Source organism: Meles meles, chromosome 21 (genome assembly GCF_922984935.1).
Source record: "Meles meles chromosome 21, mMelMel3.1 paternal haplotype, whole genome shotgun sequence".
NCBI classification, from domain to species: domain Eukaryota; kingdom Metazoa; phylum Chordata; class Mammalia; order Carnivora; family Mustelidae; genus Meles; species Meles meles.
This window is the reverse complement of record NC_060086.1, coordinates 12,261,363-12,324,497: the sequence shown is the minus strand read 5'-3', so window position 1 is coordinate 12,324,497 and position 63,135 is coordinate 12,261,363. Positions and strand designations below refer to the sequence as shown.

At 48.7% G+C, this 63,135-nt stretch overlaps 2 protein-coding genes across 4 annotated transcripts; one reads left to right on the top strand and one right to left on the bottom strand.

Moving 5' to 3' along the window:
* Positions 1-3,408: 3,408 nt before the first annotated feature.
* Positions 3,409-34,336, top strand: DAGLB (diacylglycerol lipase beta). Of its 2 annotated transcripts, XM_045994010.1 has the most exons (15): positions 3,409-3,589; positions 5,477-5,628; positions 11,424-11,595; positions 12,681-12,939; positions 14,285-14,407; positions 15,318-15,445; positions 16,355-16,481; positions 16,789-16,872; positions 18,987-19,064; positions 21,887-21,967; positions 22,055-22,182; positions 32,024-32,092; positions 32,176-32,248; positions 33,161-33,411; positions 33,528-34,336. In XM_045994010.1, the coding sequence occupies exons 1-15, from the start codon at positions 3,495-3,497 to the stop codon at positions 33,721-33,723; spliced, it is 2,016 nt and encodes a 671-aa protein (XP_045849966.1). In that variant the 5' UTR covers positions 3,409-3,494; the 3' UTR covers positions 33,724-34,336. The 2 variants fall into 2 exon arrangements, with proteins under 2 accessions (XP_045849966.1, XP_045849967.1); XM_045994011.1 differs by lacking the exon at positions 21,887-21,967.
* Positions 34,337-37,260: 2,924 nt separating this feature from the next.
* RAC1 (Rac family small GTPase 1) lies at positions 37,261-62,911 on the bottom strand. Of its 2 annotated transcripts, XM_045994013.1 has the most exons (7): positions 62,573-62,911; positions 52,293-52,364; positions 48,208-48,325; positions 41,799-41,855; positions 40,052-40,114; positions 39,191-39,350; positions 37,261-38,890 (listed from the first exon to the last, which is right to left on the bottom strand). In XM_045994013.1, exons 1-7 carry the CDS (start codon positions 62,605-62,607, stop codon positions 38,760-38,762), a joined length of 636 nt encoding a protein of 211 aa, XP_045849969.1. In that variant the 5' UTR covers positions 62,608-62,911; the 3' UTR covers positions 37,261-38,759. The 2 variants fall into 2 exon arrangements, with proteins under 2 accessions (XP_045849969.1, XP_045849968.1); XM_045994012.1 differs by lacking the exon at positions 41,799-41,855.
* Between the last annotated feature and the right edge of the window lie 224 nt (positions 62,912-63,135).

Below are 63,135 nucleotides of genomic sequence, written 5' to 3'. Positions count from 1 at the left end.
AGTACCTCCCCAAACCACCTGAGTGACCTCTACTGAGGGCTGATGGGACTGGGGCTCCAGGTGGGGTTTTCCTGTGCGCCTCGCCCTCTAGTGACTGAATGTGGAAATAGCAAGGACCCTGCACTCATACAGGCGTCACTCCTTCACCCCTCTGAGCGAGCCTATGTCCTGTGGTCTTGTGTGGGTGCTGTGGGTGTTTCTCCTGGGGTTCTGAAACCACTCCCTCTTATCCCTGCCATTTAAAAGTAGGTTGCAGCATAATACAGCACGAATGTCTTAAAACAAGGACAGGGATACTTTTGTATAATACTAGGATGCTCCAGGTCTCCATCTCTAGTTTCCCCGTGGGCACTGAAAAGGGGAGAGTCTCTAGGCAAGTGCTACACTACACTTGGCTCTGTTACCGAAACAGAATGGAAAGACAGAATGTATTTATTCCTCCAATAAGGGATCTAAGACAATAAATGGTTGGGTAATAAGGAAACTGGTGTGCACCGAAACGAAAGAAAGTCACTTGTTTACTTCGAATTCTGAGAACTGGAGATCCCAGGGCTGTAAAGAAGGGCTTAGAGAAACAACTATCCAATTTCCTGAAAGATCGCCTAGTTAACACTGCCCCACCTCCACCCGACAGAGACTAAATGCAAGGATATTAACTTCACTCGGGACACAGGCATTTACTCAAATCAACGAAAATTAAGTCCCAAAGGGAAAAATAGGGGAGGAAATGAACCAGTTGATTTGGAAAAATGAAAGAGTAAAGATCACAGTTTCTTCCAGTTAATAGGAAGGTAAAATGAAAAGCCAAGAAAGTCTCCAAAGAATACTTACTGTATTTTGCAAATACACAGCGAAATTAACCAGAAAGAACAAGCAGAGAAGGATACCGAAGATTTTCTTTTCTCCAAAAAGATGGAGCATCTATGGGAGGATGTTATCCCTTGTTACATCCGGTTGGTAGATCCTTAGGTGTCAGGCATCTCTGTATTTAAAATCTTCATTTTAAAAAAAGTGCTGATGGCCTATTTACCTCTTCAAGAGCTGTGCTTTGGTATTTTGGAAGTACAGTTGACCCTGAACAACATGGATTTGAATTGCATGGGGCCACTTATACGCAGGTTATTTTCAATAAATACAATACAGAACTGTAAATGTATTTTCTTATGCTTTTCTTTTCTCCAGCTTACTTTATTCTAACAGTACAGTATATAACGGCTCCTGGTTGGCTCAGTCAGTTAACCATTTTCAGCTCAGGTCATGATCCCAGGGTCCTGGGATTGAGCCCCATGTGGGCAGACCCCCTATTTAAAAAAAAAAAAAAAAGTTAATTTAAGGCACCTGGGTGGCTCAGTTGGTTTAGCGTCTGCCTTCTGCCCAGGTCATGATCCCGGCATCGCAGGATGGAGTCCCACATCAGCGGGCTCCCTGCTCAGCGGGGAGTCTGCTTTTCCCTCTGCCCTTCATCCTGCTTGTGCTCTCTCTCAAATAAACAAAATTTTTTTAGAAACTATTTTTAATGGAAGATTGAAAAACTTGTCTAAAATAAGGAAATTAATATGCTTCGTATGAGATACCAACATGATGGAATAAGGTTTTAAAACAGCTCTAATTCAATAAATGGAATAATGTTACAAGGAAATAGCTAAACGTACTCGCAGAGATTAGAAATACATAAAATACAGGGGCACATGGGCGGCTCAGTTGGTTAAGCGTTTGACTCTTGGTTTTGGCTCAGGTCATGAGCTCAGGCTCCTGAGATCATGCCCCCTGTTGCTCTCTGCACTCAGCACAGTCTGCTTGGGTTCTCACCCGCTCCCCCTGCTTCCTCACCCCCACACAGAAATAAATAAATCTGAAAAAAAAAAAAAAAAAACCCTATAAAATACATTTTCTTTTCTTTTTAATGTGTATGCTACCTGTTTGAAATCATAGTTTTGTGGGTTGTTATTGTTTGTAACATTAAGTCATCAGTATCTTTATCTTTACTAACAAAAGCTTATGTAGAATTAACTTAGTGGTAAGCCTTACAAATTCTGTCTGCAGGGAACTATTACATTTGAGAATATTCAGATCACAGGCACAGCCCTGTAGCTTCTGAATTACTCGCTTGCACTGAACTATTCTTCCTCCAGATCTCATTTTAGTATCTTCTTCAGGGAAGTCTTCCCTGACTTTCTGAGTAAGTCACTTCTGGCCACACCAAGTACCCAATGAATACTTATTTTATAACGAATGGTTCTCTTTTCTGTAGAAACCTTGTAACTTCCCCATCTACAATTTCCTGTATGATTTCCACAACCATCAATATAATTTCGATATTATTTTTAACACTGAAATCCTGCCCTTTAGCAGATCCCTGAAGGAACTTCAGACTTAGAAAACCTTGATATTCAATGAGTTTGTTTATTCATTCATCAGGTATTTATTATGTGCCTGTAATTTGCTCTATTATGTGCATAGCTGTGATCAAGACGGACAAGGTAAATTGCTCATGCAACTTACACTCTAAGGTGGAAGGAGAGAGGTAATAAACATGCTACAATGTCAGGGAGTGATTAAGTATCAGGAGGAGAACTGAAGCCGGGGGAGGGAATGGGACAGGTGGATGTGCTGTTCAGATAAGGTGGCCCAGGAAAGCCTCTTTGCAACTTGAGCTAAGCCCTGAATGACCTGAGACAGAGACATGGAAATAACTGGAGAGGGACATCCCTGGCCGAGGAAACAATGTAAAAGTTCTGGGGTGAGAATGAGCTTTATGTATTTGCGGGGTGGGGGGTGGCGGCAGTCAGGGGGTGGAGACAGAATGGTAACCAGTCAATCTCATGCACAAAGTGAAGCCTTGCAAGGTCCTACGAGGAGGATGGGGCTGCTCTGACGAAACAACCAGGTTGTTCCGGCTACCGCCAGGGAAATGCACTGTACGGGGCGGTGGGGGGGAGGCTGGAGAGAGGCAGGGCAGGACGGAGAACAGTGGGGAGACCCGCGTAGGCACGAAGGGGTCTCGGACCGAGCTGGGGCAGAGTGCAGGTGCTAAGTGCTCAGTGCCTTACGCTCAGAGGATAAGGCTCTTCCCCACACCCCAGCCCGGTGGTTTCAGACCCTGAACTCGAGAGGCGTCCTAACGCAGCACTCCTGACCTGGAAGAAGCCCCAGATAGGCCATCACCACCCGCGGATCTCTGGGGGTGTTCATTCCTCCGGGCCCCGAAGAGTCCTTATCTACAGAACTGGAATATTATTAGAAAGGACCTCGCACACACGGAAACAACCAACAGGCTGACCAGCGCCATCCGGGTCAGCGTCTCTGCGCAGGCGCGGAGGGTCCAGCGGCGGGGCGGGGCTCAGTGCGCGTGCGTCTGGCCTGACCCTCGCACGCGCCTGCGCTGAGTCGCAGTCAGTTTGGCGTTGGATCCGGGAGGGCGCGGGCCTCCGAGTGACTACCCGCGCGCGCGCGCGCGGCGGGCCGGCCCGAGGCCGGGCAGCAGGGTCTCCGCCATGCCAGGGATGGTGCTTTTCGGTCGGCGCTGGGCCATTGCCAGCGACGACCTGGTCTTCCCGGGGTTCTTCGAGCTGTCCCTGCGAGTGGTGTGGTAAGGGCGGCGGGCTGGGCAGCCGGGCGGGCGGCCGGGGCTCGGAGGGAGCGGGTTCCAGCCGCCCGCGAGGAGCGGCAGTGTCGCCGGGTTTGTGCGCGCGGAGGCGGAACCCACGTTCTCTCGTCTGGGCCTCTCCGCCGCGCGAAGCTTCCGAGGACGTGCGTGCAGCCGTTCTGCCCACTTCTCGGAGGGCCACACTGAGGCCGGGTCTGGCGACCCCCAGGTCCGCCCCTGCCGCGTACGGCGCGGAGGCTTGGCTCCGGGAGCCTCCGAGACGTGGTTACCGACCAAAGGCCGTGCCCTTCGGGATCTGCTTCCTGGAGCCAGGAGCAGCCACTTGGCATTATTACGGCACTTGGCATGGAAACGCAGGGCATCCAGGGTCAACCAGAGGAAAGGATGGGAAATAGTAGCCTGCTTGTCGTTCCAGAACTGAATTTAATTCCCTGAGGAGCAGCCAGGCTTGGCACAAAGTCTGCAACCGATGGGAAGTGGAATTGGGCTCCTCAAGTCGGCTCCCAGAGGGGCAGAGCAGGGAATAAACACAGCACCACTGTAATCGAAGAGTGCATTCTTGAGGGGAAAGGAATATAAAAACGTGAAATCCTGGAAGCGGCTTCTCAGTAGTTCCATAGTTTTCATAGCTGAGTCTCTCTGAGGTTATTTCCCATTGTTATTTCCAGACCCAAAGCCCTAGTATCACAAAACTGACAAAAGCATAAAATGTTCTCTAGTGCCAATTCCACACCTGGGCTTGCATCCTTCATACAGTGTTCTTGCCAGCGCTGCTCAGCCATTTCCTGAAATACAGCCCTTTGGTGCTGTCTTTCCTTGTTCTGCACTGAATTACAAAAGAGACTAAGTCTGCAGTACTGTGGCCTTGCAAGATTATCAGTGTTCCTGTGGAACATCTTGGCATATCTTGATTATCACCTCCCAGTTTTTTGCATTACACACAGCTGATGACAGTGTGTGTTTGTCGGTTCCTTGTTAATCCCCAGAAATAAACATATCTTGTTAATATTTTAGCAAGCCTGCGTTTTGTTGGTTTACACTTGCGTACTTCTGAGTCATGATAGGGCAGCTGTTTTTCATCAGCCCACATTATAGTTGCCTGCTTATGGCATTAAGTGCCTCTTCGGTATGAGAGCAGGCATAGAATTAGGAACGATCATGTAAGCACAGGAAGTATAAAACTAATTTTTTTAAAAAAAAATTGGCTTTAGGGGCACCTGGGTGGCTCAGTGGGTTAAGCCTCTGCCTTCGGCTCAGGTTATGATCTCGGGGTCCTGGGATCCAGCCCCATGTCGGGTTCTCTGCTCGGCGGGGAGCCTGCTTTCCCCTCTCTCTCTCTGGCTGCCTCTGTCTGCTTGTGATCTCTCTCTCTCTGTCAAATAAATAAAATCTTCTAAAAAATAAATAAATAAATAAAAATTGGCTTCAAAAAATAGTCACACTCTTTAATTGACTTAGTAGATCTTTTATTATTTTTCTTAGTAGATCTTTTATTGGAGAAAATTGTATTCCAAAGCAAACTTCACCTTGCCTTGGGAAATTAACTCTTTTTTTAAAAATTTAATTAAATTAAAAAAAGATATTAACTCCTTTTATTTCTTCCTGTAATTTTTAAAAAAATTTCATAGAAGATTTTATTTATTTATTTGACAGAGACACGGCGAGAGAGGGAACACAAGCAGGGGAGTGGGAGAGGGAAAAGCAGGCCTCCTGCTGAACAGGGAGCCCGACTCAGGACTCGATCCCAGAGATCACGACCTGAGCCAAAGGCAGACCCCCCCCAGTGACTGAACCACCCAGGCACCCTCTGGAATGTTTTATAATGTAGTCCCTTGGTTTCCATTTCTGACCCTCCCTATGTCTCGGCAGGTGGATTGGCATTTTGACTTTGTACCTCATGCACCGAGGGAAGCTGGACTGTGCAGGCGGCGCCCTGCTCAGCAGTTACCTGATCGTTCTTCTTGTTCTCCTAGCAGTTATTGTATGTACGGTGGCCGCCATCACGTGCGTCAGCATGAAAGGTAGAGGGTAGCCTTTTCTCTTTGATACCTGCTCTTTTTTCATTGCTTTATTGAGATATAATTCATGTACTGTACAATTCACCCATCGGAAGTATCCAAGACCATAGTTTTTAGTATATTCACAGAGTTGTGCAGCCTTCACACAATTTTAGTACATTCTCCTCACCCCCAAAAAGAAATCCTATGCCTGTTAGCAATCACTCCTCATTTTCCCCCAAATTCCTCAGCTCTAGCCATCTGCTGACCTCCTTTGTCTGTAGACCTGCCTGTTCTGGGTCGTATAGTTGGAGTCATCTACTGTGTGGCTGTTGGGTCTGGCCTCTTAAACTTAGCATGTTCTCTGGGTTCCTTCGTCTTTTAGTGTGCGTCAACTCTTCATTCTTCTTAGGACTGAATGATGTTGGCTCCGTCGGCTAAGCATCCGCCTTCAGCTCAGGTCATGATCCCAGGGTCCAGGGATTCAGCCCCACATCAGGCTCCCTGCCTAGTGGGGAGCCTCTTTCTCCCTTTCCCTAAGCCCCTTGCCCACCCCTGCTCCTGGGCGCTCATGCCCTCTCTCCCAAATAAATAAAAAATTTTTTAAAAATTACATCAACTGGTTTGCCACATTTTACTTATCCATTTGTCAGTCGGTGGACATTTGGATTATTAACACTTTTGGGCTATTCCAAATAAAGCTGCTGTGAACGTTCACATAGGTGTTTTTGTACGGACAGAGGTTTTAATTTCTCTTGGATGTGTGCCTAGGCATGGAATGGCCAGATCATGTGGTAGCCCCGTGTTTAACCTTCTGGGGGAACTGCCAGACTGGAGTCCAAGCAGCTACACCATTTCTCTTTCAGTTTATAAAGAGTTTTGGTTTTTCCCCATCAGCAGCAGCGCTTACCTTTGTCTGACTTTCCGATCCTAGCCATCCTGGTGGATCTCTCTGTGGTGGTGATTTGCAGTTCCTTGGTGAGCATCCTCTCGTAGCTTACTGGCCATCCGTGTATCATCTTTGGGGATGTGTCTACCCAGATCCTTTCCCCGTTTTTGTTTGTTTGTTTGTTTGTTTTAAAGATTTTATTTTATTTGACAGAGATCACACATAGGCAGAGAGTCAGGCAGAGAGAGAGAGGGAAGCAGGCTCCCTGCAGAGCAGAGAGCCCGATGCAGGGCTCGATCCCAGGACCCTGAGATCATGACCTGAGCCAAAGGCAGAGGCTTAACCCACTGAGCCACTCAGGTGCCCCCCTCTTGCTGTTTTAAGTTGTTATTTGTCCTTTTTTATTAATGTTCAGTTCAATAACTGTTCCAACTATTTTTTTTTAAGATTTTATATATTTATTTGACAGAGAGAAAAACAGCGAGAGAGGGAACACAGGTGGGGGGAGTGGAAGAGGGAGAAACAGTCTTCCTGCCAAGCAAGGAATCTGATGTGGGCCTTGATTCTAGGACCCTGAGATCATTACCTGTGCTGGAGGCAGTTGCTTAACGACTGAACCACCCAGGTGCCCTCCATCTATTCTTAATAATAATTTTTTCTCCATATTACAATTTTCTGCAGTCACTTTGCTAAAAATGTTGGGAGCCTTCCCTGTATGAGGGCTCAGGTTCATAGGAGGAGCCGAGCATTAGAAACTAAAAACTTGGCGGCGCCTGGGTTGCTCAGTGGGTTAAAGCCTCTGCCTTCAGCTCAGGTCATGATCCCAGGGTCCTGGGATCGAGCCCCTCATTGGGCTCTCTGCTCGGCAGGAAGCCTGCTTCCCTTCCTCTCTCTCTGCCTGCCTCTCTGCCTACTTGTGATCTCTGTCTGTCAAATAAATAAGTAAAATCTTAAAAAAAAAAAAAAGAAAGAAAGAAAGAAACTAAAAACTTGGCAGTCAGAGGCAGGGGTAAATGGCACACCGCCCTCCAGCACGTTTCATCATTGCTTGAGTGGGGCTGGGGAAGGCAGGCTCACACATTCCAGATGATGATGAAAGCACTGGGAGTAGCTGATAACACTGGGCAGCAGAGTTGTGATCTCGGCGGTGAATGGCCAACTGAAACTGAAAAGATGGGGGTAGCTCGTGGGGAGTGGTGGAGAAATGTTAGTGGCTGAGTATTTCATGAGAGACCACAGGGTTTTAGATGTCCGAGAGGTGTGGCTTGTGCCCACTTAAAGAGACATGTACGGAAAAGAGAGCACTGTGTATTTGAGCATGCCCGTGAAAACATGAATGCGTGCATGAATGTCTAGGGCAAAGAAGGTCCCCGTTCTGTGGTCCGTGTCAGTCAGTCCCCGCTCTGTGGCTTTAGCACCGTGGAGTTGTGGTTTCAATGTTGTGTTTTTGTTGTTTCTTAGAGCGTGTGGGTGGGGGTTCGCAGAGGGAAAGACCGAACCTCAAGCAAACTCTGCACTGAGTGCGGAGCCCGGTGCAGGGGTTGATCTCATGATCCTGAGATAATGATCTGAGCTGAAACTGAGAGTCGGTCGCTTAACCAGCTGAGCCAGCCAGGTGCCCCAGCGCTATGGAGCCTTTCGTGAAGTCTGAGTTTCTGCAAGGTGAAGTATTTGGGTTGGTGTCACTTCATCTGTGGCATCATCTCATTTCTTGGCCCTTTCTGTTCATGTCCTGTTCTGGTTAGGAGACTCAGTGTTCAGATCTGAAGCAGGAATGTGAGCTTTTTTTCCTTGAGTATTTTTTTTCAGACATTTTTGGTAGTGTCAGGACACGTATGTCAATGGCCGTGTTTGCTTAGGCTCCTCCCCCTAAGCACTTGCCTAAGGCCTGTACCATCTCACACTCAGGGTCAGAGCTCAGAAAACATCTGATGGTGTAAGTGTTAGGCGTTATGTGCCAGTAGTTTGTGTTGTGGGTGGGTTGCCTGTCCAGCAGCCTCTTCGAAACAACCCAGTTTCATTTGGGACGTCCCCCATCCCTCACATATGAAGTAAGCGTGTCAGAGAAGCCAGCTCTCCACCCAGCTCAGGAATGAACCTCACATGTCAGTGACTAGTTCCGGAATGGACATGTGACCCAGTTGGAGCCAGTGAAACTCAGGAATTTTCTGGAAGGTTCTGGGGAGTCTTGATCCTCGAGGAAAGACGCAGAAGTTATACAGTGTTTTCAGCCTGGGTGATTCTGTGGAGGGAGGAGCTGCTGAATTCTTGGTGTATCTCCACTCACAGCCAGGACGAGCTGCCACAGAGGAGGGCAGAGTCGTGAGAAGCCACAGAGCTGGGACGCCTGTCCCAGCGCCTCCACTTCAGTCTCCAAGTCAGGGCAAGTCCCGGGTTCTTCCTGTTTTTCAACCTTTGTTACTTGTGGTGAAAGGTGTCACAACTGAACTAAAAGCAATATTTTATAAGTCACATTAGGCTAAGTGCCAGCCCTGAGATCATGATCTGAGCCGAAATCAAGAGTCCGTGCTTAACTCCCTGAGCCACCCAGGCGTCCTTGTTAATTTTATTCTTGATTCGTGGGTAACTTCTGTCGCCCCTTTTGTTCTGAGGGCCATGTTTACGTAGCTTTGGGCTGGTCTTACTCTCTCTGAGAGACACCCCAAGCTGCAGGGGCTCACGTGGGACCAGCGGGGTTCAGTCATCTCCATCCAAGACACTGGGGCACATGCGCTCCCCTCTCTTCCGGTCACCAGTCGTCGCTGCGGCGTAGCTGGGGAGAAGCTCGATGCTGCGGTGTCTGGTGTTGACCTGAGAACCGCCCTGGAAATTCTTCTGTTCCTTCCAGGGGGAGGCTTAGTTAAGGAAGGTCCAGCCTCACGACTGCCCTGTTTTCACGGCGGAGCACCCTCAGCCTCCAGGGTGTGCCGTTCGCTGTGTTTGATGCGGGTTCTGGGCCGTTTCCTTGCGTCACCTCCGTGCTCGTCTCCCGCTGGGGAAGGTCGGGCAGTGTGTAGAGCTGTTGAAGCCCAGATGCTGTGACACGGGCCTGCCTTCTGTGGTCTTCCCATGAGTGGCTCTGTGCGGTGAAGCCCCAGGCAGCGCTGCATTTCATTCCAGGAGGAGGTTCCGCTCGGGGGTCATGGGGTCTCTGCATTCCCGAGCCCCGGGAGCAGCAGGTCCTCCCCGGGCCCTCCTTGCCTTGAGAGGAAGATCTCTTACCTAAGTAAATAACCATGTTTTCAATGGTGGGTTTGACTGGATAAAGGAAGTTTTTTCAGTATCTTGATTTCTTTTTGGAATCTTAAAACTCCGTTTTCCGCTTCCGTATTTACGACTGTATTTCATGCGCGGTGTGTCAGAGTGCCCTGCTGGGCGCTGTGGGTGTTGCTGGGGGCCGGCCCAGCCGGAGTTCCCTGCTGCGGGGGGTCAGCTGTTCGCAGCAGGCTCCGGGAGGGGGACGGGGGTTTTAGGCCTGCACTCTTAATCCCTCGGGAAGAAAGAGTTGTTTTGGTTACCTTATATTTTGTCTTTGTGCCAAACAGAAGCTTTAGAACATGAGTCTAATTAGTCACCCAGTCTAATGGAAGGTGATTCTTGGAACATAAAAGCTGTTTCCTCGGGGCACCTGGGTGGCTCAATGGGTTAAAGCCTCTGCCTTCAGCTCAGATCATGATCCCGGGGTCCTGGGATCGAGCCTGGCATCGGGCTCTCTACTCAGCAGGGAGCCTGCTTCCTCCTCTCTCTCTGCCTGCCTCTCTGCCTGCTTGTGATCTCTGTTTGTCAAATAAATAAATAAAATCTTTAAAAAAAAAAAAGCTGTTTCCTCACCAGATCATTCTTTACATCTTAAGATTGTCTTCACTCATGGTTTTGGGTTTTGGGGGTTTTTTCCCACTGTTTTGTTTTAATCATTTGGCATTTTTGTGTCGCTTCAGTTAGTACTTAACACACCTTTTCCCAGAGGGAGAGAGCTGAGGTTTTACATGGAGAATTAAAGCGCACGGACCTCAGTGGGCCGCTTGGGTTTGTGTGAGACACACGGTGAAAAGCTTGCGTCTGTGTGTTGGATTTCTTCAAGTATTCCCGTGCGTCAGAATTGTTCACTTTCCGAGAGTGCTGACGCTGGTAAACTGGAGAGCCGGGACCATGCAGACCTGGATTGTGGGGGATCTGTTGTTGTTGTTAAGATTTTATTTATTTATTTGAGAGAGAGAGTGGGTGGAGGGGCAGAGAGAGAGGGAGACAGAGAATCTCAGGGAGACTCCCCGCTGAGCACAGAGCCAGATGTAGGGCTCGATCTCATGACCTTGAGATCATGACCTGAGCGGAAATCAAGGATCAGAGGCTTAATCGACCCTATGGACCCAGGCACCTCCTGGGTTACGTTTGAGGAAGTATTTGCTAAGCTCTCTTCGCCTCTCTTAGCCTCAGTTTCCTCATTTGTAAGATGGGGCGGTAACTATCTTCAGAGCTGTGAGGATCACAGAATAATGGGTGTTAAGTGTTTCACGTGGTGCCTGAACGCCATACGTCTCGAGCAGATGGCGGAGTTATTTTCTAGAGTCGGGGGACCGTGTATCTCTGTTGGCCCGGGACGGTTCAGTTTTGTGCCCGTTGTCCCACCGTAATTATTCGTAGCACCTCTTCCTCTCTCAGAAGTGTCCCTGTTTGGGCAATGATTATATGACCATCCCAGTTAGAACCCTGAAGTCTCTTGAAACCCTCGTAAGTCTAGGAAATGAATCTGAGGCTTTTTGTCCAATTTCCACCCCTCACTTGGTCACTTGCTCTCAGCCTTGGGCATTGGTTTCCAGTTAAGAGTAGAAACCATCTACAGTAGTAACAGGTGCTCTCCGCCCTCTGTGTCTGTGGAAAGGAAGTCTCCGAGGAAGCCAGGCGCCCAGTTTGAGTGTCTTCTGTGTTTTAGGAACCATCTGTAATCCCGGACCACGGAAGTCCATGTCTAAGCTGCTTTACCTCCGCCTCGCGCTCTTTCTGCCAGAGATGGTCTGGGCTTCTCTGGGGGCTGCCTGGATAGCAGACGACGTTCAGTGTGACAAGACCGTGGTGAATGGCATCATTGCCACTGTTGTCATCAGGTGAGGTCTTCCGTCTTCTCTTTCAGTTTCTTGTCTCAGATGCATTTGAGATGGAAGGAAACAGACCTTTCCGAGTCACTGCAGACAGCCCAACATCATGCGGGCTTCCTCAAATTGTTAGAAGTCGGACTTTTTTTTTTTTAAGATTTTATTTATTTGACAGAGCACAAGTAGTTAGAGCAGCAGACCTCTCAGCAGAGGGAGAGGGAGAAGCAGGCCCTCTGCTGACTAGAGAGCCCGATGTGGGGCTCGATCCCAGAACCCTGGGATCATGACCTGAGCCGAAGGCAGATACTTAACAACTAAGCCACGCAGGTGCCCTGTAATTGGACCGTTTTGAGTAAATCATAAAAATTGAGAGACATGCATTTATGTATAAGAAATAATTCATCTCCAGTTAATACATTTATTGATAACATTTTTTTTCTTGCTGAGTCTCGTTCTTCTCTATTCCATTCTTTCTGTTATTAGAAGGAAGAAAACCCAAAGACCAAATCAAGGGCAAAAACTAAAGGTGGGATGAGAAGAAAGAACAGTGTCGGGAATTGTGAGGGACTGATGGGTGGGACTGGGTTTTCCCAGTCTCCAGGCTCGCAGTCTTAGGAAGGATCTAGTTACTTCACCTGCCGGAGACTCGTGCTGACGCTGCCCTTCCCGTGCCGCACACGCAGGGGCAACAGAGTCCCTTCACAGAGGTGCATTTTTCTGTGGTGCACGTGTTCGTGAACCATGGTGTCTGGCACGTCGTGCCCTGAATGTATGAATGGAAAACCCATCAGAGTATCTCACGATGTGGCAGAGTTCTTTGGGTTTTACCAAGCATGGTCTGGGTCATGGCCAGTGGACCATGGAGAACACGTTCCAGCTACTTCCGTGTCTAGACTGCAGCTCTGCCTACGAGGCACCTCCTTTTCTCTTTTGTGGTCTTCACTTCTAAGGCTCTGACTTCTGTGGGACCAGGGTCAGCCACAGGCCCATAAAGAACTTTTTAGAAGAAACAAGGTGCTCGCCTCTACCTGGTTCTGGGAGAGCCGCATCTGGACGTGGGACCCAGGGTCCTCACGCTGTCTGTCTTTGTTTTGCAGCTGGGTGATCATCGTCTCCACTGTGGTCACCATCGTCATCGTCTTTGACCCGCTCGGGGGGAAAATGGCTCCATGTCCCTCCGCTGGCCCCAACCACCTGGATAGTCGTGAGTCCAGCCAGCTACTTAATGGCCTCAAGACAGCAGCTGCGAGCGTGTGGGAAACCAGGATCAAGCTGCTGTGCTGTTGCATCGGGAAGGACGACCATACTCGAGTAGCTTTTTCGAGTACGGCAGAGCTTTTCTCAACCTACTTTTCAGTAAGCTGCAGGGGTCTGCTTTCGTCTCCTTCCCCTCAGTAAATGTCTCTCGTGTTGACGTGAATGCTCTGTTCGCGCCGAAGAGCTCTTGCACGTGTGTGCTCTGCGGCGGGCTCGGGGGGGCGGGGGTTAACGCAGGGCCCCGCGCTCGCGGACCCATCTCCCTGGCCGGTGCGTCCTGGTGTGGCCACCTGTTTGTCACGCTGTCGCGATTCTTAGTTCATTTTTAAGGAGCTCCGGGATGGAACCTGCATGTTGTGGGGCGGATTTGCCAGCTGGTCCCCTGTGCAGGCGCCAGGTGCGGGCGGTGCCGTGTGTCCAGGGAGCTGTCGGGCCCCGCCTGCTACTTCACAGCATGAGAGACGCGATAGATGACTCTACTCCTGAAGGAGAGTTTGAGTATGTCACTACCGGGTGGGCAGCCATCTTCGTCCTGGAGTGGTTTCTTCAGTGATTCGGGAGCACTTGTTTTCCTTCACATCCAGCGCTTTCCAGTAATGTTCTCTGGGGAACTGTTGTGTTCGGTGTTGAGACGTGGGAAGGGAGAGGAGTTCTCATGACGTCCTGTGTGACTGCCGGGCCCTCCTTGCCTCTCTGTGGTGTCTGCGTCTGCGGGGCCCAGGGCCGGCCTGTAGGTTGGCCCCAGGCGGCCGCCTCCGTGCAGGGACCAAAGAAGTGTATCTCCCTAAACTAACCTTCAAGGAGTGCTCTGGTCTGGGCCTAAGAGAGTTGGAAGAACCGATGGCTCAGGCCGTGTGGCCAGTGCCTGGTGCTTCCTCGAGGACCGGAAGTGGCTGGAGGCAGCCGAGGATTCCTGCTGTTCCAGATCCCGCCTGAAGGACATGGGGAAGGCGGGCACAGGAGACGTCCCCCTGCTGCCTTCCTCGTCTGAGGTTCTTTTGGAGGCTTGCTGTAGCCACAGAGTCTAAGTTCAGTCTCTTAAATCTCTACCAGGGACTCTTGGAACAAAACCACGGCATCTTGAGCAAGAGTCTAAATTTGGGCTAAAATTGGCCATTTAGTACAAAGATGGTGACCTTCCTTATCCATTTGCTCCCAACTATATAAAAGCTGTAAAGTCAGTTAAATAGTTACAGTAACTTGAAATGAAATTTGAAAATAAGAGCTCGGCAGCATTTCTCTGTTCTCCGTGGATTTGTCTGAGAGCAGGATTGTAAAAATCAAGCTCACATACAGATGGAGTCTTGAAAGGAAAATACTCTTAAGGAACTTGACGTGTAACTGTGTGTGTGCGTGTGTGTGAACTGTAAAGAATAAACTGACTTTTAAGGAACTCACAGGCCATCCCTGCTGAGTTGTGCGACAAGCCACTGTTTTCATCCAGGACACAGATCTGGTGCCCAGCGACATTGCAGCGGGCCTCGCCCTTCTCCACCAGCAACAGGACAATATCAGGAACAGCCAGGAACCGGATGAGGTGATCAGCCATTCCCCAGGACCCCCCCAGGTAAGCCCCTTCCTGTTGGGTTGTCAGGCTTCAACATTTACTCCTATTCATACATCTTCAAAAAACAAAACAAACTGACCAGCAGTGATTTCAGGACCATTGGCTTGGAATGTGATGTGTGGCTCGTGCTGGTTGCGGTCGCTCAGGTAGAGGGAGCCCCTTCCTGGCTGCTTCACCATCCATTGTATTTTTAAAGCATTTTCTTTCTTTCTTTCTTTTTTTTTTTTAAGATTTTATTTATTTATTTGACAGAGAGAGATCACAAGTAGGCAGAGAGGCAGGCAGAGAGAGGTGAGAGGGAAGCAGGCTCCCTGCCGAGCAGAGAGCCTGATGCGGGACTCGATCCCAGGACCCTGAGATCATGACCTGAGCCGAAGGCAGTGGCTTAAACCACTGAGCCACCCAGGCGCCCTAAAGCATTTTCTTTTAGGAAATTGACTGTTGAAATCTGTACAGCAGAAATCCTTTCTGGGATGGACCTGATTCCCCCGGGTGCATTTGCTCTCTTCTTTGGGCCGAGGGAGCAGAAACAGTTGGGTTTTGCTGGAGGAGTTTTCCTGCCGCAGATGTTGGTGCTTCCGGAGGAGGTTGCACGTGGATGGGTGTCGTTCTCTGCACCTCATGCAGGGGCGCTCTGCTGTCCTCACACACCTCGTGCTCCGTCACTGACTTGTTCCAGCAGGGGCTGCAGGAGTCAGTAGGGGTTCTTGCTGTTCACGTCCACAGGCTGCAGTCCTGTAAAACCAGGGTCTGTCTTCGTCCGGGTTCCAGGACAAGTTTTCCCTGTGGAAGTCCCCTGAGATCTGTTCAACGAGGAAAGAAAGGGGCGTCATCAGGAGTTGGAGTTCAGGTTTATGATCTCCATGAGTTGGTCCCCTCCATGATGGGCTCTGCTGTTCTTCTCTTCCAGGAAGCTGATTTGGACACCGAATTAGCCAACTGTCACCATTACATGCAGTTTGCAGCAGCGGCCTACGGGTGGCCCCTCTACGTCTACCGGAACCCCTTCACCGGGCTCTGCAAGATTGGCGGGGACTGGTGGGTGGACACGCCCGGCCCCGCCGGCATGCTGCTCAGTGCTCCTCGGAGCCCTCACTGTACTTTCTAAAAATAATCCTGTTGCCCCTTTCCAAAAATGTTCTGTTTTGAAATATTTCAAAACCGCAAGCGCGGTACCAAGAACACCCATCGATCCTTTATCTGGAGCCACCAGTTGTGACTCAGTGTGGTCACATGTGCTGTGTCACTGTCGCTTCCTGCTAAAGCTCCAGGGCAGAGGGCGCACTCCTTACCCCCTGCCGCTCCGGCCGCGTTTCCTGAGAATGAGGACCTTCTGCATGTGCTCAGGACGCTTCTGCGCCAGCATAGCTAGCGTTAAGCAAGAGCTCACTTGGGTTCTGGAGTCACGGTTTCACGCTTGTCCCAGGATGGCCTCCAGAGCAAGGTTTCCTCCACGTGAGGCTTACGCATCGCCCTTGGTGTCTGTCTGGCACAGTTCCTCGGTGTTCTGCGTCTTGTGTGAGACTGACATTGCGTTGCAGGGTAGCCTAGGTATTTTATGAATGGCCCTAATTTGTATTTGATGGTTTCTTCCGGAGTAGAGTCAAGTTACACATCTTTGGCAGGAGTTCCCCAGAAGGAACATTGCGCACTTCCTGCTCCCCCATATCAGCAAACAAGATGCCAGTTTGCCCTATTCCTGGAGATTTGAGAGTCTCTCATATTCTTAACATAATTTATTTTTTGACTATGTAAAACATGAACACGACTCCAGAAGTCAGAACTCTAGTAAGAGGTGGGCCCGGAAATCGTAAAGGCCATTATTCGGGAGCCAGAGTAAGTGCTGAGCGTAGTGAACTCTGGTTCTCGTGTGTGCTGGGGGGACGGGACAGTGGGGCTGATGCTCCCTGCTCAGTACCGTAACTGACACGTTCGCCGTGTGTTTAGTTGTAGGAGCAGAACAACGGACTACGACCTGGTTGGCGGCGACCGGCTGCACTGCCACTTCGGCTCCATCCTACACACGACGGGCCTGCAGTACAGGGATTTCATCCACATAAGCTTTCATGACAAGGTTGGTACAACAGCGCCTCGTCACTGCTCTGGGGTCCTGGGGTCCTCCGAGAGTGTGGCGGAAGTTATGAATTACCTCCCCCAGAAAATGTGCATGCGTGCGCGCGCACAGACACACACACACGGACTTAACGCGAGATGGAGCCAGGAGTCTTTGTAGAGATACCGCCCTGAGTTCTAGGCTGCCCACCTCCTGTGGGAGAACAGCACCACTGACCAGCTGTTAGAGACGCTGGACTGGGCGAACTCGGCCCCTTAGCTGCGCACTCTCTGTCTCCAGAACTCAGGCTTCTTTCCCTCACCCTCAGGTATACGAGCTTCCCTTTATAGTGGCTCTGGACCACAGGAAGGAATCTGTCGTGGTAGCGGTGAGAGGAACCATGTCTCTGCAGGTAAGGAGCCCCTCGCTCGAGGCCCCAGGACGAGGGGTGGGGCAAGCAGCAAGCGCAGGTGCCAGGAGACCCGCCATTGCTGGCACAGGGGTTAGAGTCCTCGTCAGTTAGACCCCCAGGCGTAGCAGAAAAGACCAGGATAGAAAGTGGAGAAGTCGACCCGGGGCTATGACGTGCTGCCTTTGGAGAAACGATTGGATTCGGTTCTTTTCACTGAGAAGCGTCAGAAACAGAGCGGCAGGCCTGGGTTCCCCAATGGAGGACTTCCTCCAGAGGCGCCCCCTGACTCGTGGGGGCCGCGGGGCCTGCTGTGTAGCCCTGTTGCCCCGCCAGCGAGCCCTGAGCCGCCTTCCCTGCGCCGTGCAGATGAGTGGGCGATGCTGCGCTCTTCCTGTGTGGTGCCCTCTGGTCTGTTCTCGGCCATTCCTCAGTCTCGTTTCCTGATCCTCACTTCCCCGCTGACCCAGAGAGGGTAGTGAGACGCCACAGTAGGAGCTCTCGGCCTCCTGCAAGCCAGGGCCTGCCACTCCGGGTGTTGGCCAGGACTCCGCACCTGCCCAGGGCTCTGCTGGAGGCACCGAGGAAAGCCGACCCCTCACCTCCCCCCAGCCCCCACTTCTAGTGATTCTGCAGCATCCCCCAGCTGGCCCCGGAAGGAAGCAGGGCCTTGTTCTTGCTTTTTCTCCTGGCTTCCTGCCCGGATCTCTCTGGCTGTCTCCCCATTCATAGCCCCCCGGCCCTCATTGTGGCCCCGCCCGCAGCGCCACTTCCCTTCCCCCACATGCCTGGGAAGCAGTTTACTACCTTGGTTCCTGTCTCTGGTCTCTTATGAGTCAGTCCTCATTCCATCCACAGATGGGACTTTCTGTCTAGACCATGGGTCAGATGTTACCACTGCTTCTTAAAAACCACTCTTGGGCGCACCCCACCCCGTTACTTTTTTTTTTTTTTTTTTTTTTAAAGATTTTATTTGACAGGAGAGACAGTGAGAAAGGAAAAACAAGCAGGGAGAGTGGGAGAGGGAGAAGCAGGCTTCCCGTGGAGCAAGGAGCCTGATGCAGGACTCGATCCCAGGACCCTGGAATCGTGACCTGAGCCGAAGGCAGATGTTTAACAACTGAGCCACCCAGGCGCCCCAAGATTATTTATTTCTTTATTTATCCATTTTTGAGAAAGAAAGCTTCTGAGTGGGGGAGGGAGGGGCAGAAGAAGAGAGAGAATCTTAAGCGGCTACACATGTAGTGCAGAGCCCGACGCTGGGCTCACTCTCACGACCCTGAGATATGACCTGAGCCAAAATCAAGCCATGGATGCTTAAACGACTGAGCCACCGAGGCGCCCCCCCACCCCGTTACTTTTTAATAGAAAATTCACGTATCTTATCACAGCTCTGTTGGTGCTTAGTGACCTCACCCCAGCCTGCCTTTCTGGTTCCTACCCCGAGCTCAGCCTGCCAGTGGTTCTCCAGTGTGCCAGAGTCCCCCCCAGCTTGGCAGGGTATAGTTACGGAGTCCCCTCCCCAGTGGGTTAGCTGCCCTGGGTCCTGGGGGGACACCCGCCACCTCTTGGGCTCTGCTGGCAGCCCCTCTGAGCACCCTCTGCCTGGCCCTCTATGTGCTTCCTGTGCTCAGATGCTCTGCCTCGGGTCTGCCTGGCCCCTTGAGTGGGGTTGCTGTCCCTGTTCCCTGAGAGCAAGATTTCCCTTGAATCTTTTGCTCAGATGCCACCTCCTCCGGGAAGTCTACCCCCACCGCAACTCTGTAGTGCTCCCCCCACTCCCATGAACCTCTTACCCCCCCTTCGGTTTCAGTGAACTGTTGATAGCCCCTTGAGGATAGGAACCATACTGTGGTCAAAACCCAGGTGCAGGGCTCTGTGCTTATTGCGTGCTTAGAAGAGGTGGGCCTTAGCCACGTTGCGCATCCGCTGCTCGCCGTGGGCCCTCAGGAGCTTCCTGGCCGTCTGGGTTTCCCTCCTGAGATCGGGTGTCTGCTTCAGTCCTCAGTGGTCTGACCCCGGAGACCGTAGTGCTCCCCGGTCCCTCAGAGGGACCTGCCTTGCCGGCCTCAGTGCACAGCTCGTCCCAACGGCCTCTTCCAATGCTCTCTTTGTAGGACATCCTCACGGACCTGTCAGCGGAGAGTGAGACCCTCAACTTAGAGTGTGGGGTGCAAGACTGTTCGGCACACAAGGTACAAGCCCTGGGGTGTGTGTTCAGGAATGTTCCATTAAGGAGAACCTCTAAGGGGTCAGGATTTTTCCAAGTCTTGACTATCTCCCGGGAGTGCTAACCACACGGCGGGTAGCGACCAGGTGCTGCGCGCAGTAAGGCTTTTCCTTCTCTCCATAGAAATCCTTACAGCAGCCTCACGAGGTTGCTCTGGTTTCTTAAGAGGAAGGAGCAGGTTCAGAGCCATCGGGGGACTTGCCAGAGGCCACAGTTAATTGGAATGTGGATGAACCCAGGTTGAACGCTCTTCTTCTCCCCTTGATGGGAGTCGTGTGTGGTCGTGAAGAGAAGCTGTGGCTCAGCACGGGCCCCCCCGCCCGAGAGCTCCCCCCCAGACCCTCCCGCCCCTGGAGTGGCAGGCGCCCCCAGCACTTCCCTGTCGCCCGGCGGGTTCCCTCTGCCGGTGTCACAGGACGCAAGTTCTCCTTTCGCTCTGTGCCTGCCGCGGGGTTCAAGTCTCCTCCTCCAGGGACGGAAGTGGCCTGACAGAGTTGTTTTTTAATAGGATTTTAATTATGTAACATGATGTTGATCGTCGTAACCCTCTTTAAGTATACGACTCCGTGACAGCAGAGACAGTCAGAAGGCTGTGTCCCCGCGACCACCATCTGCAGTCAGAGCTTCCTTGATCGATCCTCCCCGCCCCGCCCCAGCCCCTGGGAACCACCAGTCCAGTGCCCCCCAGTGTGCCTGTTCTGGCCCTCGCAGAACCGGAGTCAGGTGTTACTTGTCCTTTCACCCAGCCGGGTCCTCGAGGTCGAGCCGAGGCAGTAGCACGTGTCAGAGTCCCCTTTCCCGCTGGCTGCTGGACGCCCCACCGTGTGCCAAGACAACGCGGATGGACGCGGGGGCCACGCCCGGGCTGTGGCTGGGAGCAGCCGTTCGGGTCCCTGCCCCCGGTGCTTCAGGGACGCTGCCCGGGAGCGGAGTTGCTGTGCGTGCTGGCAGCGCCTGTCACGGAGGCCCCGGCTGTGTTCGCGCAGCCCGGCCTTGTTCTCCGCGCGCTCGGGGCCGCTTCCTTGCTGGCTTTTGATGCTTCTGGTCGTCCTGCTGGGCTCAAGGCAGCGTCCCACGGTGGCTGGGGAGAGCAGAGTGCTTGCACGTGTGAGGGAAGGACCAGTCCTGGAAGTTACAGCAGCTCCTTCCGGGGAGAGGGACGTCGGGGTGGAGGGCGGGGGGCCGGTGCTGCTTTATACACTGTGTGTGTTTTGTGTGATGATCGTTTTTTTAAGTAAAATGTCTAATCTTTATAAAAGTATGTGTTGGAACCGTACTGTAGCCGATGGAGCCCCCGTGTCCCGCTGGGCAGTTTCGGTACGTTCCTTCTGCCGCCAGTTAGCTGCGGGACGGTCCCGGGAATGTGAACTTTCCCATCAACCCTTAACTCTCTTTGTGAGCCTCACGTCACAGAAGAGCCCAGTGTCACCACTGGGCATGTGCGTAGGAAAACAGAAAGAAATGTCTTACTTGCTCACAGACACAGTTAGTAGCGGGCCACATGTACGCGTCAGGATCCCGTGGGCTGGCCTGTGGCCTTGTTCTTAGAATCCGCCCGCAGGTCAAGGCCTTGTGCGCTCTGGGCCTGGCCTCCTCCAGCCCGGGTCAGGCCTGAGGGCATGAATTCAAAGTGGTACCACCGAACACAGTCTTGACCTTCCCCGTGTGTGACGCAGGCAGGGCCTCCCGCCGGCGCTGCCGTGGCCAGTTCACCTTTGGCGCCACCTGTCCCGGAGTCAGTCCCTGTGGGGGGTGGGAGGCGGCTGCACTGCGGGCCGGAGGGAGGCCGGGGAAGCCTGCTGGTCCGTCAGGAGGTGCTCCGTGCAGACGGGAAACCTGTCGAACCTCCTCTTAGCTTCTCTTGGATGCGGCCAGGCTCAGCCTTCTCCCACTGAACTCGGTAGTGACCGACTCGGGAATTTGTAGGAGCTTTCGAGGCAGTCCCGTGTGTCCTGTCTCAGCACAGGATCTCTCCCAGTCAGTGCTGGGAGAGAAGGCAGGCCTGTCTCATCAAGGAGGGCTCTCTCGTCCGTGGAGACGGCTGCATTTTCAGGAAGCCTGTTTCTTAGAACGGCTGTACTTACTAGGTTTTACATTTTATGTATTTTTGTTAAAGATTTTATTTATTTATTTGACAGAGATCATGAGTAGGCACAGAGAGAGGGGGAAGCAGGTTCCTCCTGAGCAGAGAGCCCGATGTCGGGCTCAATCCCAGGACCCTGGGATCATGACCTGAGCCGAAGGCAGAGGATTAACCCACTGAGCGACCCAGGCGCCCCGTTTTATGTATTTTTTGAAATTAAGCTAAAACCAAACCTTCCTAGAACTCTGTTTCCATGGTCTTAGTTTTGTGTGGGTGGGAACTGGATGCTTAATCAGCTGTTAACCAATTCAGAGCTTTTTTGTTTTGATGTCACGTTGAAAGATCAGTCCTCTATCAGCTAGAACGGGACCGGCTGTGGGGACTCGGCAGAAGTGTGGTCAGCGCATACGGCAGGATACCATGTAGCTACAGAAAAGCCATAGAAAGATCCACTGGCCGGGGAAGGTGTTGTGGATGTCAGCCCTTCCTCTGTCCCCGGAACCGGTCACAGAGCGCCCACTCCATGCCCGGCCCTGCGCTGGGGACCAGGACCTCGGCGGGGTGCAGTAGCCACGGCCTCCGATCCCCGGATGCTCACCTCGGCTCTGGGGACACACGGAAGCACGCATGCCGTAGCCCTGGCGTGTGATGGGACCTGTCCTGTCCGAGGACCAACGGCCGCCTTCTCTTATCTGTGTTTTTAGGGGATTTCTCAAGCCGCCAGATACGTTTACCAGCGCCTCGTCAATGATGGGATTTTGAGCCAAGCGTTCAGCATCGCTCCTGTGAGATTCTGACTTTTCATTGATCGTGTGTCATCCAGCCGCGGTTCGCCTTGTTCCGCTAACGCTGCTGCTCCTCTCTCTCTGCAGGAGTACCGGCTGGTGGTGGTGGGCCACAGCCTGGGGGCGGGCGCCGCGGCGCTGCTGGCCCTCATGCTCCGGAGCTCCTACCCGCAGGTCCGCTGCTACGCCTTCTCCCCGCCCAGGGGGTTGCTGAGGTGCGTGCCGTCGGGGCGCTGCGGGCCAGTGCCAGTCCCTGCTCCACACTGCTCGCCTCTGGGCTTCCATCGCGCTCTCTCCTCCGCGCCCCCCCCCCCCGCCCCCGTTTGTTTCCAGCGCTGTTGGGTCGCCGAAGAGCCCCTCGCAGGTCCATGAGCGGAGCTCTGCTTCCCTAGACGGTGCGGGGCTGAGATCTTTCTGTAAACGGAGCCGCGGTTGGCCTTCGTGTCGGGTGCACAAGGCAGTAATTTGGTATTTGTACAGATTGTTCAGTGATTACAAGAAATTGAGAAGAGAACATCTGCCACTTTATCTAGTTACAGAGTTTGGGTTTGTTTTTTTTTTTTTGTTTTTTTTTTTTTTTGGTGGTAAGAACCTTGAAGATTTATTCTCTTGGTACTTTGAGACACGCAGCCCAGCAGGTGAGCTGTGGCCGCCATGCTGTGTTCTGTCCCTGTCGGTGTCTGTAACTTACTAATAACCAGGTGTTTGTGCCCTTTGACTCCCTTCTCCTGTCCCACAAGCCCCACCTCTGCAACCAGCAACCCACATTCTCTAGATCTGCAAGCTTGGTTTTTGGTTTGGGGGGTTTCTTTTCTTTTCTTTTCTTTTTTTTTTAGATTTCACATGTAAGTGCGGTCCTCCAGGATTTGTAAAGTTCAGTCTGTCTTATTCCGCGTAGCATAACGCCCTCCGGGTCCATCCGTGTAGCTGCAGATGGCAGGATTTCCTTCGCTTTATTCTGCTTTAGCCTGTTTTCGTTGTTTTATGGCCGCTGGGTATGTACATGCACATCGACACTCAGTGCCAGCCGACACTTGGGCTGCGGTCCCGGCTGCTGGAGATGGTGCCTCGGTGAACGTGGGGTGCGGACGGCTGTTCAGGTCAGGAGAGTCGTTCCCTTTGGATCCGTGTCTGGAAGTGGAATCATCGCCAGATGATACGGTAGTTGTACATCCCGCTTTTTGAGGAACCTCCATACTGTTTCCCAGTGGCTGCGCCAATTCCCCTTCCCCCAGCAGCGCACGAGGGTTCCCTGTTGTCCAGGTCCTCACCCACACTGGACGTTTCTTGGTTTGGGGGGCTTTTTTGTTCTTGTGTTTGATACTAGCTGTGCTGATGGGTGGGAGGGGAAATCTTACTGTGGTTTTGATTTGCATTTCTTGCCAAGTAGTGATGTCACACGCCTTTTCGTGCCCATGGGTCGTGTGCGGGTCTTTGTGCGGAAAATGTCTGTCCGATCCTCTGCCCATTTTTGAGTCTTACTGGATTTTGCTGTTGGCTTGTGTGAGTTCTCTCTGTATTCTGGGTATCAGCCCCGTGTCAGGGTCGGTGCACGTTCCCTCCCATTCGTTTTGTTGGGGGTTTCCTTTGCTGTGCAGAAGCTTTTCAGAAGCTTGCTTATTTTTGTTTTTGTCATCTTTGCTTTTGGGGTCAAATCCAAAAAATTGTCACCAGGACCGGCGTCAAGGAGCCTACTGCCTGTTTTCTCCTTGGAGTTTTCTGGGTTCAGGTCTCTAACCGGTCAGGTGGGGGGTCTGGCTTCACGCTGCTGCATGGGGCTTCTGTTTTCCCATCACCGTCAGTCGAAGAGACTGTTCTTTCCCACCGTGTGATCTTGGCTCCTCTGTTGTCAGGTGGTTGGGTGTGTTTCTGGGCTCCGTGTCTGGCTTTATACCGCACCATACGGCTGTGACTACTGTGGCTTTGAAACATAGTTCGAAGTCCGGGAGCGCGAGGCTGCCTCCTTTGTTCTGCCCCTAAATATGGCTTTGCTGGGGTGCCCAGGTGGCTCAGTTGGTGAAGCGTCTGCCTTCGGCTCAGGTCGTGATCAAGTCCCAGGATCAAGTCCCACATCAGGCTCCCTGCTCAGTGGGGAGTCTGCTTCTCCCTCTGCCTCTGCTCCCTCCCCTGCTCATTCTCTCTCTGCCAAATAAAGAAATAAAATCTTCAAAAAGAGAGAGATGACTTGGGCTAGTTAGAGCGTTTTGTGGTTCCACAGAAATTTTAGGATTATTTGGTCTATTTCTTGAGAGAATGTCATTGGAAGTTTGATGGGGTTTGCACGGACTCCAGGTGGCTCTGGCTGTTGCGGACATGGCGACGGTCTCAGTTCTGCCGGTCCGTGAGGGTGGAACATCCTCCCGTTCATTTGTGTCTTCCGTTCCTTTCATCGTGGTTTCCTGTTCACAGGGTACAGGTCTCTACCTCCGTGGTTAGATTTATTCCGTCATATTTTTTCAGGGCAGTTGTAAGTGGGATTGCTTTCTTATTTTTCTTTCCGATAGCTCATTATTAGTTTATAAAGGGAACAGATTTCTGCACAGGCATACCTTGTTTTATTGTGTTTTGCAGGAAATGCTTGCTTTTTTTTTTTTTTTTTTAAGTAAATTGAAGACTTGTGGCATCTCTACCTTAAAAGCAAGTCTCTCGGGGCCATTATTCCAACAGTATTTGCTCACTTTTTGTTTCTGTCACATTTAATAGTTATTGGCAACATTTTAAATTTTTTCATTATTTCGTATTTTATTATATTGATCTGGGATCTATGATCATGACTTGCTGAAAGCTATACATTGGCTTTTTAGACACGTTACTGCACACTTAGTGCACGGCAGGCCTCGTGTTGTAAACATACCGTATACACACCGGGAAGCAAACCGTTCAGTTTCCTCGCTGGGCCGCGACATTTGCTGGGCGGCAGCAGTCTGAGACTGAGTCTGCTGCTCTGTCTCTTGCGTGTGCCCTACACAAATTTACTGAGTTTGTTCACTGATCTTTTTTCGTTTGAAAGGTACATTTTTCTTTCCTACTCAACATACTTAATCCTATATAATCTTTTGCCCTGGTTATAAAAGAAATTTATGCTATGATTAAAAAATGAAGAAAAGGAAAAAAGAAATTCATATCCATCATAGAAATTTTGGAAAATGTAAAAAAGTGGAAAGGGCAAAACTCTTCTACCCAGAATTCACCAGTGTAACTATTTAAGTTTGTTTACTTCCAGCTGTGCGTGTGTGTGTTTACGATTTTATTTGACAGAGACACAGCGGGAGAGGGAACACAAGCAGGGGGCATGGGAGAGGGAGACGCAGGCTTCCTTCCCGCTGGGCAGGGAGCCTGATGCGGGGCTCCATCCTAGGACTCTGGGATCATGACCTGAGCCGAAGGCAGGTGCTCAATGACTGAGCCACCCAGGTGCCCCCAGGGCTGTGTGTTTTATAAATAAACATAAGGATGTACGTTATATCCTTAAATATTGTTTGAGAACATGTTTTTATAGAGCTGATTAGTATTCTGTCATCTGATTATGGCATTTTTAGTCTACTGATGGATATTTATATTCATTTTTCTCATTATCATAAGTCTGTCAGTTATATATAAATATTGGTGTACCTTTAAAATTTTTAGAATTTTTTTTTAAGATTTTTATTTATTTATTTGTCAGAGAGAGAGAGAGAGAGAGAGCGAGCACAGGCAGACAGAGTGGCAGGCAGAGACAGAGAGAAAAGCAGGCTCTCCGCTGAGCACGGAGCCCGATGTGGGACTCGATCCCAGAAAGCTGGGATCATGACCTGAGCCGAAGGCAGCCACTTAACCAACTGAGCCACCCAGGCGTCCCTTTTTTTTTTTTTTTTTTTTAAGATTTATTTGTTAGAGCGCATGTCTCAAGAGAGAATATGGCATGGGGAGGGAGAACCAGGCTCCCCACTAAGCTGGGAGTTCTATGTGGGGCTCAATTCTAGTACCCCAGGATCATGACCTAAGCTAAAGGCAGACACTTAACGGACTGAGCCCCCCAGGCACTCTTAAGTTCTTTTTTTTTTTTTTTTAAAGATTTTATTTATTTGACAGAGAGAGAAAGATCACAAGTAGGCAGAGAGAGAGTGGAAAGCAGACTTCCCGCAGAGCAGAGAGCCCGATGTGGGGCTCGATCCCAGGACCCTGAGACCATGACCTGAGCCAAAGGCAGTGGCTTAACCCACTGAGCCACCCAGGCGCCCCTTAAGTTCTTTTTATATTAAAATATATACTTGTACATGTGAAAAGACATGAGTAACTCTTAAAAATAACTGAATTTATAAACTGTGGAACAATTAACATAAAATGTATTTTTGAGACTAAGCAGCAAATATCCATACAGCTTGGATGCATTTTGCTGTCTGAAAAAAGCCCTGCACAAAAGACCTATTGTATGATTCCGTTTATATGACCTTCTAGAAAAGACAGAAGCATATGATGACAAAGCATACCAGTGGTTGACTGGGCTTGGGGTGGGACTGATGGACACGAGACACAGGGAGCTTGCTGGGGGTGATGGAAATGCCCTTCATCTTGGGGGCGGGGCTGGGAGTTCTGTGCTTTTGTCAGAACCCATCGCACACTTACAATGGGAGGTTTTGCTGTGTATACCTCAGTGAGGCTCGTTTAGAAATAGACACAGCTCTGTACCCAAGTGGAGAGAGAGAGTAGTCAGTGCCTTCGAAAATCCCCACGCATCCTCTCCTTTCCTGTCCACGGATCGTCACCGTCCTGATCGGTGTGAAAGTTCCTCCTTTGCTTTAAAAAGTAGTTGTACCACCTATAGGCAGGTCTCCACAGAATAGTTTGGATTTGTACGGTTTTGAAATTTTATTTGTTTTTTTTTTTTAATTTTTTTTTTTAAATTTTATTTATTTGACAGAGAGAAATCACAGCCAGGCAGAGAGGCAGGCAAAGAGAGAGGAGGAAGCAGGCTCCCCGCCGAGCAGAGAGCCCGACGCGGGGCCCGATCCCAGGACCCCAGGACCACGACCCGAGCCGAAGGCAGAGGCTCTAACCCACTGAGCTAGAATAGTACTTTTTTTTTTTTCTTTTTTTAAAAATATTTATTTGACAGAGAGAAATCACAACTAGGCAGAGAGGCAGGCAGAGAGAGAGGAGGAAGCAGGCTCCCCGCGGAGCAGAGAGCCGGACATGGGGCTCGATCCCAGGACCCTGAGATCACGACCCGAGCCGAAGGCAGAGGCTCCAACCCACTGAGCCACCCAGGCGCCCCTAGAATAGTACTTAATTGTACTTTGTGACTTCCCTTTTTTGTTCCACATTATGTTCGATGCCTGTAGGACATGGTTCTGTCTGTTCTGGTTATATTCCGTCCTGTATCAATCACAAATGGTCTGTGTCACTGGCGATGCATGGCGGTTGTGTGGATCCTCTCTGGGTGTAGATCACGGCGTGTGCATGTGCTCCCCCTTCGTGTGTGAGGCCGGTGCTCCTTCTACAGAGTGGCTGTGCGAGTGTATGCTTGCCCACAGCGTATGTGAGTTCACCATGCTCCACATCCTCACCAACAGTTAATCTCAGATGTTAGAGATTTTTGCTGGCCCGACTGGTGTGTGGTGATGTTTCATCGTGGTCTAATTTGCATGTCCGTGATTGCTAATGAAGTCGGGGCTCTTTCCACGTATTATTGGCTGTATTTCCGCTTTTGTTCTTTTTGGCCATTTTTCTGTTGGGTCACTGGTTTCTGAACACGTGTGTTCTGTAATCGGTTCTTTTGTGGCTCCAAGTATGTGTCACGAATATGCTCTCTGAATCCTTGATACATTTTGTATTTTCCATTTCTTAATTTTAACACTAATTTGTCAGTCTTCTCATTTATGATTTCTGGATTTTTGTTTCTTATTTAAGAAATCTTTCTGTGCAGCACCTGGGAGGCTCAGTCAGTTGAGCATCGGCCTTCAGCTCAGGTCTGATCCCAGGGTCCTGGGATTGAGCCCTGCACCAGGCTCTCTGCTCAGTGGGGAGCCTGCTGCTTCCCCTGCTTGTGCTGACAAATCTTTAAAACAAACCAAAAAAACTTTTCTATATTCTAAGGATATGGAGCTTGTTTCCTTTATTCTAACAGCTTTTAGTCTGGCCTTTCAACTTTATGTAGGTCTGTAATCTGTTTAATTGTGTCTCTGTGTGGTGTGAGGCAGGGATCCAGTTTATTCCCCGCTGCCAGCACGGCACATTATCTTAGCCCTTCCCCTACTGCTAACGCAAGGTATTGGCATCTAGTAGGGCAAATCCCTGTGCCTTTTACTTTTGAAAGACCATGTTGGCTCTTAGCCCTTGACACGTCCATGCCAGTTTTAGAATCAATTTTGCAAGTTCCATTAACAGATTAGAATTCTTTCAGCTGCCTTTATTTTCTAGTTCAGTTTGGAGGTAACTGACATATACTGAGTTTTCCCACCTTTGAACATGAAATCAATTTTCAGATATTCAGGGCCTCTTTAATTTTAGTATCTTTTGCCTTAACTTTTATGATTTTCTCCAGTCTTACACATCTTTTGCTTACATATATCAATCTCGTAGAAATTTGTGTTTTGATCTTGTATCCAACAGCCTTGTTAGACTTGCTTATTATAATTCATCCACAGAGTGATTTTTTTTTTTTACTGTGTAAACTAATTTCATGTATCACAGCATTGTCTTTTGGCCTTTGGGGGCTGATAGGATTAGGATCACCATTAAGATGTCCTGTGTCCAGGGACGCCTGGGTGGCTCAGTCGGTTAAGCCGCTGCATTTGGGTCATGATCCCAGGGTTCTGGGATCGAGTCCCACATCGGACTCCTTGCTCAGCAGGGAGCTTGCTTTTCCCTCTGCCTCTGCCTGCTTGTGCTTGCTCGCTCGCTCTCTCTCTCTCTGACAAATTAATTAATTAAAAAAACAAAAGATGTCCTGTGTCCCTTTGCAATTGATCCCTTCCACCCATCCCCAAGTGCACAAGGACCGTTTTTGTCACTATAGTTTTGCCTTTCTCAGAAGGTCCTATACATGGAATCCTACAATATGCAGGATTGTGTTGCATTTTCTTTTACTCAGTAAGATGCATCCAGGTTACAAGGATGCTTGCTTTATTTGTAAGTGTATGATCTTCGGTGTCGGTGTATCTCCCTTGAAAGTTTCAGATTCTCAGATCTGTGAGGGCCTAGTCACACGTGACTGCCTCTGCTTTCCCACTTTCAGAGCCTCCTGTCAGCATCGTGCCCCCTTGCTCTCATTTTGCATCTCGAGTCTCTCATTCATACCTCTGTATCTCTGCTTTTCGTGCTACAATTTGGATAGTTCTTTAGATGTGTTTACTAGTTAACTTATTCTTCAGTGCTTATGATGATGTTAAAACTGTTGCCTTATGATGGAATTTTCATATACAAAAATTAAAAATTCAAAGTAAAGAGAATAGTATAATAAGCCACCATTTCATCAGCTTCAGTCATTTTGTTAACTTGACCAATCTTCATGTACCCCACCGTACCTCCCGTAGATCCCCGTGGCTGGAGTGCTTTGAGGCAAATGAGACCTGTCATTTCATCTGTAGATACCCTAATATGTGTGTAAAGCATAGAGCACTTAAAATTTGATTCCAGTATGTTCTCCCAAGTATGTTTTACAGTTGATTTCTTTAAATTCCAAACAGCATTCTCGGATTGAATATAGTGGATTTGTCTTGGAACTAAATTTTTGTTTTTAAATCAGATTTAATGGCATGTGTACAAGGGATCCACAGATATGGAAGTTCTGTAATTCTCCTCTAATGTATAGATAGTTCAGTTCCCTCTTTATTTCTGAAACCAGGTTAGTTGTTCTCGAGAATCCACATTCCGGATTTCTCTTGGATAGTCACTGTGTCATTTAACATGTTCCTCTGTACTGTTGGCTGGATGGCCTAGAAAATGGTAATCATGTCTAGGAATTTGATCGATTCAGGTTGGTTTGTTTTTTTAAGATTTTTATTTCTCTGACAGAGAGATAGTGAGGGAACACAGGGGGAGTGGGAGAGGGAGAAGCAGGCTTCCCACCAAGCAGGGAGCCTAATGCGGGGCTCGATCCCAGGACCCTGGGTTCATGACCAGAGCCGGAGGCAGATGCTTAACGACTGAGCCACCCAAGCGCCTCTCAGGGTCAATTTTTTGACAACAGTACGTGGTGGCCACAGCATGTGGTTCCTACTGCACCGCGTAGGGAGGCACGTCTGCTGGTCTCTGTGACGTCGGCCGTACTAATTGATAGGTACGTGTTCTAGTAGAGGCTGCAAAATGCTGAGAGTCTGTCATTCCTTCTGCATTCATTAGCTGAAGATTAGAAGGAACTTTCCTTCCAAGTAGTTGGTTATTCTGATCTGTTACTTCTCACCGCGTAAGCAGGAGACACATGAATGCGTGAGTCTTTCCCATTATTTGGCCGCGTTCCGAGTAGTGAATTGGTGTTCCAGCAGTCTCCAGAGGCGGACAGGAATTGTTTTCAACTATCTCAGTCCCTGGCAGTTTCGCTTTTGTGTCCACACTGTCTTGTCTTTGGCCCGCGGGAGTCCCTTCCAACTAGGCTTCTCGGACACAGCACTGGGGGTCTGGCGGTTTCGTTTTCTGGCGCTAGACAGTTGTCTGCGGGTTTTAAACGCTGTGCCGGTACGGGGACGCCACCATTTCTCCACGCGGTGTTGGCTGTTGCAAGTGGGAAATGGTATTTAAAGACTATAAGCCGGACACCGGGTGTCTCTTCACCACCAGGCAGGTCACGGTTTCTAGGCCTTTCCCGCGGGTTGAGGTCGGAAACTGTCGTTACTTGAAAGAAAATGTGTCTTTAGTTCACATTGACATTTTCAACTTAAAGATCAGGGTTTTTACTGAAATTACGTGATTATATACTTGGTGTTTAATCTGCCCACACAGCCACGCGTGTGCACACGTGGGCACGGCCGGGGGGTCAGTTTCAGGGTGACTGCTGCAGGCAGTGCGGGGTCTTTGTGCAGCCGCTTTAGTTCTTACGCGATGGCCGTGCTCGGGACGTGCGGCCACGTTTCTGTTGCTGTAGTCACGTGACGTAATTCTTCTGGGAGTAGCACTGTTAGGTTTGTTTGTTTCATTTGGCTTTTGATTTTAGGAATTGCTTTTGTTTTCATTTTCACAGTTCTATAAAACAATGACATGGTTTCACAGACAACTCTATAAACAGGGTACATTCAGAAATCTCCCTTTCTCCGGGCGCCTGGGTGGCTCAGATGGCTAAGCGGCCGCCTTCGGCTCAGGCCATAATCCCAGTGTCTGGGGGTCGAGCCCCACATCGGGCTCCTGCTTAGCAGGGAGTGTGCGTCTGCCTCTCCCTCAGCTCATACTAAGTAAAATCTTTAAAAAAACAAGCAATTTCCCTTTCTCTGTCCTTCTTCCCTCAAGTAGCCGTTAGGTTTTGACTTAGCTTTCCATTATCCTCACTTAGTTCTATGTGAGAGCAAGTATGTCTGTATCTCTGCATGCCTCCTGGGTAAAGGCAGCGTCCGCCTGACACCCCGTGCGTCCGGCTCTTCTGACTTGGCCACACATCCCGCGGTCGCCCCACAGGGCACAGGGCAGCCGTGAAGGACCCAGTGCTCTGCGCGCGGGCCGTAGTTTGTGCCCGGAACTGCTCTCCACAAACGGCCCTTCGCGTTCCCAGCCTCTGCTGTGACGAGCAGTGAGAGCTGCGGTGAAGAGCCTTTGCCTCTTTCCACCACCGGCGCAGCGCGTCTCTGCGAGTCCCCCAAGCGGGGCTGCTGGGTCACAGGACACGAGCACAGGCGTGATCTGTCTGCCCTCTCGATCTGACTGGTGGAGGTCGTGGCTTTCCTAGAATCTGGCAGATAAGTTGCTCTGATCAGAGTATGTCTGTTTTACTTCTCGTAAAATTTTACTTCCCTTTTAAAGGGAAGAGAACAGTTTTATTCTCCAAAAACTTTCCTCACTGACCTGGCAGTTACTTGATTTCTCTTTGGAGTTCTTTGTGGGCAATATAATCCTAAAACCTCCCTAATTTCTATTTTTCTGAAATTTCAGCAAATCCCTTTACGAATACTCTAAGACCTTCATCGTGTCACTCGTCCTCGGCAAGGATGTCATTCCCCGGTGAGTCCGCTGGATGCTTCGTCTGGGCTCGGGGCGGCCGAGACACCGAGTACTGAGCCTCCATCTGGTCTTTTGCCGAACAGGTTAAGTGTGACTAACCTGGAAGACCTGAAGAAGAGAATTCTGCGAGTGATCGCCCACTGCAACAGGCCCAAGGTAAGTGGGGGGCCTGTGAGAGCATCTGGCGGGTCCGAGGCTGGATGGGCCATGGGGAGGGGGTGCTTCCAGCTCCCGAGCCTCTTCGACCAGGGCCTTGGATGCTGTTGCCTGGAGTGCTTCGCCCTCCGTACGGACTTGGGTCTGGCGTCCCACAGGCGATGCCGAAGGTGGCACACGGTCGGTCAGTCACGGGATGCCACAGTGAGAAGCCTCCAGTAGAACCTTCCCCGTCCTAGCGAGGGCACTTGCTGTCTTGTGACCAACAGTATTTTGATGCTTTCGGTCCCAACACTGAGAAAACAAATTTGCCAAACAGAGTTTAAGAAGTCCGAGTACAGGTATACTGGGGACTGTTGCAGTCGTGAACAGTGGTGGCCGGAGGTTATGTTTAGCACTAGAGAAAGACAGCCATGGCGTAGTGAAGTTTTTTCAAGGGCAGGTTTAAAAATGATTCTGCGGGGACATATCCCCTAAGGCAGTGGATATAAAGTTTTTAGAAGGGATTTTCACTTTTTAACCTGTTTTCTGACATTTTTGTTGTTGCTCCTCAAAAAAATTCATTTAAAATAAGCTTCTCCTTACCAAATGCTCCCCGCTCAGGGTTCTAAAAAAAATTAATAAATGTCATTAAGGGAAGGAGTAAAGCTGGTTGGCAGAACTGTCTGAAAAGAGTGAAGAGTGATTTTCCTCAGAGTCGGCAGGGTTTGGTTTCTCCGGAATGCTTCCTGTTTGATGTGGCTTCATGGCCCAAGAGACGCAGGAGTAGAGGGCCCTGACTTCCCCGCCCCTAAGATCCAGGATTTGGAGAGACGGCTGTTTCGAGCTCTGAGGGTCACTGTCCCCCAGCACGAGCTTCTGGGGCCGAGGTCCGAGTAACCAGCAGGCTGCCTTCTCGGGTCTGTCCGCCAGTACCAGATCCTGCTGCACGGGTGCTGGTATGAGCTGTTCGGAGGAAGCCCGGATAACTTTCCCACGGAGCTGGACGGGGGTACCCAGGGAGACCTGACGCAGCCGCTTCTGGGGGAGCAGAGCCTCCTGTCGCACGGGTCCCCGACCTACAGCTTCTCCAGCGACTCCCCCTTGGAGTCGCCCACCAAGTACCCCCCTCTCTACCCTCCTGGCAGAATCATCCACCTGGAGGAAGAAGGCACTGCAGGGAGGTGAGTGCGGGCAGCGCGGGCACAGAGCTGCAGGGGCTCGGTCCACGCAGCAGATTGGAAATGCACAGGTTTCAGCCTGAAGGGCCACTCGGCTAGTTCACCTCTGTCTTTCCCAGGTTTTGCCGTTCTGCTGCTCGGTATAGTGCGAGGTGGTCCCACGAATCACAGTTCAGCAAAATACTCATCGGCCCCAAGATGTTGACAGACCACATGCCGGACATCCTGATGAAAGCCTTGGACAGCGTGGTGTCGGACCGGGCCGGCGATGCTTTCTGCCCAGCTGGAGGCGGCTCGAACGTGGATGTGGTGTAACCGGGGCTCACGCGAGCTGCCGCAGGATGACAGACTCCTGCTTCTGTTCTTAACCGACAAAACCAGAGCGATTCCCACGATGCCGGAACCTCGGATGTCCACTGGTAGGAACTGGATGGTCCTCTAAATCACTGGCTGATTTGGGAAGCCGTTCTGATCGCAGTATTAGCAGAGCCAGTTGTCAGGAGAGCATGGAGAGGACGGGACTCACACGGGAAGCTTCGGGGCAATTCCTTGGTGATCTGAGAACTGTCCCAGGAAAGGGTGGGAATCCAAGGCCAGGTCTAGATGTGTTCCACCTCTGATGCCACCTTTTCACCGACAGGATCTTCAGGGTCTCACCACTGTTGAGAGAAGTCTGACCCAGGCATACAGATGTGCAGTTTACTTAGCAGACGGATTTTCCTGGCTGCACACACCTGTATACTCCATCGTCAGGGCACAAACAGGCTTTCTCCCGGGTGGTCCCGAGGTCGGGCTGGGAATTAAGACCCCTGCCCCTGAGCGCGCCAGTCTCCACATCAAGCTGACTGCTTGATCTGCACATGATAACTGGCTTTTGGAGGTCAGCGAGTGGCTTCAGAGGGAGTTAATAAAGCACTTACATGTGTCATTTGTGTCTGGACAGTGATGTACTCATCCACTGGATGTTCCCAAGGTCTGTTTTACTGGCTGGTTGTATAGCAATCCTGTTTTGGAAGTTTTCTGTCTACTGTAAACAACAAAAATGAAGCCTTAAGCTTTCTTGGAGCTCTGGGCTAAAGGCTGAAGATCACACAGGCATCTGATTTAACCCTACTGAAGTGCCAGAAAATGACACTAACTGGATCTCTTTAAAAAGCATAAATCCAGGGGCGCCTGGGTGGCTCAGTGGTTTAAGCCGCTGCCTTCAGCTCAGGTCATGATCTCAGGGTCCTGGGATCGAGTCCCGCATCAGGCTCTCTGTTCGGCAGGGAGCCTGCTTCCTCTCTCTCTCTCTCTCTCTCTCTCTCTCTGCCTGCCTCTCTGCCTACTTGTGATCTCTGTCAAATAAATAAATAAAATCTTTAAAAAAAAAAAACAACATAAATCCATAAGGATGGGGAAAGAAGAAAAGGAACCTGGGTTGAGTAGAGGTAAACAGACTCCCACAAGGAGGAAGGGCCCCCCCCCCAACAAAACACAGCAGGGAATCGGGAAGTCTAGCCCTTGGTTTGCTCTGGGGGAGGGGCCCGGACAGCACGGCAGTGGGAGGCAAGGGGATGACGCTCCTCAGCTTCTCACACTTGGAGAAGATGCCAGAACCCCCCTGAAGATTGTCCAGGGCAACCTGACCTCTGGAGACCCCTCCCTCGGGGCTTTCAGCCCTCACACCAATACCACCTTAGTGTCTGAGTACCTGCAAAGGCCATTTTAAAAAACTGATTGAAATGCGACGGTGTTCAGCTGCTATAGGTTTCGTTTCTAAACACAATTTCTGTATGTTCCTAGTGGCAGAAAGCTCAAGGACACCCCCCGACACCACCTGCGGTGCCCAGTTTCCAATCTGCCCCCCCGTTTCTTAAGATGTACTTATTTTAGAGCAAGCCTAATGAGGAGGGGTGGAGGGAGCGAGAGAATCCCAAGCAGACCACGCTGAGTGTGGAACCTGATGCAGGGCCTCACTCCTAGGATCCCGAGATCATGACCTGAGCCGAAACAAGAGTCAGACAGTTAACCACCAGCACCCCCAGGCGCCCCTGCAATCTGCTTCTGCAGACTCTGAACCTTTAAGCACTGGCCGAGGCCTGGCGGGCACACTCGGAACACGGGACCAGAAGAGACTACTTAGGCTTGGGAACAGAGAAGGTGTTGCAGCCACAAAACTGATGCCGAGACTGGAAAGTGGAGAATAAAGAATGCCTGGAAATTAGAAGCATGACAGGTGGAAGTCCAGAGCACGTGGGTGGCGCAGGGCTATGGCAGCACACGGAGCCCACCCAAGCACAAAGGAGAAAAGCAGACCAGGACACGCAAGCCAGGGCGACAGTCCCACAGAACTTGTCAACAAAAATTCACCCCACACAACAGAAATAGCCAAGGAGGAGCCAAGAGAGCTGCCTTCCAAACTGAGGGGAACTGATCTCCACCCTGGGATTTCCAACCAGCCAGAGAAGACCAGGAGAGAACGAAGTTATTTTCAAAGACACAAGGGCTGAGAAACAGATTACCACACACTTCTGTCTCGGGAAGCTCTTGGAGGTGGTGAAGATGAAGCAAACTGAAAAGGAGTTGGGGCACCGGGCTGGCTCAGTTGATCAAGTGTGTGACTCCCATCCTCAGGGTCGTGAGTTCGAGCCGCCCACCGGCCATGGGGTTACACTCAACGCAACACATCAGGCAGTGGTGGCCCGAGGATTCTGAGACTTAGGAAAATGAAAATCAGTGAGATACGTAACACAAGCCGACATCTTGAGAGATTTCGCCTGCAGATGGAGGTTCACTTGAATCATGAAGCGCACAGGAAATGAAGCAAATCAAGTACAAATGATCCTGACAAAAACCAAGAAGTTGTGCAGCCAAATTCTGTTATTCCAGGACTGAGCCGGGAATATTTACACGGTCACAGACACTAAATAGCGACACCCAACCCAAATCATTCTCTTGAGGAGTATCTGTGGTAACAGCTGAAAATGAGAAATGCACCCAGCAATCAAGTGATTTAACCTGACCCCCCAGGAGGGGAGGGGCTGGAGACCGAATCAGATAAACTGCCAATTAGTGAGTGGGACTGTGCAACAAAGCCTGAGGGCTAAAACCCCAAAATGGGGGGTGGGGGGGGTGCAGCTTGCAGGTGGGTGAGCAGGTGGATTTGGGGAGGGGGCTCCTGGAGAAGATGTGGAGGCTCCATACCCCTCCCCCATACCTGGCCCTAGGCAGCTCTTCCTTCCATCCGCTGTTCACATCCTATCCTTTCATAACAAACTAGTGATCTAGTAGGTAAAAACAAAAACAAAAAACACAAGCATATGGAGAGAACAAAGATGAGTTAAAAGGACTCAAACTGGTTGCCTTTTAGAAAGGGTGGGAAGGGAGAAGGCTGCTGTTTTTGTAGCAAGCCTTTAGAACTCCATGGTCTTTAAACTGCGTATCTTTAAAAAATACTAAAAAATAAAGCAATCTTCAGGTTAATAAAAAGGATGATTTAGAAAGTTGATTCTAATATGACAAGTTCATAGTACAGTTTCAGGCTCTAGAAAGGATCTTAATTAATTAGATCGATTAGAAAATCAGCCTCCTCCTTATCTCCCAACAAACATGTGCCTCTTCAGCCCTGAGCTCTGGCCTGAGCTGTGCGCACACACCCCAGTGTGGACGTCTCTGTCTCCCCAGCAGCCGACAGGTGCACAACGCAGCATGCCCCCGCACCAGTGCCTGCAGACTCCTCCAGCTCCTCCCCGTCCCCAAGAAAAACAAGCGCTAGGAGTGAAGGTTTCCCGTGGCCCAAGATTTTTAGGTGAGACAAGGAACACATACCCCACGTTGTTCAAGCTCTCAAGAATTCAAGTATTACAGTCATATGATTCAAGGATTTATTAAGTCATACATGCAAAACATACTGCTAATTGCATTAGCAAAAGATCAATGTAAAAACACCACGATTCTGCAACTGTCAATTTAAAAAATGTTGTTCTAGTGGTTGAGAGGTCCAACCTTGGATTCTTGCCAGCGGGTAAGCTGTACAGAACTTGGATTAGCACGAGCATGGGCTCACGGAACCCCACAGACCCGAGGGGACGTGGTCAGGCAGAGCGAGAGGTGTGTGTCCAGGGGGGTGAGGCAGAAGGGAGGGCCAGCGTTAGTCAGGGTACAGTACTGGTGATCTGGCAAGACAGTGATGTTAAGAAAGTTCATAGTTTAGGAATATCTAAAATATTCAAAAACTAAAGCTGCAACACATGATTTTTACACCTGGTTACTAGAAAACTAAGGAAAGCGCTTATTAGCTCTGAATAAAGTAACAAGGAAACAGGAATGCACTTTTACTAATCTACAAAAAAAATTTCTAATGCATTATCAGAAAGATTTTATAATACAAAGAGGCATATTGCTCTTAAGAAGGGGTTCTATAAGAAAAGCGCTAAGTGAGCAACTATGGGAACGACCAGTTCAAAGATGAATTAAATGCCCAATTTCAGGAGGGATGGCAGGTCTAAGAAAAAAGGAAAAGTTTAAAACACTTAGTGATAATACCAACCTTTCTTCATCTTTTACTACACTGGACAGAAATTAACCTTTAATGTTTTTACCCGTGACACTTTTACTCAGTTTAATTAGGACACGTACAATGTAGTGTAAATTAACCTCTGTATTTTGTCAAAATACTGTCTTCATTCTTTGATCGCACCACGTGCTGCGCCCCCCCGGCCCGGGCACCCGCAGCTGGAGTGGACACTTGGCCCAGGGGACGTGGGAGGAAGAGCTCTGTTCAAAATCTCAGCAAAAGCGAATACACTAACTTTTTTAAAAAAAGTCTCACTACAAAATCTAAGAGGGACCCGAAGAGTTGAGTCACTACACTCCCTGCACGAGGACTTACAGTACAGTGTTAGCGGGTGGCGCGGAGTCAGAGGCGGCGGGGCGGCAGCCTGGGAGGCTGGGCCGCTCTCCTACCACAAACGAGCGCGCGTCTGCGGGTGCAAACCGGGGCGCCGGCTCTCCTGAGAGACACAGGTCTGGAGCCGGTTAGTGCTTAGTGTTCTCAGCACAACAGCGCGACTTAGTTCACAAGGTATTTTGGCAACTCTTAATCTGAGCAAGAATAGGGGCTTTTGAAAAATAAGGCTTTTAAGAAAGCTTGCCATTTTAGGGCTAAATTTTAATATAATGTGAAAGTTTGAACTCTTACACTTTAAACAAACAAAACCTAAAAATTACTGATTGGTTCAAAATGGTTTTATGGAAAAACTAATCTGTAACAAAAACTTGGCATTGAGTGCGAAGGCTCCACCGTTTTTGAGCAAAGCGTACAAAGGTTCCGAGGGGGACCGGGCGGGGGTGGGGGAGCAGGCGGACATTTACAACAGCAGGCATTTTCTCTTCCTCTTCTTGACGGGAGGGGGGCAGAGAACCGCTCGGATGGCTTCGTCAAACACTGTCTTGAGGCCTCGCTGCGTGAGCGCTGAGCACTCCAGGTATTTTACCGCACCTGCCGAGAAACACAGCCTCGTACCGCCACGGGGCCACGGCCCGCCACGCGTGCACCCGCCCTTCGAGCCACCACGAGGGCAGGGAGCGGCTCCCCAGGCCCTGCCTCCTGCAGAGCGACACCTGACCTGCGCCCCCGCTCTTGAAGGCTCACCCCGAGGGCCCTGCCTGGCTGGCTCCCCAGCAGACAACGGAGCTGGAGTCGGAAAGACTCGCGCTCTCCTTGCCCACACTGGACTCCCATCTCTGCCACAGAAATAAAGGCACGGACAAAGCAGATATGACAACACAGATTTCCTACCGATCTCCTTAGCCATGGCCAGACCCTGCGGGTAGGTGATGGGAGTCAGCTTCTTTTCCTTCAGCTTCTCGATCGTGTCTTTGTCGTCCCTGAGATCAAGTTTAGTCCCCACCAAGATGATGGGGGTGTTGGGGCAGTGGTGTCGCACTTCAGGGTACCACTAAAAGCGAGAGAGGAAAAAAAAGTCACGACACGCTCCCTCCCTAATGAGCATCCTCCGCCTAAATTCCACTTCCACGAGCGCCAAACTGTGTCAGCCCCCCTGCCCTCCAGCCCCGCTCATGCCCTTGCAATACCTTCCGGAACCACGGGCCCACCTATCGGCATTCGGTTAGCAAGCTGGGTGCCCAAGACCGACGAGCCTACAGAAGAGGCTCTGCTCACCAACAAGAGCCAGGGGAGAAGGGAAGTGCCCCCTCCCAAAACAACGATCTATTTGGCAAATGAGTCAAGTTCTTAGATCATCTCCGAGAATCCTTCCTACTCAGCGAAGAGTCAACTGGGTGGAGGTCTAGGGTCTGCCACCCTGACCCCCACTGAACATGTCCCTGACCCCCACTGGAGGACATCCTGCCCCATCAAGTTTTACTATAGGGAGTATGTGAGATCCAGGAGGGCAAAGCATGGTCACCGTTCTTATTAGATGACCCCACCAGACGGGACTCCAAAGTGCTCATTATTTTAACTAGGCACACAGCATTTCTCAATCAGACCCTGAAACTTTAGGGCTCTACATAATAAAGTCAGAATTATAAGATCAATTTAAATAATTAAAACTCCTATCACTAAACAGTATTTTTGCCTCCTGAGAATGGAATGACATTATGAACCAAAATGTTTCTCTAAAACATCCCCACTTACCTTTGCTCGAACATTTTCAAATGATGCAGGACTCACAAGAGAAAAGCAAATTAAGAATACATCCTATAAAAAGGAAATAGGGAGGCGTTTAGAAATGGTCTTACAATGACGAATGCACTTTGCTTTGTAAATGCTGTTGGGAATCAATCATGAGACAAAACGCGTATTATGTACCAGCAGCTTGTGTCTAAAGCTTACTCCCCGGTTTCCCCTTCAATTCTTTCAGAAGGCTCCCAAAGCGGAGCCAGCACACAAAGCAGCCACTTACTTGTGAGAGGAGGGGAGAAGATTTACTGGAATGTGCTAGAATTTACTGAATCCAGGGAGGCCTCAAACCAGACCCCCGAGAGGCTTCTTTAACATCATTCCCAACTCCCACTGGAAACTTAGTGGCCCTATTTATGTACCGGGACAAAACCAAGTGTCAAGATACCACTCTGATATTTCTGTAAAATGTGGTCTCAGTTTATCAAAAAACAGTCTATTTTAAAACCATTTATCACTGGCATGCTTTTCAGTAAGCTCCCCATGTGCATGTTCAATAACGTTTAGTTACCACTGGGCTGCTATTAAACCTCTTCCTTAAGAACTGCCCCCAGAGGGGCACCTGGGTGGCTCAGTGGGTTAAAGCCTCTGCCTTCGGCTCAGGTCATGATCCCAGGGTCCGGGGATCGAGCCCCACATCGGGTTCTCTGCTCGGTGGGGAGCCTGCTTCCTCCTCTCTATGTCTGCCTGCCTCTCTGCCTACTTGTAATCTGTCTGTTAAATAAAATTAAAAAAAAAAAAAAAAAAAACTGCCCCAGAGTCCCTGGCACAAAGTGGGGCGCGGCTGGTGGCTCTGTGAGCACACCCCCCCGTGCAGGACACTCTAGCCCGTGAGAGGCGTCTTCCTGGCTGGTGGCTCCTCGAGCCCAAGCACAGTCTCTGGAGGACTTGCAGGCGGGGCCGTTGCGGCTGAAGCAGAGATTCAAAGGAAAGGTCAGTGCTGAGGAAGTGCCTGGAAGAATTTCTGACTGACTAAGCCATACGTCATTCTGTACTGTGTAAAAAGTCGAATTTAAATATTTACCTGTATTTAAAATTGCCTAAGAGTTCCTAAAATGCTAGGTTTTTAAGACATTTTCCTGGAAAAAGGCCACTATGCTGCTTTGTGAAATGTACCCAGTTCCCAAGCTAACACTTGCAATCATCCCGCTGGTATCTCGTACCTGGAAACGGAGAGAAACATCCCACACAACAGCTTTTTATAAATGACATTTTAAAAACGCTAGCGCATGCACCAGCTTGTCCAAGAATCACCGCGGCATCTGGGCACCTGATTACATCATTTCCAAGCGAGGTTGAGTTAGCTCACCAGCACCACAGCCATGCCCCAGACAGGCCCGCTGCACCGGGACACCAAAGCGGGGGGAGCCCCCGGCAGCCACGGTTAGTCCCACGCTGGCTCAAGCACGCGCTCCGGGGTCGGGGGGAGCCTCCACGTCTCCATCTCCAACCCGCCCGGAGAGCTCCTGCTTTCCCTCGGCGGGAGGGGAGCAAGCAGTTCACAAACCGCTTTATTTCAAGCTAGTAGGTAAACTGTCTTGCTCTACTGAAAGCACATTTCGTCAAGCAAAACCCAACCTTGAGTGAATTAAATACAGAACACTCAAGGAATGTGAGGCTCAATAGGAAATCCTGAGAAAACTAAGTGAAACGAGAGAACAGATAAAGCTTGAAACTGAGGTCGACTGAAAGTTTTACATACGGCAATCGGCTTGTCTTTGCCCCTGGACGTTATATCCTTACCATACGTTTCTGCAACCTAGTAATGCATGAGAACTTTGTTTCAGTTTAGTAAAAAGTGAGGAAAATAAAAGTTAATATAATCCATTATTTTTCCATCAGAATTCTGTCTCAACCCTCCCGAAAGATCTGAAAGCAGATGATTATCCGACACCTATGATGCCAAATACAAACACTCCACCGAACCCTGTGAAGGTCAACGATGGTGGAGACACCAGGTCAGGCAAATCCTGGGGGGACTGGGGGGAGCCACTCTTCTCTACCCCCGGCCGCACACAGAGGGCTCCCTGTCCAGAAGCTACAACACACCTGAGGAAGCACACGAGTCACGGCCAGTCATGAAATGTTAACTAAGGCATGTCCGTGGGCCGCGGCCAGCACTCCCTAGCAACAGGCACACTTGGCAAAGACCTCCGCCCAAGCTCTGAGACATAAGCCCAGCCGAAGCCACCGCAAACAGGAAAAGCACCTGTCTGTAAAAACAGGCCTCTGAGAGGAAAGGTGCCCCAGAAGCACAGCCAGGTATGAGAGCTGGAAGGCCTCAAGTCTCCCGTACAGAAATGCTGGTCCTCTCATCATCCCCCGAATGCTGGGGGGATGGTTTGAGTTTGGGGTCCTGCATTGCTGGAGTGAACAGCACTGCCACACTGGGACCTTTCCTGCCCCCCCAACCCTCCCACCTCTCTGGACAGGACCGTCCAGTAGGGACAGCATTTCTAGTGTTTACCACAGTGCTTTCAATTCACTCCTTTGTTCCAGCAAAAATTGACAGACTTGCTCTTCAAGCAACATAGAAACCTGCAGTTCTTTTAAGAGACAGACGGACAAGAGAACTGCTTTAATTTCATCTCACTCAAGCTTCTCTGATCTACAATTCTGAAAATATTAAAGTTGTTGTAACTATCCGGGTTTCACCTACAGCTGCTTTTGAAGATGTGTGCCCCCGAGGCCTTGACATGACGCCAAATCTTTGCGACAGAGACTCATGGGCACTGGCCACGGAAATGCAGCTTCAGTTCAAAATATCCTCCAACCACATCTGTTCTGCCCCTTTCAATTTTTAAGAACATCTTTTTTGATGAAAATACACGCTTTGCATCCCACATTTAACATTGTACCATCTGCCTGTTCCTTTCTCCTCCTTCCCCCACACAAAATATGGCTTTGAAAAATACTTCTAGGGGCGCCGGGGTGGCTCAGTCAGTGAAGCATCTGACTTTCAGTTTTGACTCCGATCGTGATCTCAGGGTCGTGGGATCAAGCCCTGCATCAGGCTCCCCATTGCCTACTTAGGATTCTCTCTCCCTCTGCCCCTCCCCATCCTCTAAAACAAACCAAACAAAAAAATAAATAAAAATAAATAACTTCTAATAAATAAATTAAAAATAAATAAAATGGGCTTCTGACACTTATCTCTTCCAGCAGCAATTCCTTCCAACCTTTAAGTTCTAACCCAGCACCCCGCAGAGTCCATGCAGCTCGCTATTTACGCCTGTCCTGGAGCCTCTTCATTCCGCCTGAGCTGTCCTGCGTCACAGGCTCACCTTTCCTCCGGCTGAAACGCCGCCTTCCCTGTGCTGGCAGGACACTCCTAACCACACAGGCTCCCACCGTGCCTGGAGAGACTTTATCACCACTCCCCCTCGCTGGTCTGACCACCACCTCCCCCTCGTGTGTGGAGGGCAACCGCAAGAGCCGGGTCAGCTCATGGCAGAGTGGCAGTGGGCGGACTCTGGGACGGCTTGCCTCTCCCAGCTCCGAATGCACCAGCCAGCACTGCTCTCTCCTCTCCTTTCTTCCAAAGGCCTTCCAACCTGGTTTTACTTCCAGGCTTGGAACGTTTTTCACGACAGACATTCTACGAACCGGGAAAAGGAGCGGGATACACACAAGGCAAAGACACGGTGCCTGTGGCATCCATGGGGAGCGGCTAAGAAAACAAGCACCACAGAGAGGGGCAGCCCGACCCCTGGGAGGCAGCGTGGTGTGCAGCTCGGCTGTGGCAAGCTCCTGTGGGATGGGAAAATCTCCCAGGATGCTGAGGTCAGACAAGGTCCCTACTGACCAGGCTGAAATGAGACCAAAAGTGAAGAAATAAAGAGAAGACCACAGTCTTGTCTGAACACAGATAAAGGTCACTGTGCAAACTGCAGAAACACCAAACATCCCCTCTCCCAGCCCACAAGCCCACGTTGGCACCAGTCACAGCTCCGGCCCCACTTCATCCCCACCTTCTGGAGATGGATTAGAGTGCCCTAAAACTACCCTGCTTCCCGCCAGCACCTCATGCAGAGCAAGCCCTGCCTCCTCAAGCCCGCACGGGAATCATGCACCCCAGAGCCTCCAAGGTGTGTGTCTAGCTAGGGACAGAGGGGCAAACCCCATCTGGTTTAGCCACAGGTGCGTTCCTAGTAAATTTTGGCTGGAGGACACAGATCTGGTAACAGCCAACTTAACAAAGTAGAAAGCCATTTGAAAATCAAAGCAGCCAAGCTAAATGCTATTGCTTTCCTTCTGACCAATGTCCAGCAGTCTAGCCCTTCTCAGGCTGAGCTCAGCCAGAAGACAAGAGGCCCAGCGTGTCAGCGGCCAGCGGTCCGGTGGGGCAACGTGAACTTCTGAGACCCTCACAGAGCTCAGATTGTGACTCTGGCCATTCACACAGGTTCCCATTCACACCACTAAATCCAGGAACAAGAAGGCAAATACGGTGGGGCTGGACACGATGCACAGCGCTGGGCCTGAGCACTGCACGGACCACACTGCAATGGGGAGCAGGCCACGGAAGGTGCGGGTGCAGAACTCAAGGTATTTTCAAAAAGAGAGTATAAAGGTAACTTGAGAAAAACAGAACTGTGAAGGACAGTTTCTACTCCATCTTTCAGAGAATGAAGTAGAAACTGATGCCTTACACAGATCCCACTTCGCTCCCTGGAGCCAGCCCACAAACAAGGACAGCAGCGGTAAATGACCACAGGAAACAGGACGTCAGTTTCGGGGTCACGAAGCCCTAAGGAGAGGGGAGATCTGGGTAAGCAGTCGCCCATGGGCCCTTCGGGGTCCAGTCAGGGAAGAGCCACAAAAACGGGCCTGCAGACCAGAGTCAACAACCGGAGACCAAGTTCAGTTGGTGCCAAGTTTATAGGGGGCCACCAGGCCTATCCCCCAGGAGCCAAGATAACCCTCTCATCCCCAAAGGAGTCCAGCAGGCACGTCTTTAACTTCCAGATCGCTGCTCTCCCCTCTTTGCTCTAAGCACCACAACACCCCCTGTGCTGGCGTGTGGTGCGTTATACCGTGTGGGAGGCACCTGAGCAAGAACCATGCCTTACCCCCTTTTACACGTCCAAGTGTCTGACAGGAAAATAGCACCACACAGATGGGGCATAAATAGTTTAGAAGTCCTGCCCCAGAAGGACCACGCCCCATCCCCTTGGCTGTCAGGCCTCATACCTTGCGGCTTGCTTCGGTCTGTTATTGGACCTACTGTTCTCTCCGTAGAGAGTGGGAATCTGGCCAAGTCACCTTTGACTTACTGTGAGTGACTCCCTCAGAGAAAAAGGCCGCACCCTGCCGGGACCCCTTGAGTCACAGGAGGTGGTTCTCATTTCTCAGAAAAGACACCCCGCCCTTCCAGATGTATCCAGTGGGCTGGAGACTCCTACTCTACCAGTCAACAGGTTGGCAAATCTACTGAAAATCCGGAATTAACAAGCACCCGTTGGGGTTAGAATAGTTTCGGAAACACACTGAAGAACAAGCCATTTGGTGATTACAAGCTGCTTTTTAAAACTTCATCACAATAAGTAAGTAAATAAATAAATAATAAAGCTTCCTCGCAGGTCATTTTTAGCTGGAGATTAACTGAGATACCACTCACTCAGTCCTCCCATTTTATAGTTCTGGTCTTTGTCTGGACCACTACTGTAACTCAGCTAAGGGACAATCACAAAAATCCACAGCTTAGAGAGATTGTATCCGGCAATTCCTCCAGGAGGAAATAAATACAAAAGACGATGACTACTGCATAGAAAAGCTGTTTTCAAAAGCTTAAAACTAAAGCAGGGGGGAGGGGCCCCTGGGTGGCTTAGTCCATTTAGGGTCCTGAGCACTCGACTCTTGATTTTGGCTCAGGTTGTGATCTCAGGGTCATGAGACTGAGCCCCACACAGGGCCTCTGCTCTCAGTGGGGCGTCTGCTTGAAGATTCTCTCTGCCCTGCAAATGGCATCCGCCATTTGTGCACACCCAACTAAGTTTAGGGGCACCTGGGTGGCTTGGTTGTCTCTGACTTTTGGTTTTGGCTCAGCTCGTGCTCTCAGGTCCTGAGATTGAGCCCTACATCGGGCTCTGCTGAGTGCAGAGTCTCCTTGGGATTCTATCTCTCCCTCTGCCTTCCCCTGCTCTCACCCTTTCTCTCTCTCAAATGAATAAATCTAAAAAATAAAAAATAAGTCTAAGACAATCATTACCAAATAGGAAGTTAAGTTTAAGAAAAAAAATGGGGGTAGACTGGAAATGATTGGTTGTTTTCACCCACGCTACACCCCCCCCAAGACCGTGACGGTCAAATCCACCCAAGGGTCAACGCCTGCTTTCTCCAGGATGCCTCCTTGCCCCTGACTCTCTGGTCCTCCCGGCTTGCTGAGAGCATGTACAGCAACTTCCATTCACTGGGCCCCGTCCACGCTGACCTGAAGAGCTCTCCAGATCTGCGGCTCTTCACAGCACCTCCATTGCGGTGTCTGTGATGTGCCTGGACTGTTCTGGGTGCTTTACACAGAACGCTCATCTAATCCCATGAGGAAACAGCTCATGACTAGGACCGTGTAGAAACCTGCCAGGGTCACAGAGCTGGGAGGCAAGAGCAGGGGACTTCAACTCGAGGAATTCGCTCCGCTGCCTCTAGCGTGCAGTGCACTCCTTCGGCCGCTGAGTCCCCTGAGTCTCTTTAAAAGTCTTTACTGCTAAAATGATAATAAACATGTAACAAGATAAGCAAATGGTACAAATAAGACAAGTGCTTATTTTAAGAAAAGGGCTTCTAAGGGTACTTTCACCAGCTATGGACCTGACTCGCTTTGGTATATACATCGTTAATTGTCTAGAATGGAAGCAAAGCTAATCTCGAAGTTTTTCTGACTGGACACAGTGGACATATTTTTACAAAACTGAAGATTTAGACACTGGGCACCTGGGTGGCTCAGCTGGTTAAGCGACTGCCTTCAGCTCAGGTCATGATCCCGGAGTCCCAGGATCGAGTCTCCCATCGGGCTCCCAGCTCTACAGGGAGTCTGCTTCTCCCTCTGACATTCTCCCCTCTCGTGCTCTCTCTCACTGTCTCTCTCTCAAATAAATACATAAAATCTTTAAAAAAAATTTTTTTTTTTGAAGATTTTATTTATTTGATACAGAGAGAGGTCACAAGTAGGCAGAGAGGCAGGGAGAGAGGCAGGCAGAGAGGGAGGGGGAAGCAGGCTCTCCGCTGAGCAGGGAGCCCGATGTGGGGCTCGATCCCAGGACACTGCAATCATGACCTGAGCCAAAGGCAGCCGCTTAACCAACTGAGCCACCCAGGTGCCCTAATACATAAAATCTTTAAGAAAAAAAGATGATTTAGGTACTAAAGCCATAGAAAGATGAGCATATGTTTTATAGAAAAGTTATATTAATCCCAAAGACAAGTCATTAACTTGATTTTTAAAAGCTCCGTGGTACCAAACTGCCACAAAACAAACTGACCTTGCAACTAATTCCTACTGAAACCGGTTTGCAAGAATAACACAGGACCTATTTCATACAGTGGTCCTGAAACTGAGATGAGAGCAGGTAAACGCTCGGTAACCGGTAATGCTAAAAAGGAAACAGACAAATCCTTGGTCTGCATCTAGGACATTCAACTACTGAACTTAACCGTGCTACTACTTAATACGCCCAAAAGATGGCAGTACGGCTGGCCCTTGAACAACGCAGGAGGGTAGGGGCACTGCCGCGCGCCCCTCCACAGTCAAAAACTCCGGGTATTATTCTGACTCCCTGAAAACTTTTTAATAAAACACCTGCTGTTGACTGAAGTCTTACTGACAAAGTGACCAGTCCATTAATAAATGTTCTGCACGTTATGTGTAAAACCCACCACATTCCTACACTAAAGTAAGCCAGAGAGAATGTTACTAAGAAAATCCTGAGGAGGAAATATACTCACAGTACTGTAATGTATTTATGGAAAAAAGTCCTGGTCTGAGTGGACCTCTGCAGATTAAACCCGCGTGTTCAAGCACCGACTGTGTAAGCAAACCCACAAGTGATTTGCAACTACAGTCAAAATTATACATTCAGAAGGACGCATTAAAAATCAGTCGTGATCCTTACTGTTTGCGGATAGGATAAGGGACGTAATCGGTCATAATCTTCTTGTCCAGCTGTATCCCATAAGCCCAAGTTCACTGGTTTTCCATCTACCATAACATTCGCAGAGTAGTTGTCAAAGCTGCAGAGGGGAGAAAACACGGTCAGTCCACAGCCCCAGAACGTTAGGCACAGGTTGGGGTCTTGAGTTACTGTTGTGGGGAGGGTCCCAGAGGTTTGCCAGGGCCAGGAGTGGCCTGGAGGCTGCCAGGCCAGCAGATGTACTAGCCCACATGCACGAGGAGCTAAGAAGTTGAGGGGAAACGGGCTGTGGTGTAAGGAGAAAAACACGCACCTGGAGAAACGCCCGAGAAACAACGGACAAGCTATTCCATTTAACTAGAACAAGTTACTGTCAGCAATAGAAAACCTTTGCTTTTAATAAAGAGAACATTAAGATTTTTCTCCTCCCGAAATGCCTGGGTGGCTCAGTCTTTGGCTTATTTAAATTCAAACTGGTTAAGTGTCTGCCTTTGGCTCAGGTCATGTTCTCCGGGTCCTGGGATGGAGCCTTGCTCCATCAGACTCCCTGCTCAGTGGGAAGTCTGCTTCTCCCTCTGCCCCTTCCCCTGCCTGTGCTCTCTCTGTCCAATAAAAATAAACAGGTAATTAGTTAATTAAAAAAAAAAGAAAAAAGAAAAGCAAGAAAGCAAGCAAGCAAGAAAAAAAGCATTTTTCTCCCCAGGAAGAAAGAAAGTATAAAATTAGGCCCTCTTTCAAACCCACTTGTTGACTTTTTCATGTACATATTAGACTCATCTTCAACAAGATGCCACACCACAGAGCCACACCACAGTGCTTCCAGAACACCCGCACTGAGTGCAGGGTGATGATCAGTCAAGGCCTGGTCATCTAGGCCTGCAACCAAAGTGCCATGGTAACACAAAACAAATGTGATTTGAAAAGCTCTAGTGTAACGTTTCCAGAGGGAATGCACCAAATTACACACATACTTCAATTAACTTGAAGTTGCTACGCAAAAAGCAGTTAATGATAAGAGACAACCCAGAAAAGCCTGTCTGACAGGCGGAAAATAAAGTGGACATTAAAAAAAGGGGGCAGGGGGTGCTCACCTGGGTGCTCAGTTGGTTAAGTGTCTGCCTTCAGCTCAGGTCATGATCCTGGGGGTCCTGCGATTGAGCCCCATGTTGGGCTCTGCTCAGATTCCCTGCTCAGCAGAGAATCTGCTTCTCCCTCCACCCCGAACCCCCACTCATGCCACAGCTCTCTCTCAATTCAGAATTCATTTTCGTATACTCTCAACACTAAACCTAGGGTCTAGCTACACTGCAACAGCAAAATCAAGGTCTGAGTAAGCCTCCAATGTGGCTTACAGAACAGAATGACAACTAGATTTCATGAAGAAAAAGCCTCATGTCTTGCAATTCTGCTTCCAGGAGAAAAGGAAAAATTATTTAATAAACTGTATTCAATAAACAAATAATAAATAACTATTCAATAAATAACAGAATCAGATGCCTGCCTCCCACTACATTTAAAAAAAAAAATTCTAAATGAATTCAAACTTTAGCCACAAAAATCTAGAAAACCTACTAGAGAATATTTTTGCATCACTTAAGTAGGAATGTTTTTTTTTCCCCTTAAAGATTTTGTTTATTTGACAGAGAGAGGGATCACATGTAGACACAGAGGCAGGCAGAGAGAGAGGGGGGAAGCAGGCTCCCCGCTGAGCAGAGAGCCCTATGCAGGGCTCAATCCCAGGACCCTGAGACCAGGACCTGAACCGAAGGCAGAGGCTTAACTCACTGAGCCACCCAGGCGCCCCAGGAATAGTCTTCATAAGACAGACCTAAAACTCCATGAAGGTGGAAAGGCATGTTCACATAAAAACGCCAAACTTGGGGCGCCTGGGTGGCTCAGTGGGTTAAAGCCTCTGCCTTCGGCTCAGGTCATGATCCCAGGGTTCTGGGATCGAGCCCCGCATCGGGCTCTCTGCTCCGCAGGGAGCCTGCTTCCTCCTCTCTCTCTCTGCCTGCCTCTCTGCCTACTTGTAATTTCTGTCTTTCAAATAAATAAATAAAATCTTAAAAAAAAAAAAACACGCCAAACTTTCGGGCGCCTGGGTGGCTCAGTGGTTTAGGCTGCTGCCTTCGGCTCAGGTCATGATCTCAGGGTCCTGGGATCGAGTCCCGCATTGGGCTCTCTGCTTGGCAGGGAGCCTGCTTCCCTCTCGCTCTCTCTGCCTGCCTCTCTGCCTACTTGTGATCTCTCTCTGTCAAATGAATGGATGGAATCTTTAAAAAAAAAAAAAAAAACGCGCCAAACTTTCTTTATGGCAAAGGGCCCCATATAATGAAGTTCAAAGACAAATGAGACAGAGAGATTCATATTTCCTATGTACAAAAGTTCCATCAGTTAGAATAAATTTCGGTGCAAAAACAAGCAAAGGATTTCCGCAGGCCATTCACAGAAGATTGCAAATGGACAGCAAACATTCACAGGACCTTAAACTCACTGGTGATCAGAAATGCAAATGAGAAGGTAACTTTTTCAACACCTGTTGCCCACAGTCCAAGTTGAGGGGGACACTTTAGTCACAGCTGGTCCAAGTGACAGCCTTTTGGCAGCAATTGGGTAGTATCTATCAAAAATTTAAACAACCATTCCCTTTTGACTCGGCACAGTTCCACTTCTAAAAATCAATCACAGGTGCACAAAAACATGTGCACTGATGTTTAACACAGCAAATAAAAAAAATTTAAAAAGACAGAGAGAGAGAGAGGGAGAGACACCTAACCCACCTAACGACCAGTGCTGACAGCACCAGTGGTGTCACCAGGTATCGCAGTTCAAAGTCACTGATAACAGGTAACGACTTAGCTCTACGTTAAGTGTAGATCAGGAAAGTCCCTGCCATAAAACCAGAACATGCACAGTTACCATCCCGCCTCTAGGAAACTCTGGAGACCTCCGCAGAATATGTGTTGTGCTCGAGGAGGTCAACACAGGTGGGACCCGCACTGTTTCCTCTCCACCAGGATGGCAGGCGTCCAGACAGAGCTGACACCCTGGCTGCAGGGCGATACATTATGAGGCTTGGCTATGGGGACTCCCTATAACCCTATCATCAGAAAAGGACTTTTCCAACCCCACCCAATTCTGTTGCCAAGACGGAATAAGCAGCTCAGTAGCCAATTCTGTCCTCCCATAACCGCCAACACACAACCAAGGTTTCAATTCCACAGCATGGTAACTCAACAGTGACCTGCAGCCATCTGATTCCTTGCAGAAAAGGCCAACTGCAGGGTAACAGCATATTTCATGTTCCAGTTCCTTGATCCTTCACACACAGAGCCCAGAGAGCCAAATTTATCTAAAACTCTTACATTATCCAGTCTTCATACATCAGCTAGTTAACTCTGTTTCCTGAATGTCTAAAAACCAATTAAGAAAGCTATGTGTTGGGACGCCTGGGTGGCTCAGTCAGTTAAGCTGCTGCCTTCAGCTCGGGTCATGATCTCGGAATCCTGGGATCGAGTCCCACGCCGGGCTCCTTGCTCGGAGGGGAGCCTGCTTCTCTCTCCGCCTCTGCCTGCTGCTCTGCCTGCTTGTGTGTGCACATGCGCGCGCTCTCTGACAAATAAATAAAATCTTAAAGAAAAAAAAAGCTGTGTTTCGTCACAATGCAAAAACTTTACATTACGTATTGTTTTTTTTAAGATTTTATTTATTTGTCAGAGAGAGAGAGGGAGATCACAAGCAGGCAGAGCAGCAGGCAGAGGCAGAGAGAGAAGCAGTCTCCCCGCTGAGCAAGGAGCCTGATATGGGACTCGATCCCAGGACCCTGGGATCATGACCTGAGCCGAAGGCAGCAGCTTAACCAACTGAGCGACCCAGGTGTCCCTATATTACGTATTTTTAAAAAGCCCAAATACATACCTTATAATTAGACTTAGGTAAATGTTTGGACAGAAAATTAATCAGATCTGTTCATGTGCAAATTAAGAATGCCTTTATAGCCAAACGATGGTCAAAGGAAAAAAAAACCATCACAGACAAGTTAATTCCCAGTTTAACTCCATACTTACACAGTGGGGATGTATTCTCCAGGAAATGCATTGGTTGTGTAACTGATCAGTAGGCAAGTTTTACCAACAGCTCTAGAGAGAGAGAAAAAAATGGTGTTAAGTTTCTTAGTCAACATGAATGTAATCCTTTCATTACTGTTAAACTTATAGAAAAATCAAGGAGTATACACCAAGTACTTAGCATTAAACAGTTTCCATATAATCTTTTACTTAACACTACACATTTTTATCCTGAAATTTATAATAAACTCAAATTTCTCAAAAAGGAGCCTTCGTGTTCTGTTTACAAGTATGGCATGAACATTCATGGTCAGAAACAGCTGTTCAATAAGCCCAGGTTGAACAGGAACAAGATTTTTAAACTGAAAGTCTCTCCTGTGAACATCTGTACCAGTCTTCCATCCAAGATTCTTCAATTCTATCCTCAAATCATTGTGATGAATACTAATACACAAACACAGCCTTCCTCTACAACTTCCACTTGGTTGCTAAGTAATGTATCTTGCAGCCTCAGAGTGGTAGCTCAAACCCACCACCTTTGAAAGCCTTCACTCTGGCATCAGTAATGACTGTTCTCTTAACAGAGTGCTTAGTCACTGACTACCACACACACAACTGTGAACCACAAAGAGCCACACAGAATTCACTCTAATTCATCCGTATTCATTTACCACCTCCCCAACCCCCATCCTCACATATCACCATAAGCTTTTAAAGCAACTAACACAATATATTCCAGACATATTAATGGCTCAAGGATGCTGGCATAAACTTCCAAACAGATGCAAAGAGGAGAAAGTAGAAAAGAATCATGTAGAATCCTCCAGAGACAGAAGGGCCTCCTGCACAATCGGTAGTGGGTATAGTGTACCATCAGGCAGAGGTCAGAGTGTGGTTCAAAGTTTCCCAATTGCCCGAAATGTTTTTTCATGACAATATCCCCTAAAAATTAATATCACTGCACCCTTAGCCAAAAATGGTTTCCAAATCTGACACTCTCATGGTGACTTCTGACCGGCTTCTGAGAGCCTGTGTCCCTGGCTTAAGGATTCACTAAATGCTCTCCCTAAAGGAGGCCATCTCCCTGCTGTCTCCTGTCGGCTTACCAAGGTCATGCCCATCACACAATGAAGTTCTGGGCTGTAAGAATTTGTTGCTCAATCTCAACTACTACAAACTAGGATTCACCATAAAGAAGTTAAGTGCTTTTCTAGTTTCGTAGCACTCTTTTTTTTTTTTTTTTTTTTTTTTTTTTTTTTTTTTTTTAAGGATTTTATTTATTTATTTGACAGAGAGAAATTACAAGTAGGCAGAGAGGCAGGCAGAGAGAGAGGAGGAAGCAGGCTCCCTGCCGAGCAGAGAGCCCGATGCGGGACTCGATCCCAGGACCCTGAGATCACGACCTGAGCGAAGGCAGAGGCTTAACCCGCTGAGCCACCCAGGCGCCCGTTTCGTAGCACTCTTAGCTGAAGGCAAAAACCTCTCAGCTAGGACAGATGACAGGCCCATCCAGTCTTGCCAATACTTGTTTTATTCATATTATTATTAAAATAGGGCTTAAAAGTTGGAACTCCCCCACCCCCAAAGACTTCATGGAGTCAAACATTACATCATGAGGAAGTAGCTTCCAACTCTTAAAGGCTTTCTAAACAAAAATGACTCACTGGCCACAAATTTTGTTAAAAGCTTAGAATGTCAAACCTGTACGAGCAGAAGGCTGAGATCTTTCGTCCTCACCCTGGATCTGAAGCCCAGAGCCAGCTCTTTATCGGTTACTGGCTGGAATTGTTAGTAAGTTTCAACTTCCTCACACCTCAGTTTTCTCAACTATAAAAGGAATGCAAGACTACCAACTCGGTCACAAAACTCCTGAAAGCATTGATTTTATTTCAATCTACACCGACAAAGTGTACGCTATGCAAGGAAGAACAGAAGGAGCTGCTGCCAAGACCTCAGGGAATCTGTGAGGTTAAGTAAAAAAGGAAGAATGCAGTCATTGCATAAAATTACAGATGTGGTAAGTGTTACTAAAGATGCTCTGGAGGGGTGCCTGGGTGGCTCAGGTTGGTTAAGCGAATGCATTTGGCTCAGGTCATGATCCTGGAGCCTGGGGATGGAGCCCCGCTTCGGGCTCCCTGCTCCACTGAAAGGCTGTTTCTCCTCGTGCCCATGTACTTGCATGCTCGCTCTCTCCCTTTCAAATAAATAAATAAATAAAATCTTTAAAAAAAAAAAAAAAGATGCTCTGGAAATGTATGGTAAAGGGATCTAACCTAGTCTTGGAGGGCCAAAGAGGAAACTGCAATGTATACTGAAACTTAGCGAAGGAGTGGAGCCATTACAGGAGGAACATTCTAGGCAGAAGCAACAGCATTTACAGCAAGGCCTAGAAGCAGCCCAGTATACCCAAAGAACAAAGAAGGGGGAAGCAGCAAAGGAAAATATGAGGAAATTGTCATCTCTTCTTGTTAAGGGCATGGGACTTGATCCTACTTGGGAAGTCCCAGAAGATTTTTAGTTGCCAAGAAACCATTAAATTTGCATTTTTAGAAGCAGCCTCTGACTTGCAGTGTGGAAAGAGTACAGAGGAAGGAAGCTGGGACCGGAGGCAGGAAAACAAGCGTGGTGTGAACCAACAAGGGGGCTTCAGGGGGAAGAGAACTGGGCCATTTCAAGCGCTTCCTAGCCATGACGCAGAATAAGATGGCTCAGCCATGGATTGCATGTGGAAGCTGAGGGAGAAGAGTAGAGTCTAAGGAAGTCACCAGTGAACCTCTTTTCAAAATTACAAATGTTGCATAAAAATGTTACGTTAATACATATTGCCTCTTAATGTCAAAAATAAGCAGCTATAAAGGTTTTAATGGTTAATATGCCGTAGTAGCACTTCCTTTAAGAGTCTGTCCTAAATCTCTTCCATATGTATGAAGAACAAAGCCGTATTACTATAAATATGACCAACTCTGTTTTAAATACTCTAAAATTTCTTTTTCCTGCAACTTCACCTTTAGCTGAGGCATCGTCTTTTGAAAGATTTAACTGTAAAGGAACTCAAGGTACTGGCATAATCTGACATGACTGAAATTTTTTTTTTACCAATCATTACAGTATTTGCTATAAATCTAAGTTCTATAAAAATTATTAAATAATAAAATTCTGGCCCTTTTTAAGTAGGCATCACACCCAATATGAAGCCCAACATGGGGCTTGAACTCATGACCCCCAGAGATCAAGACCTGAGATCAAGCAAGAGTCTGACTCTTCACTGACTGAGTCACCCAGACGCCCCCAAATTCTGTCTTTTTAATTAAGTACATGTCCAACCTTTGATTTACTTAGTTTTTAAAAACAGATAAAAAGAAAAAGAAGATGGTTATTTACCTCCCCTTAGTGTTACTTATTCACTCCTTTTAAACACACTCCACAAACAAACTCTATAGGCCAAAGTCAACACAGGCTCCAGCAGTGAGAGCTCCGCACATGGAGAATGGAAGCCACATTTGGTCACAGCCCTAACTGATGTTGCCACAGGATCGCTGGAAGTTACGATCTGCTTTGGAGTTTCCAATTTTATATATATATACTTAACTGCTCAGTTCAACCTCTTTTTAATCTTTGAAAGCTGCCACAAAGTTAACAAATGAACATGAGTCTACTGGAACAAAGTTCACATGAGTACATTTTTTTAGCCTGTGTCTCTCCTGCTCTATCTTGTAAAAATAACCAAGATTAAAGCAAGTAACTTATGTTCCTATTATGTTCTTTGTTTTTCCTTCAGGAGAACTCTAAGGAAACTTTAAAAGTTGGGGTTAGACCTCAGTATTAACAAAATCTATAAACCAAATCTTAAGAAGCACATACAATCAATAAATCTGGAAACATGGTTAATCTTCTCATGTTAGAAAAGTAAGGGAGGGGCACCTGGCTGATCTGACTCTTGATCTCAGGGGTGTTAGTTTGAGCCTAAGCTGGGTACAGATTACTTAAAAATAAAATCTTTACCCCCCCCAAAAAAGGGAAGGGGTACAGTATAGGAAGATAAAAAATAAGAACTTTCTGCATTGCCTCACTTAAAAAAGATACATGGGGGGGATGGGAAGGGTGCCTGGGTGTCTCAGTCAGTTAAGGGCCTAACTCCTGGTTTCAGCTCAGGTCCATCTCGGGGTCATAAAATCGAAGCCCACGTCAGGCTCTGCACTAAGAGCAGGAGTCTGCTTGAGACCCTCTCCCTCACGCTTGCTCTCTCCCTAAAATAAAATAATTTTTAAGGATTTATTTATTTGACAGAGATAGAGAGCACAAGTAAGGAGAGCGGCAGGCAGAGGGAGAGAGAGAAGCAGGCTCTCTGCTGAGCAGAGAGCCAGATGCGGGGCTCCATCCCAGGACCCTGGAATCATAACCTGAGCTGAAGGCAGCGCTTAACCAACTGAGCTACCCAGGCGCCCCAAGTAAAGTCTTTTTAAAAAATAAAATAAGGGCGCCTGGGTGGCTCAGTGGTTTGGGCCGCTGCCTTCGGCTCAGGTCATGATCTCAGGGTCCTGGGATCGAGTCCCGCGTCGGGCTCTCTGCTCGGCAGGGAGCCTGCTTCCCTCTCACTCTCTCTGCCTGCCTCTCTGCCTACTTGTATCTCTCTCTGTCAAATAAATAAATAAAATCTTTAAAAAAATAAAAAATAAAAAAAAATAAAAAATAAAATAAACTTTAAAAAGATACACTTATCTTATTAACAAGACTGAAAGACCAGATTTCTCCAATCAGGAACTAAGAAGCCCATATTGCTATCTAAAGTACCTAGATCTTGGGTCATCTGGGTGGCTCAGATGGTTCAGCATCCAGCTCTTGGTTTCAGCTCAGGTCATGATCTTAGACTCTGGGCTCAGGGGCGGTCTGCTGGAGATTCTGTCTCCCTCTCCCTCTTCCCCTCCTCCCACTCCTGCCCTTGCTCTCACTCTCTGCCTCTCATCCTAAAATAAATAAAACTTTTTCAAAAAGTACCTAGATCTTAAAGATCTATTAACAGAATGTAGTGAAATGTGAATTTTATGTATTAAATACATATTCATATTTACTGCATAAATGAAAGACTCTAAATCAAAGTCCTCAATTTACTCTGTGAAATGGGGTTTGGGAACCCTCCAACAGTAGGCCTTCAGTAAATGCATAATCATGTAGAGAATAAATGCAGAAAATGCATGAACAGAATAGTTTAGTGCTACAAAACCACAAACTCTAATCTGAAATTCTGATACTCTGTCACTAACAGGGGACACCACAACCAACTTATAGAAAACCATTATCACCATCGCAGGCTTCAATAAAAATTAAAAACCTATGTAGTTTCAAAAACCCCCAAGGCTGAAGATGCTATCTCTAAAAGTTGGATTCTGAAGTGGCCTTTAGTCTTCAGATCCCTGCCTTCTAGAACCACCAAGCCTAATCCTGGAGTACTTGCTATTTGGATCTGCAGAAGATAGAGTTCAAAAACAAGAATTTTTATCTAACTACGTATCACCCCGTTCTCCTTCAATCAAATCCTCTTAAAATAAGCCACCTAGCCCCACATCAGGCTCTCTGCTCTGCAGGGAGCCTGCTTCCTCCTCTCTCTCTGCCTGCCTCTCTGCCTAGTTGTGATTTCTCTCTGTCAAATAAATAAAAAGTATTAAAAAAAAAAAAAAAAAAAAATAAGCCACCTAGGGGGCACCTGGGTGGCTCAGTGGGTTAAAGCCTCCGCTCAGGTCATGATCCCAGGGTCCTGGGATCCAGTCCCGCATAGGGCTACTTGCTCAGCGGGGAGCCTGCCTCTCTCTCCGCCTCTGCCTGCCTCTCTGCCTGCTTGTGTGCTTTCTCTCTCTCTCTGACAAATAAATAAGTAAATAAAATCTTAAAAAAAAAAAAAAAAGCGTTAAAAATAAAATCTAGGGGCACCTGGGTGGCTCAGTGGGTTAAAGTCTCTGCTTTTGGCTCAGGTCATGATCCCAGTGTCCTGCGATGGAGCCCCACATCAGGCTCTCTGCTCAGCAGGGAGCCTGCTTCCTCCTCTCTCTCTGCCTGCCTCTCTGCCTATTTGTGATCTCTGTCTGTCAAAGTAAATAAAATCTTAAAAAAAAAACAAAAACAAAACAAAAAAAAAAAAACAAAACACCTACATGGCTCAGTCAGTTACAGGTCTGCCTTCGGCTCAGGTCACGATCCCCAAGTCCTGGGAACCAGTTCCATACTGGGCTTCTGCCTTGGTGGGGAGCCTGCTTCTCCCTCTCCCTGCCACTCCCCCCTGTATGTGCTCTCTCCCTCTCTGTGTTAAATGAATAAAATCTTTAAAAAAAAAAAACAAAAAAAAAAACCTCTGATAATGGGGAAGATATGGAATAAGGAAATAGAGCAAAATATTGATTACAAAATCTAAGTGGTAGGTGTTCACTGCACAATTCTTTCAACTTTTCTGTATGTGTGAAACTTTTCATATTAAGATGTGGGAGGAAAAATATTCCTCTGATGACATGTGGTAACTGCCTTGGTAGCAGGATTCCTGATAAAACATCTCCTTTTTAGTAAGACTAAAATCACAAGAACTACCTGGTGGGTGATGCTGAGGTAAAAAAGTAGTTAAGTACTAATACATTCCATGATTAATGCAAAAGATTATAAAAAATGGCTTTAAGATTTCCAAAAATTACTGTTACTCCTCTACTGAACCCAACCTCAAACTTTTACTGGGATTATCATTTTAAGGTTAAAAAAACCCAAAAAACAAAAAACGGGGTGGGGGGGGAGTGCCTGGGTGGCTCAGTGGGTTGAGCCTCTGCCTTCGGCTCAGGTCATGATCCCAGGGTCCTGCGATGGAGCCCCACATCAGGTTCTCTGCTCTGTGGGGAGCCTGCTTCCCTCTCTCTCTCTCTGCCTGCCTCTCTGCTTACTTGTGATCTCTGTCAAATAAATAAGTAAAATCTTTAAAAAAAAAAAAAATTAAGTATAATTTTAACCACCAAGATCAGAGTCAAATAACAAACCAAATTTAGAAGCCTGTGTAGAATTCAAACACCTTTACAACAGGTCAAAAATATGGAACTCCATCCCTCGAGACAAAAATACAAAGACAATTCATGAAGCACTTAAATCCATGGTTCATACCTTCACTGATTATTCAATGGAAGTGAGTGGGGAGTAAGTGGTGTACATTCCTAAAAAGATGACATCATCGTGGAAGGTATTTTTCACACTCAACTAAAAAAAATTCCTGGACAGCAATGTCTAAATTAGACACTGGGCTGAAGAGACCACTAGCCCAATCTGGGGGAACACAGAGGGGCTTCAAGGCACTCATTCCCAGCCTTCTGGTCAACGAAAGTCAAACAACACTACTAAAAATGGTTTAGAAATATCTGAATGTGAGATGCTGTTTTAACTAAGTAAAGCTGGGAGAAAATCCTGGGGGTACAGATCCCCCAAATAACAGTGACAGACCCTGTGTTCAGGAACGACTAGCAGAATTAGGACCAACAGAAGGATATGCAGAATTGAAAAGTATCAAAATTTCATTTCATATTTTATACTCAATGCCAACTGAACTGCTACACAGGAAAAAATCCATAGAGAATATAAGTTAATTGATCCTACTTATAATACGGTTATAACATAGCTTTTAACTGTACTTACCAAGAATATATTTTAGATAAGGAAGCTTGCAATTTATGCAACTTCAATCAATTTGCCTTTATTGTTTAAACTGCCCTTAATTGCCTCAAATTCCACAGCACTAAGTTCTGTGCCCCACAAAATTTAGACCCAAATTTACAGCTATCACAATTTTTGATTAAAAGAACATTCCAGCTATATCGTCAAGCATGCTTTGTTTGGGAAAAGCAGAAAAATATTTTTGGTATAGAATATTAGGTATTTAAATTTCTGACTGAAGTCATGTTTGCTATACACAGTCCCTTATTTAAATAGAGGGGGCGCAGGGTGCCTCAGTCCGTTAAGCATCTGACTCTTGGATTTCAGCTCAGGTCCTGATCTGAGGGTCATGAATTCAAGCCCCACGCTAGGCATGGAGCCCACTTAAGAAAATAAAATTAAAATTAAAAAAGAAAGTAATAGAGGGGGTACCTGGCTAGCTCAGTGGTGGAGTGTGTGACTCGTGATCTCGGGGTCATGAGTTTAATCCCCACAGTGGATGCAAAGATTACTTAAATGAGTAAATCTTTAAGAAAATAAATAGAACTTAAATTGTTTATTCCACTTCTAACAGGGCTTAGCCCCAGTCTACATCGATGTCAAACACAGTACGAAAAAAACTGAAAACTTAGAGAATTGTGTTTTATGACTTGCACTCACTCCCCAGAGAGCCCGGCAGTGCCTCAGAGTAAGAGAAACAGCAACAGTATGAGGCTGGCTGTGGGCACTCACATAGCTGGGGCCAAGCACCTCCGAGGCAGGCAGTATCCAGCATCTTGTTTAATCTTCCCAACTTCAACTTGAGGCCCCTGTCCTGGCGGATGAGTGATATGCCCAGGGTTTCCTGATTTGAAGGAGGGATCCAGATCCCACAGTAGGCATTTAACAAGTATGTGACTAGGATAAAGAAGCTAATATGAATAGTAGAAGTCCCTAATCTGTAAGCATTAAATCTATCTGCTACGCTTATGTTTTAGTTTCAGAAATTTTCAATTAACAATATTACATACTATGCTTTGATACTAAATTGGCAGCAAGCTGACTTTTAAAAAAAAAACAGTATTATTTCACACTCTAAGCATTACTGCTTCTGCATTTTTAATTTTTAAAGGAAATTCAGTGAGAGCGTTCCTAAGACAATGTGATAGACGTTAATTCATCACACAAAAGAATCAAGCTTCATTTAAACCAATTTACTTATTTCCCTATTAAACTAATTAGCTGAATATTTTTTCCCCAAATGGAAGTAAAGCTTTCTTTTGAAGAGTTTAAAAGAAAGAAAAAAAAAAAAAAAAAAAAGAACCATACCTATTCCTAAATAGGCGAAAGTTGTCATTTTTAGCTATATACACAGAACCATTAAGTGTTAACGTTTCACACAATGATTCTGACAAATCACACAGATGGGCATCTTTTAAAAATCAGCTCAACTGTCCTTGAATCTGAATTAGCGGCAGAAACAATTTCGAATGTCTAATTTACGACCACCTAAATAAGCTAATTCACAACTTGGGAGGCAAAAAAGCCACATCGGTCCTAATGACAAGTTTCGGGAATATTCGTGAAAAGGAAGAGCCAGGCCAAAACTCTTCCTTCGACTTTACGAGACCTGAGAAATGTACCAGTTGCATCCTGAGTTTGATGAAACTGATAGTAATTCTTGGAGCTTCCTTGTTACCACTCAACACTAATCGAGCCCTGCTGAGACACACGATTTTGCTCGGATTACACTGAGATTTTTGTTTCTGTGAGAGAAAAAAAAAAAAAACTGTATAAGCCAAGTCTTGTCTTCCTCTAGGGCCTGTAACCACCACAGACAGTAATGAAAAGAAATGCCTTGAGTCACAGGGCAGCTCCGCTCAGGGAGCCTGTTCTGCTACATCCCATACCTAATGCAAGAAGCGAAAGCCAATTTTTTTTTTTTTTTAAATGACCACACCACTTTCAGAGAGAACAGTCTTAATCACACCCAGCTCCTCACAGTTAGAATCTCAAAAGTTTCTCCACGTAAACAGCAAAAATTATCACCCCCCCCAAAAAAAATGTTTTTTAAAGCGGCGAAATACAGCGAAAGATACCCCGTGGTCAATCAGTTTAGGGTCACCAAAGCAGCCCAGGCATATATTCATAAAGTCCTCTCGACCTGACCGCCGGGACACACGGAAGCGCTTAACCGGGCTCAAGAGGGTGATGTAAAAAGCCCAGAAAGGGTCATTTTTTTTTTACGAAAGGCAACTGCAAGCCCACCAATGTAGGGGCAGACGACCGAGGGTGGCGGCGCGGCTGGTGGGGTCCCCGCCCGCCGTGCAGCGGGCCCGAGAGAAGGCGGGAGGGTGGAGTTCACTTTTCCCTTCGGCCTCCGGCCGGCAACTCCCTCCCGCAGCAAAAATTTGAAAAAGAAAGAGAGAAAAAAAAAAGCCGGAACCAGGCCCGTGCCGTCTGGTCCTGCAGGGAGTGAGTGGCGGCCCGCGCCCCACGCCCCGCGCCGCTGAGGCCAGCTCCCGGCCCGCGCGAGCGAGCACGCCCGGCCCCGGCCCCGGGCCCCGGCCCCTGCCCCCGCCCGGGCTCCCGGCCCCAGCCCCGGCCCCAGCCCCGGGCCGCGCACTCACCCGTCTCCCACCACCACACACTTGATGGCCTGCATCTGGGCCGCTCGCTGGGCCGCGACGGCGGCCGGACGCTGAGGCGAGAAGCGGAGGACTCGGGGCGCGGCGGACGGGCAGGCGCGCGACTGCGGGCGGCAGGGCGCGGGGTGCCGGGGCCGCTGTCCACGCCGCCTCGCCCTCCGCCGACGGGAAGCGGGAGCCCAGCAGCGGCCACCACCCAAAGCTGGGGGAAAACTGCGGAGAAACAGGAAATGGCCGCTCCACTCACATCCGGTCTCCCCTCCCCCGCGCCGGCGCGCCGCTCCCAGGCTTCGGGGCGGGGCCGCTCCTGCCCGCGCGGCTCCCGGGCTTCCTGCTGGCTTCGGGGTCGCTCGGGAGCGCTCGGGAGGGCTCGGCTCGTGGGGCGGGGCGCGGGGGCGGGCCGGCCGCCATCTTTGTGCCACCTGGCGAAGGGCAGAAGATTAGCCTGCTTCTGTGATAGGAAGATGAGATTTTTCCAGAATATTCGAAACCTGAAACTCGAAAGAAGGAAATACCACACACTGTACGGTGTTTCAAAGATAACG

Bases quoted from the DNA above. Each gene is read 5' to 3' on its own strand.
- DAGLB (XM_045994010.1), top strand. From the start codon at position 3,495: ATGCCAGGGATGGTGCTTTTCGGTCGGCGCTGGGCCATTGCCAGCGAC. The intron at 11,596-12,680 runs GTGAGGTCTTCC...TTTGTTTTGCAG, and splicing joins ATTGCCACTGTTGTCATCAG to CTGGGTGATCATCGTCTCCA. The intron at 16,873-18,986 runs GTAAGGAGCCCC...CTCTCTTTGTAG, and splicing joins GAGGAACCATGTCTCTGCAG to GACATCCTCACGGACCTGTC.
- RAC1 (XM_045994013.1), bottom strand. From the start codon at position 62,607: ATGCAGGCCATCAAGTGTGTGGTGGTGGGAGACGG. The intron at 41,856-48,207 runs GTAAGGATCACG...ATGCATTACTAG, and splicing joins CCTTATCCTATCCGCAAACA to GTTGCAGAAACGTATGGTAA. The intron at 39,351-40,051 runs GTAAGTGGGGAT...TCTCGCTTTTAG, and splicing joins TTGAAAATGTTCGAGCAAAG to TGGTACCCTGAAGTGCGACA.